Raw genomic sequence first — 69801 nt, 5'->3', positions numbered from 1 at the left:
CGCCCGCCGCCCTCGCCCTCCGGTCTCCGGAAGACTGCAGCTGGGGGCTTCCGTCGCGCCCTTTGGGCTGTCTCTGTCTTCGTCGGAGACCCTCGGCGGCGGCGGCGGCGGGCAGCCCACGGTGCCCTCTTCCCCCACCACTCAGCCTGACGCCCTGGACTCCTGTCCAGAGAAAAGCTGTCGTCTGGCGTGGGCTCCGTCGGAATCCTCAGCCTCCCTGACCAGTTCTAATCTTCAGCTGAACACCGTCTAAAGTGTTAACATTGGTCGGCTCCTGCCCATCATCCCAGCACTTTGGAAGGCCGAGGCGGGAGGACAGATTGAGCCCAGGGGCCCAGACCAGCCCTGGGCAACCCTCTGTCTACAGACCTCCTCTCTACAAAACAAAAAAACAGACCTAGGAGGAAGAAAGCTACTAACACATACATACACATGAACATATGCTTTTGCCTCTACCTAAATACACAGTTTAACTATGGGGGGGGGGGAGAGTTGCCTTTCTCCTCTCGTGGCATGCAGCCTCTGGGCAAGTTCCTTGGATTTTATTGACGAAAAGATGTCCAAATTCTGTGAGATATTTTAAATGGCTTATTTTTTTTAGCCAAACCTGAAGACTTAAGCCCGGGTACACCCATCCTCAACAGATTTTGAGAATGAGTGCCCGATTTGGTCAAATGTCGACTTAGTTATACACAGTTTTCGGGAGTCATAGGCAGATTTAAAGATTTCTTGACTGGTAATATGTAGTTCTTATAAGGAGATAAGCTGTTTTGCTGAGACAAGGGCTCAAGGTTTGTTGATACTTAGATGAAGGTAAGATGTTATGCCAGAGTCAGATTGGAAAACAGCAGGGTAATAAAACCCTATACCGGTGAGTTTTTATTAGGCGTGACTACGTAAGCCTTTTAGTTAGGAATTAGGTTAAAAGGAAAAGGTCAGATTTAGTCCTCAGTTTCTCCTCTCAGCCAAACATCATTCCTCGGAATGCATGTATAGGTCAATAAACAGCAGGAAGATCTCGCCGCTAGGAAGGTTTATTCCTAGGGTTGTCTATTCCTTTTATCTGGCGAGGTTTTACAGTGCTAGGAAGGTTGTTTTAGGATGGTTTATTTGGTAATAACAGCTTTAACATTAATACTGTTAGGTTATGGGTGAGGACATAGTTTGACCTGATTTGATACCCAATTATTTAACGATGGAAAATAAGTCAGGCCTCAATTTCTATATATATTGACCATCAGTTCCAGCGCCGATACAATGTTTGGACTACATTTGAGTTTAAATCTGTCTGCTATGCCTAAACCCTGGAGTGATGATCACATGAGGCTGGATTATTCGCACTTCCCCTAAGGCGGGTCACTCTTCCTCACAGGTTCTTGAGCTGGGATAAAGAGAATACAAGGTGAGATGAGTGCCAAACACAACAGCCCAATTCCCCTGTCATTGCCCCCTAAGCTCACTTCTCCCGGCACTAACCACCACTCAAAGCTCCACCCTGTTCTCTTCAGCTTATCAGTGGAGCTTGAGTGGTTGATCATTAGTCCTGTCCTGGCAATACCTTTCCATGCCTTCCATCTGCAGGACCAGCTCCTGCGCAAAACAGAAAAGGAGAGGACTTGTTTACTCAGATTAGCTAGGATACATACAAATCCATCTCATAACAAATATTCTGCTCTACGGTTCCAGGTATTTTAGTCCTTTAATCACAGACCCTCAAAGTCAGCAGAGACATTAAAAGTTACCTACCTAATGCAACATCCCAGCTGAAATGTGAACACCCTACCCTCCCAAGGAATTCCCCACTCCCCAAAGCTGTTGTCAAGTATAACTTAACCCTGCCCACCCCCCCATAATGAAGAAAAAAAAAAAATTCTGAAAAGCAAAGCATTACTAATTTATTTTTAGTAGGAGTCTCACTCTGTTGCCCAGGGGAGGGCGATGGCACGCTCACAGTCACCACAGCCTCAACCTGCTGGGCTCAGGTGATCCTTCACCCTCAGCCTTCCAAGTAGATGGAACCATAGGCACACCACCATGCCCAGCTAATTTTTTAAATATATTGTACAGACAAGGTCTCGCCAAGTTGCCCAGACTGGGTTTGAACCCCTGGATTCAGGCAATCCTCTCGCCTCCACCTCCCAAAGTGCTGGGATTGCAGGCTTGAGCCACTAGACCCAGCTAGCATTACAATTTTAAGAAGAACTTCAGAAGAATGTCATTCTGATCTTAAGGTTGGAAAGGATTTTTTTTTTTTACACAAGACACAAAGAGTACTAACACTAAAAGGAAAATTAATATTTGACTACATTAAAATTAATATTCTGTTAATCACAAGACACCATAAAGAAAGTTAAAAGATGCAGCACTATTCACAACAGCAAAAACATGGAACCAACCACTCTGCCCATGGAAATTAAATTGGATTTTAAAAAATGTGGTACATATACACAGTGAAATATTACACAGCCTTAAAGAAGAACAAACATATGGACTTTGTAGCAACTTGAATGCATTTTGAGTCTATCATATTCAGTGATCTATCACAGAAACAAAGAACAGAGTGCCACATATTCTCACTTGTAAGTGACCCTGAACGTTTACCATAGCACTGTAAGAAAGGGATTGGCAGTAGTGGGATACTGCTGGTTGGGGAGGAGAGAGACACAACATCAGTGAAGGTACCTGATCTCAAACCAGGCAAAGTAGGAAACAAAGGGAGGCCCAAACTTTACCTGTATGATGTCCACTCGTATACCTAATCCTGAACTATACCCCACATCTTTAAAATAAAATATAAAAAAGTAAAAAATAAAAGAAAAGAAAGATAAAAGATAATTATAATCTAGGAGAAGATATTTTCAGCACATTTAGCCACAAATGGATTAGGATTAAGATCCAAGATATAATAACCTTCCATGGAATCAACAACAAAAAGATAAATATCACAACAGAAATCCAGGCAAAAGGCATGAAGAGTCATTCCATAGATAATGAAACATTAATAGTGAATGAACACATAATCATATTCATAACTTAATTGCAAGTAGGAAAGTATAAATTAAGATCACAATGAGATGTGAACTCACAGTCATCAGGTCAAACATTAAGAGGTCTGGCAAAGGGTGGGTGTAATCACGCCTGTAATCCCAGCACATTGGGAGACCGAGGCAGAAGGAGAATTGCTTGAGCACAGGAATTCAAGACCTCAGTTAAGACAACATAATGGACCTCATCTCTACAAAAATAAAATAAAATAAATAAACTGGGTGGTAATGTGTACCTGTGGTCCCAGCTACTCAAGAGGCTGAGGTGGAATGATTACCTGAGCCCAAGAAGTGGAGGCTGCAGTGAGCCATGATCATGCCACTCTTCTCCAGCCTGGGCAACAGAATGAGACCCCAACTCAAAAAAAAAAAAAGAAAGAAAGAAACCTGACAATAGCAAGTGTTGGTGAGCATATGAGGTGCATTAGAGTGTTCTCTGGAGAAAAAGAACCAATAGAATATATTAAATATATATGTTAAATATGCATATATGTAAATAATATGTATAATGCATATACATATATTTCATGTATGTATATATTATATTTTACATAAATAGATGCATAAAGAGATTTATTACAAGAAATTTTCTCATATGGTTATGAAGGCTGAGAAGTCTCACAATCTGCCATCTGCAAGCTGAAGACCCAAGAAAGCCAGTGATGTGGCACTAGCCTGAATTCCAAAGCCTGAAAATCAGAAAAGCCAATGATATATAAGTCCCCGTCTGAGAGGAGAAGACTGATGTCCTAGCTTAAGCAGTCAGGAAGAGAGAGCAAATTCTCCCTCTGCCTTTTTGTTCTATTCATGCCCTTGGATTGGATTATGTCCACCCAATGGATTGGGTGACGAGAAGGCCAGTCTGTTTCATTCAGTCTGTTAATTCCAGTGCTAATCTCATCCAGAAACATACTTACACACACACCCAGAAGTCACGTTTAACCAAATATATGGGCACCTCATGGCTCATTCATAACCACCTCATGATGGTTAGTTGATACGTATAACTAACCATCACATGATGCAGCAAGAACCTTAAACAGTGTTAGAAGGAGCATAAACTGGTACAATTAGCTTTGAACACAAATTGGCACTATCTTGTAAGTCTGAATAAGTATGTAATTTGCAGTAGGTCTTTTCTCTCCCAGGAATACATCTGGAGAAAATTCTTGCAAATAGGCCACAAGTGGCATATACTAACATGGAATATTCATAGTAGCCCTGCTCACAAAAGCAAAAATTTGGAAACAATCAAAATGATCATTAACAGTGGAACAGTAAATTAACTGTGGTATATTCAACATAACAAGGTGTTATTCAGAAGTGAAAATGAATATACTACAACATTATACATTTTAGAAAGCAAATTGCAGAAGACACCATTTTTATAAAGTTCAAAGACAAGCAAAACTAAAGCATATGTTCTTTACAAATATATATGATAAAACCATTTAAATACTAAGGAAATATTCAGGAGAGGGTTTGGGTGTTCAAGGAAATAAGATCTGGGAGAATGTAAGCCGGGCGTGTGGCCCATGCCTATAATCCCAACACTTTGGGAGGCAGAGGCAAGAGGATTGCCTGAGCCTAGGGATTTGAGACCAGCCTGGGCAACATGGCGAGACCTCATCTCTACAATAAATAAAAAAATTAGCTGGGCATAGTGGCGCATGCCTATAGTTCCAACTTCTTGAAAGAGTGAAACAGAAGGATCGCCTGAGCCCAGCAGGTCAAGGCTGTGGTGGCTGTACTTCAGCCTGGGTGATCGAGTGAGACTCCAACTCAAAAAATAAAAATAAAAATAAAAGAGCTGGGGAAAATGTACAGAGAGCTTCTATAGACAGTGATTTCTCTAGTCTTCTTTTTATGACTATGGTTTCTAACATATGTTAGGCATAGTGTTTTCTATTATCTAATAATGTATGATAAAAACATTTAGGATAATGCCAGGCTCGGTGGCTCAGCCTGTAATCCCGCGCCTTTGGGAGGCTGAGGTGAGTGGATTGCTTGAGCCCGTGGGTTCGAGATCCGCCTGGGCAGTGAGACCTCATCTCTACAATAAATCAAAAAATCAGCCGGGCGTGGTAGCGCATGCCTGTAATTCCGGCTACTCGGAAGGCTGAGGCAGAAGGATTGCCGGAGCCCAGCAGGTCGAGGCTGTGCTGGCCAGGAGCGGCCACTGCACTCCAGTCTGGGTGACAGAGTGAGACTCCAACTCAAAAAAAGAAAAAAAAAAACATTTAGGATAAATGACATATTTCAACGATAGACAAAACATGGTGACTGATGACATTGACATGAGATGGAGAGAAAGCAAAAAAGAACGGATGTTTTCAACACATCTGCTTACAGGGTGACATTAACAAATATAAAAGATTGAAAGGAAGATGATTAGTGGGAAGGATGGATTTGATTTAGGACGTGTTGCATTAGAGTTGATTCTGGATCTTCTAGAATGCCTATAATTTATCTGGAAATATAACTAGTTTGAGAGGTCTCTGTTTTGATAGAAAATTAGTGCTTCCATGACAGTATACATTGAAAAAAAGTAAAGATGAATATGGGGAACTATGCCCAAATTTAGGGACTCATAAACTGCAAATAAAATTAATGAAGGAATAAGGGAAAGAACAATCAGCTATTCAAGCCCCAAGTGGGTATAATATCACATAACCAAAGGGATAAAATTGAAGAATCAGAAGTCTGCTATAGTATCAAAAACCTTAGAAAGAGCTAGGAGAATTGGGTTTGAAATATATATTTTTTATTTGTCAAAAAAGGAGAAGTGGAAAAACTGCAAAGTTCACAATATTGAGAAATTAATGCTGTTTGTGGGGGAGAGCACACAAAATAATTTGAAAGAGTTATGTTGAATTTATGTAAATGTTTAGATTTCACAATTGGTTATTTATAAAGCCAAGTGTATGATCGAATTATTCTACCCAATTTATTATGAGATCCCAGACAAGAGATCTAAGTAAGCAAATATGTTTTCCAAGTCAAGCATTTTTTTATTAAATGATACATTCATCCTCATCCTGTCATGATCATCCTGTTCCTAGACTATTCCCATGGTCCCCAGACTTCACCTCTGATTTATACCATAGAGCATCTCTCCCTTCCTTTCTCTCTTTACCCCTGACCTGACTCTAAAGCTCTTTCCACATAATTCAGCTTTACCTCTGCAATTAGGTGTCTATTTTCACTGTATTAGGTGGCATCATTTTAAAATTATTACAATGTTATCATTCATGATAACTCTTTATACAAATAATATCTTTAACATTTTTCTAGTGACTGACACATAGTACAAAGGACACTCAATAATTACTTTTAACTGACTCTTTTATAGCCATGCTATTCCCTCCTCTTAGGAAGTTTTGTCAGCTTTCCATCAGCCACATTCCTCAAGTCTTTCAGAACTCCAGTGTTGACTATGAAGATATACTGGTTTAATCAGGCTAGCAGCCTATTCATTTGCCCCCATGCCTTCTACCTTCCAATCACTTAGTTGTAGTTTTGTCACATTTGTGTTTCTCCTTTACTCAGCATGCTTCTCCCAGAAATACTGCCATCATCACTCCCACAGAATCTAGAGGACACACCACACACAGCAGGAACATGTTGACTGACTAATACTGCTGAATACCTACAAAAAGAATAATGTTTCAATTCATTGACCTTCTGACTCATTATAATGAAAGACATTAATTTAAAACATCTACAGCTGCAAAAGCCTTAACAACAATGTATTTATCAAAGTATGATTCAATGACCTTGGGGAGAAAGAAAGTAGGAAATGAAGTTGAAACAAATGAGTACCCTCCAGAGAAAACAAGCAGTCATTGACTGCTGACTAATTGAAGGGAAAGAAGGAACACAGGAAACAAAGATGAACAACATACTATCTCAGAGACAAGAGGGAAAAAATCTCAGGAGAGAAGTTGAAAAAAAGATCACTCATCCTTACCCCTTCCCCCCCAAAAAATCATTAGTAGGAAACATTTTATTATTGTTTAAAAGGAACAAGAAATAAGTTTACCTCAGAATGTAAGAACTGAGACATAGAAAGCATAAAAACATTGTGTATTCTAGAATTATTTTTCCCTCTTTGCATTTTTTTTTTGTGGTTTCTGTAAGGATTACAACATATATTCTTAACTTTTCACAGACTGCTTATGGTTAACATTAAATCAATTCATGTAAAATGTAGAAATGTTGCAAGGTATGAGGCCATTTACTTGCCTTCCCCCTTTTTTTTTTTTGCTATAGTTATCAAATGTTGTACATCTATATACATTATAAACCCCATGATACAATGTCATAATTTTCAAGGCTCTTTATTTAATGCTCCTAAAGATCTGGATTCCCATCTGGTCCTATTTTTCCTTAGCTTAAAGAACATCTTTGGTATTTCTTGCAGTGACTGCCCACTAGCAACATATTATTTTAGTTTTCTTTTTCTGGAAATATATTTTACTTTTAGGATCATTTTCACTGGAAATAGAATTCTTCGTTAATGTGATTTTGTTTATTCTTCCAGAACTTTTAAAGTATCCATTATTTTTCTGATGAGAAGGCATCAATCATCCAAATCACAGTTATCTTACATGAACATGTCATTTTCTTTGAACAGCTTTCAAAATATCTTGAGTTTTCTGCAATTTGATGGTAATATGCCTAGGTGTATGCAATGCAATTCTGGTTCTATCTGGAATTAGGTCAAATTTCACAAGTTAAGGGTATAGTCCACCACAAGACTCTCTTACTTCAGAAACCAACTGCAAGCTCCAGGGTTCCTAAGTCATCTGTTTTTCTGACCAATCAGCTACAAAATCAGGGATTTCCACTGCCCCTCTAGGTTCTATAATTTATTAATATGACTTACAGAACTCAGGAAAGCATTAAAATTATAGTTTTACTATAAAGGAAATAGATCAGGACCAGCCATCAATGAAGAGACCCACAGGTTTTGGAGGGCCTGGGAAAGTCCCAAGCATAAAGCTTTTGTACCTCACACCTGTCTACAACATTGATACACAATTACCAGTCAGGGAAGCTCACCTGTGTGCCTCAATGCCCAGAGTTTTTACCAAAGTTTACATAGAAACGATTGATTGAATCATTGCCACATGGCTGAACTCAATCCCCAACCTTCCTCTCCCCTCAAGAGGTATAGCTGATCTCACATGTAATAACATATTTGGTCTTTCTGGTAATCCAAATACTTCCATTAACCAGGGATGAAAGCCAGCCAAATTTTTTACTGTATAACAATACAGTTTTCTTAGTATTTATCTCACTTCAAGTTTGTTGAGCCTCTTGAATATGTGAATTTCTTTTTCACCCTATTTGGAAATATTCAGCCATTTTTCCCCTAAAATATTGTTTCTGCTCATTTTTTGTCTCTTTCATTGCCTTCTGGGATTCTAATTAAAGTTTATTTTAGACACCTGAGCCCAGCAAATCGAGGTTGCAGTGGCCATGAGCATGCCATTGCACACCAGCTACAGATCTAATCTTTTAAAATATGCCTCTTGTAAATGCTTATGATCTTTTAAGAAGGTTTTTTTTTTAAAAATCAACATATTTTGTTCTATATAATTCTTGAATAACTCCTCAGTAAACTTCATTTCTACTTACACAATCATATCTTCCAATAAGTTATGTGTTCTATATTTTCTCAAAGTATACTCTCTGTCACGTTTTGTATGTAGGCTATACAATAGTAGCAATGTGCACAAGTGTTGTTCTACCCCAAAGCTGTAGCTTACCACATAAAGAGTGACAGTCTATCATTCGCCTTTAAAAGTAAGCATTGTAAGAATATATTAGTCATATTGACTAATATATTGACTAATATATTCTTACAATGCTTACTTTTAAAGGCGAATATTCTGATTAATTTATGACATGGGACTAATAAAGACTTAGAATGACACATGAATATGCTAATATAAACATGAACTTATTTTTGTTTCTTATTCAAATTATCTAAGAATTCTATTGTACTGACAGTGGTTATTGTTTATGAAATCCAGTGACAGGCAACAAAGAAAATAAATTCAGTAAATGAGAATCCTGAATACACTACCAACTTTTCTGCTGTATGAAGATTCTTGGAAAAGCAGGAAGCATCATTACAAAAGGTTCTTCTGATAATTCTACTGCCATTCTTATATCTGTCAATGATTTAAAAAGAGCAATCGATGACTAATCGGATAGCAGAAGCCCCTTAATATATTTCTTATTTCTCTAGTACAAGTGGTTGACAACTGAGGTCTTAAACACATGATTTTACTAATTCTCAGGATTTCTAGAAATACTTCTAAGAAGGTAATATGTATTATTTATTTATCTATTTACTTATGTTTGAGTTGGAGTCTCACTCTGTCACCCAGGCTGGAACACAGTGGAATGCTCATGGCCACTGCAGCCTTGACCTGCTGAGTTCAGGTGATCCTTCCACCTCAGCCTTCCAATTAGCTGGAACTACAGGTGTTCACCACTATACCCGGTTAATTTTTTTATTTATTGTAAAGATGAGGTCTCAGCAAGTTGCCCAGGCTGATCTCAAACCCCTGGGCTCAGGCAATCCTCTTGCCTCTGCCTCCCAAAAAGCTGAGATTACAGGAATGAGCCATCGTGTACAGCGTGAGCCACCGTGCCCGGCATGAAAGTAACCTTTAAATTATATCCTTAAAATTAAAAGCAAGGTGCATCAAGAGCAAAGCAAAATCAAATTCAATACGTTTTTGCCATTCATTAAGAATACAGGTATCAGAAAGATTAAAATTTGCTTTGTTCTGTCATGGACACAACTACTGTGCTTAGTTATTCTAACTTAGTCATTTCAAGACAAGACAGATACTCTTAAGCATAACATGGACACATATGTAATTAGCAAATCTAATATTTTATGATGTTGCATTGTTTAATTTTGTCAGCAGTCTAAAACGAAAATTGTCTAACTTGATTATCTACTTTGTAGATTTTCTCAATTGATCTTGTGTCATCTTCTCACCTGCTTTTAGTTAGATTCCTACCTTTTGTCTGTCATACTTTTGGCTCTGCTTGTTCAAGAAGACCTAACAGAGTTCATCTGGCTTAGGGATTGTACTCAGTAGATACACTCTGAATATCTGTTGATTAATTTATCCAAAAGAAAGACTTGAACTAGATTGCTAATTCCTGTAGCATACGGAACACCTGCACAGCACAGTGTCCCAGCACATAGCTGAGTGTGGGGGACAAATTAAGAACTCGGAAATTATTATATGAATGCATAAATGAAGTATAAACTCATTTTAATAAGAAAGACCATAAGATAAATCCACTTTTGCTTTTTCTTCACATAGTTCTTGTTTTGTGACAATAATTACATAGCCTGAGGGCCCCGTATTGACAATGCCTTATTTTAATTTAGAGAGAATAACTTAGCAGGTATATAGACCTCATTTGCTACATCCATTTACCTTTGTCATCTGGGGGAATATAATTGTTCTCTGGGTTACAATATTTTGAATAGGATGAAACTAGAAGAATTTTTGATTTGTTATTCTTGGGGAATTATAAGGCTAATGAGTAAGAATAACTCTGTGCCCCATTTCAGGTGATCTGTATGCTATACTCTGTCTCCCAGGTTGGCGTACAGTGACACGCTCAAGGACACTATAGCCTGAATCTGATGGGCTGAGGTGATCCTTCCACCTCAGCCTTCCAAGTTGCTGAAACTACAGGCGTGCACCACCACACCCATTAATTATATGGGTACTCTTTGAGCTATCTTTGTAACTTCTCTGTAAATTAAAAAGTATTTTGAAATAAAGTGTTTATTACAAATTATAATTAGAACTCTGTTAAAAACTTTTTGAAATCAAATTGTGCGTTATGCAAATGACTCATGTGGAACTATTTTCAAGACTTTCTAGTGCTACTGAGTCTAATGGTTTGTTCATACTTTAATCCGAGCAACCATGGGGAAGGGATTCTCTCCTCTCAGCAACAGAAGTAGTAGTATTTTCTTCCAATGATTACTTCTGTGTTGTGTCTGGATAATGCCCTGGCTCATTTTGCCTCATGTTAATTTTAGCTGCACACTTTTTTTTTTTTTTTTTTTTTGAGTCGGTGTCTCACTCCATCTCCCAGGCTGGAGTGTAGTGGCATACTCAGTCATACCAGCGTCGACCTGTTGGGCCCAGGCATCCTTCTACCTCAGCCTTCTAAGTAGCCAGAACTACAAGCTCATGCAACCGCCTGGTTAATTTTCTTTCTTTTTTTTTTTTTTAACTGTAGAGTCGAGGTCTGGCCAAGTTGCCCAGGCTAGTCTCGAACCCCTGGCCTCAGGCAATCCTCTTGTCTTGGCTACCCAAAGTGCTGGGATTACAGGCTTGAGCCACCGTGCCTTTCCTAGGTTCACATTTAAAGAGGGAAATTTCCAATTACACAATTTATCTTTTACTATTTGATATCTAAAATTGTAATAAATACTTCAGGCTTGGACCACATTTTTTTGGATAAATATCATGTTCTCTTTTGTTAACATCACACAATGATCCTCATCATTTCTGAGGAATTTCCATACCAATTTCTCTCTCTCTCTTTTTTTTTTTTAGTTATGTTCATTTTCCTGTGTATATGTTATGGGACAGAACACTATTTGTGCTTTTGTTCACTAACAATAAATAAACATTGGGAAATAAGTACATTGGGCTCACTACTATTCTGACAAAATAAGAAGACCTAGTAAAGATGCTGCAATCTAAATTGCAGAAATGTTATTAAGATTAAACTAAGCCAGGCGTAGTGGCTCACACCTGTAATCTCAGCATTTTGGGAAGCAGAGGCGAGAGAATTACCTGAGCCCACAGGGTTCAAAACCAGCCTGGGCAACTTGGTGAGACCGCGGCTCTACAGTAAATCCAAAAAATTAGCCTTGCGTGGTGGTGTATGCCTGTAGTTCCAGCTACTTGGAAGACTGAAGCGGAAGGAACACCTGAGCCCAGGAGGTCAAGGCTGCTGTGGCCGTGAGCGTGTCACTGCCCTCCAGTCTGGGCGACAGAGACTTTGACTCAAAAAAAGCGAAATAAAAAACTAAAATAAGATTAAACTAAAAACATCTACACAGCAGCAGTCTAATGTCCTGATTAATGAGAGGTAGGCACACTGATGTTTAAAGTAATCCACAGACGTAAAATATAAACAACCATTACAAGTTAAATGACAATTACAGCTTAACTGATGAATGGTGAAGTAGGAGGTCTCCAGGAGCAGCAAAATAATCAAGACAGAGAGGAACAGTTTTCATATTAGTCTTTCATAATAACCACTCTCCTAAAGTGAAAGTGGAAGAAACTGTCACATTGAAGTGTGAAAAGAACTCTAGAAACTAGTAGTTTTGGTGGTTAAGAAAGAATTCTACGCCTGGCAGTGTAGTGCAGAGCCATTTAGTATGGCTGTGAGCATTTTTTACTGCCTGGGAGCATGGGGAGAGCTGCTCTCTGCTGGTCCTGTTCACTTTGTAATTTTCACAAAGGCGCGCTTCAAATGACGCATAAAAACTCTTACAGTCTCAAGTCCAAGAAGCTACTGTCACATACAGTTGAAGACAAGTTTCTTTCCCCCACTGCACAGGAGAGTCTTCTTACAGATCTCAGATTTCAATAAAATTGTGTGGCACAAGTTTTAAATTCATGATCTCCTGGAGCTTTGGCAGGAGACTACTCAGCTCGTCAACGAACGAACAGCTTTTGTGTTTTTCTCCAGTTGCGTGTCCACGTCTTCCACGCGTTTGGTTTTATAGCCTGATGGAATTTTCACGCTGAGTGAAGACCCCGGCACCTTGTGGTCGCCTCACTTAGCAACAAAATTGCTCCGAGGCAGCTGAGCCTCCAGTTCCACTCCAAATGGCACCCACTCTGCGCCCCGCCGTCCCTTGTCGCACTGCTTCTCGGGGTTAATATAGCGTTTTATTCTGCTATACACCCACAGGCAAACTACTTTCCTCCGCCTCCGGGGGTGGGGGAGCATAGGAGGCTCGGAGCCGCAACTGCGCCTGCGCAGTCCCGGCGGGCGCGCACCGCAAGACGCATGCGCTCGTGCCCGGCGCCTGCGGGGGCGGGGCGGGTGGCGTCGCGGTCGGTGGTGACGTCTCAGGGCCGCGCCGCGCGCTCCTTTGCCGCTTTCGCGAAAGGGATCCTGGCGTGTGGCTGTCATGGTTCGCTGCGGTTGCGCGTCCTTCAGAAAGGTCCGTGCCTGGTGTCCTCCGCTCCAGTTGAGGCTCCCTCGCCCCGCCCTGCCCAGCGTTTCTCTCTGGAGGCCTCTCTCCTCGGTCTCACCTAGTCCTCTCCGCCCGCCGCGGAGTCCGGCCTTGCCCGTAGGGGTGGGAAGGGCGCGTCTACCCAGCGTGGTCGGGACGGTTTAGGGGATTTGTGTGCACGCAGGATGAGGAGCTGAGGTACCTGCCTGCCGTGGCTCAAATATTGTAGTGGTGTTTACTTCATTTAAGTAATATCCGTAGTCTGTTCTTACACATTTTTTTTTCTCGAGGATACTCTTAGCATCTTTAACGATTTTTTATAGGAAACAAAAATGTGTAATTGACCTGCCGCCTTGCAGAAATTGTGGTTTTTGTGCAGTGTCGGTGTGAGAAGCGTCTCCGTAAAAATTTACAGCTGTTTAAATTTTGTAAAAACGCTTATAGGGTCCTTACTAATGTTTTTTGCATCTTGCCAGCATCATGCTTTGGCCATATTTTTACTTAAGACCAGAGTGAAAAATTCCTTCTAAGTGAGGCTCCTAAACTTCTGAATTTGACGAATCTACAGTAATAAAAAAGTGTGACGTGTTGAACAGAACTTTAAAGACCCTCTTCAAGAGTATATCAGAATGGTCAGTGTTTCAACTTTAAAACATTCCCAAGTGTTTTTGATAACAGTTGCCATGTGTCAGAACTAGAGATGTGAGATCATGAATTTAAGAAATTGCCCTGTAAAGTATTTTTATTTTTTGTTTTTATTCCAGTAGCTTTAGGGGTTACAAATAATTTTTTCTTACATGGTTGTACTGTATAGTGGCGAAGAAGTCTGGGCTCTAAGTATACTCTCCACTTCCACCTGTACACATTGTACCCTATGGGTGACTTTTTCATCCTTCCACCTCTTCTCTCTCCCCGTTGTGAGTCTCCCATGCCCATTATACCATATCATCCTCTATACCTTTGCAGATCCTTAGCTCCCACATGCGGTGTTTGGTTTTCTGTACCTGAATTAGTTCACTTAGGGTAATGTTCTCAAATGCCATCCAAGTTGCTGCAAACGGTGTTCTTTCTTTTGATGGCTGAGTAGTATTCCATAGTGTATATATACCACATTTTCATTATCCACTGATAATGATGGGTATTTAGGTTGATTCCACATCTTTGCAATTATGAATTCTGCTGCGATGAACATGCCAGTGCATGTGTCTTTTTTGTATAATGACTTGTGTTCCTTTGGGCATATTGTAAGGTATTTTGATAGTCTCTGGGAGGTTAACACACAGGTTCTTTCCCAGAAATAAGTTCTTGATTAAGTGAAGAAAATATAGGTAAATACTAAATGCTGTATAAGATTTTAAAATATATAATAATAAAGATATAATTAGATTGCTGAGAGAGCTAGCAAAGTCAGTGTAAAAATTGATTGGAAATATCAAGACATTAGAAAATGTGACTCTCAGGTGAGTTTATTATAATAGAAAAATATGACATTCTATGTAAAGGACAAGTGCATAGTTGCATGTAGCCATGGCAGTGCATCATGTAGTATAGAGCAAAGAGGAAGTGGAGATAGGAAGGGGTGAACAAATGGAAATGATATTGAAAGGAGGTAGGCATGGCGGCTTGTGCCTGTAGTTCCAGCTACTCCGGAGGTTAAGGCCAGGAGTTTGAGACCAGCCTGTAACATAGTGTGGGAGAACCCTTCTCTAATAAAAATTAGAAGGGCATGGTGGTGCATAACTATACCCTCTACTCAGGAGGCCATGGTGGGAGGATCACTTGAGCCCAGGAATTCAAGGCTACAGTGAGCTATGATGGCACCAGTGCACTCCAGTCTTTTTGACTAAGGCCCTGTTTCAATTAAAAACAAAAAAAGATATTGGAAGGATAAGTTAAAGGCTTTGAATATACAGATAACCTTTGAATAGTGAGAGGGTTAGAGGTGCTGACCCAACTCCTCACCCAACCCGAAACATTGAAAATCTACATTTAACTTTTGACTCCTCAGAAACTTAAACAAACTGCTAGTTGTTTGCCTACTGTTAAACAGAAACCTTACCAATAAGATAAACAGTTGATTAAACACGTTTTCTTTTTTGAGACAGAGTCTCATTCTGTCACATGAACTAGAATGCAGTGGGGCTATCTTAGCTCACTGCAGCCTTGACCTCCTGGACTCAAGTGATCCTCCTACCTCAGCCTTCCAAGAAGCTAGGACTACAAGTGTGCACCACCACCATGACCAGCTAATTTTTTTATTTTTTGTAGAGACAAGGTCTCATGATGTTGCCCATGCTGACTTCCACCTCTTGGTCTCAAGCCATCCTCCTGCCTCAGCCTCCCAAAGTGCTGGGATTATAGGCATGAGTCTCAGTGCCCTACCCTAAACACGTCTTTTGTATGTTATATGTGTTATATACTGTATTCTTTCAATAAACTAGAAAAAAGAAAATGTTACTCAGCAAATCATAAGGAGGGGAAAATATGTTACTATTCATTAAATGGAAGTGGATTATCATAAAGGTCTTCATCTTCCTAGCCCTAACCTCGAGTAGGCTGAGGAAGAGAATGGCTTGGTCTTCCTGTCTCGGGGGTGGCAGAAGAGTTGGAAAAGGAGGCAGGCAAAGTCTGGGTAACTTTTTATGAAAGTACATCATAATTTCTGTCTAATGGTTTTGCTTTTTCATTTTGCTAAAAATGTTTCTATGAGAGGGAGATCCCCCAAAACTGGAATTTATTTATAAAAAGTTGTATCTTTATTCTTGTTTAAACTTAAGTCACCTTCAAAATACTCTGTTTGTTGCAGTACATCTATGGAGACACCTGTTCCACGGCTCAAAACAGTTTTTGAACTTGTCAATTTTGATGCCTTTTAGTGCTTCTGCTGCTTTTGTTTCCCCTTTGAGGACTTTTTTCATCTGGGGAAACAAAAAAATTGCTCAGGGTGAGATCAAGTGATTAGGGATGGTGGGTGCTGGAGACCAGCTCCAGCCGGGTTCAAGGTACCCAAAGGTGGAGACGGCGTTGGCGATTGGGGGGGAAGAGGAAAGAGAGAGAGCGAGAAAGAAAGAGCCTGGACTCCAGTCTAGTGCAGAAGATAATGTGTTATTGGGAATTACAACGGGTCTTTTATACACAAAGTCAGATGTGGGAGGCGTCCCCCACCCACCAGAAACCTTAAGCCATGAAAACTTAATCAATGATTGCCTGTAAACCCTTTTCACACATCTTCATCATCTGGCACTAGTTCAGAAGCACTCATCTTCAAATAATCTTCTGTTAATTCCTCTGATGTGGTGTCTGTTAGTTCTTGAATTTCTCCAAGATCGATGTCTTGAAAAATCTCACGCCTGCCCCACCCACCTTTTTTGTCATATCACCAAACTCTTTTGTGATTTCCTGGGTTGGCTCTGTTGTAAATCCTGTGAAGTTATGCACAACAACTGAACAGTTTTTTGCATCAGGTATTTGGTGTTTGGGGTTTGATGGTTTTCATGGGTTTTTCTATAACAGTGACATCTTTGATGGTGTAATCCTTCCAGACTTTCGTGATGTTCTGTCAGTTTTCTTCCATAGTGTTGGCAGTCCTTTCTGTAGAGTACTGTGTGTATTGCACCTCAGAGGTCTGTAAAATCCTCTGATCTAGAGGCTAATTTAGGGAGATTGTATTTGGGGACAAGTAGATCATTTATGCCTTTGGTGTTGAACTTATAGGGTTGTGGGTGACCAGGGGCATTGTCCAATAGCAGAAGAACTTTACAAGGCAGTCCCTTATTGTCCAGGTACTTCCTGACTTCAGGGACAAAGCATCAATGGAACCAATCCAGAAAAATGACTTTATTTCTTGTCTAGGCCTTCTTGTTTTACAACCAAAAGACTGGCAGTTGGTATTTATCTTTTCCTTTCAAGGCTCAGGCGGTTAGCAGCTCTATAGTTAAGGGAAGTCCTGATCATAAACTCAACTGCATTTTCACAGAACACTAGATTTAGCCTATCCCTTCAAGCCTTAAATCCTGGTACTCACTTCTCTTCCTTACTAATAAATGTCTTTTGTGGAATTTAATACATTTTTTGTCTGCATTAAAAACCTCTTCAGGAAAATATTTTTCTCCTCTATGATTTTCTTTTTTTTTTTGAGTTGGAATCTCACTCTGTTGCCCAGGCTGGAGTGCAGTGGCATGCTCATGGCCACCCCAGCGACGACCCACTGGACTCCAGCAATCCTGCTTCAGCCTTCCAAGTAGCTAGAACTAGAGGTGCACGCTACTACATCTGGCTAATTTTTGGTTTATTGTAGAGACGAGGTTCCACCAACTTGACAGGGCTGGTCACGAACTTGCAAACTCAAGCAATCCACTCTCCCAAAGTGCTGAGATTACAGGGTGAGCCACTGAGCCCATCTACAATTTTCTTAATAAATTTTGAGAACTCATCTTCTGTCTCTTGGCAGGTGGAAGCTGCTTCTCCTGTTATCTTTACTCTTTTTTTCTCTTTCTTCTTTTCCTTCTTTTTCTTCCTTGCTATTAATAGCTCACTGCAACTTCAAATTCCTGGCCTTAAGTGATCCTATCTTTGCTTCCCAAAGTGCTGGGATTACAGGTGTGAGCCATCATGTTTAGCTGATCTTGATGTTTTTTAAGCCAAACCTCTTTCTAAAATTATTAAACCATCCTTTGCTGGCATTAAATTCTCCAGTGCTAAATTCTCCTTTACCTTCCTTTTGCTTAAGTTGTCATATAATGACTGCTTTTTCAGAAGCCATACTAGCGTTTATAGATTTGCTTTTTTTAAAAAAAAAATAATAGCAATCCTGCACCCACATAAAAGCTGCATTTTCAATATAAGATAAAGACGTATTTCACAAAAAGTGCAAGATTTTCATGCCTGCTGGCATAACTACAGCAACGGCTTTGTGAATTTCTGTTCCTTTCTTTCTTTTGTTTAAATGTTCCTTGTGCTGGATTCATTTATCTTGAAATATCGGGCAACTGTAACTGCAGAAACTAATCTATGATGTATATCAAGCAATTCAACTTCTTGTAATATCATAGCTTTGCTCTTGGGAACACCTCCAGCATCACTAGTGGAATTTTGTGTGGGTTCCATGTTGTTGTTCAAGATTTGCTGTATAGCGCTAATCACGAAAAAATGTAAGAGCACTGCAAGAGATCACTTTTTATTGCAGTATGAAATTTGCTGGAGGAACTAACTGCTTATGTGGAGATCAACATAGCAGGCATTTTAAGTGGATGTTTACAACACTTGAGCTCACCACAGTAGCAACAGGAGGTGGCTGCAAAATTATTACAGTTAGACAGTATGTTCTGCAGTTAATTTTATGCAGTTATGATCCAATACTGCATCTTAACATCTGTTTACATTTCTTTTGACTATGAATGGCACCATATATGGTCTGTGTTTGTGTGCCTGCTTTGATAAATTTTAACTTTTTATAATAGATGTTTGTATAGTTTATGGAAGTACATGATATCAGATCTATTTCAGAAAAATATCTCAGACAAGTTGGAGGATGCATTCATGAAGACATGACTATTCACTGAAAGACCATTTAGAAGCTAAAGTTTTGGTCAGGATACTAGGACAGTGGCACTGGAAAGAAGAGATAGCAGTGCCTTCGGAAAAGAAGCAGATCTATTGTGCAGTCTCAATGTATAGATAAACCATGGTTCCATTGTTTGGGAGAACACTGGAAGAACAGATTTTGTCTAGGGAGAAGTTTGGTTTTGTTATGTCAGTATTTGTTTTATAGGTGACTTGTTTATTCAGCTGTTATCTAAGAACAAGTTACAAATTATAGGAGTTTCAAATATGAATTAAATACAGATTCTTCTCTCAGATGTTTTAAACTACTAAAATCTTAAATCCTGGTGGAGATGTCCAATAGATTCAACACAGAAAATTACTCACCTAGCTAAGCTATTGGTACAAGCAGAGATCACCCAGAGGAGATAATCTAAAATGAAAAGAAAACCAAGGTCAGAGCCCCTAAGGATAGATAAATGGGACAGTAATTGATAAAATTAAAACAGGGATCTAAGAGCTGGGTGTGGTGGTCATGCCTATAATCCCAGCACTTTGGGAGGCAGAGGTGAGAGAACTGTCTGAGCCCAGGGGTTTGAAGCTAACCTGGGCAACTTGGCGAGACTGTCTCTACAATAAATCAAAAAATTAACTGGGCATGGTTCCAGCTACTTGGAAGGCTGAGGTGGAAGTATCACCTGAGCCCAGCAGGTTGAGTGTGCCACTGCACCCCAAAATAGGCAACAGAATGAGACTACAACTCAAAAAAAAAAAAAAGAATTAAGAGAGATAATAAAATAGGAAAGGGAGGTCACTCTGAAGGTTAGCTAAGAAAATGTTATAGAATTGGCATACAGAAAGCCATTATTGATTTTTTTTTTTCCCCTAAAGAAATTTTAGCAGAACAAAACTAGAATGACTTCTGAGTTGATAACACCTTTGGTATACAAATGTTCTCTCTCTCTCTCTCAAGTATGGAAATTTCATCGACAATCTAAGACTCTTCACCAGAGGAGGAAGTGGTGGAATGGGTTATCCTCGATTAGGTGGAGAAGGTGGGAAAGGTGGCGACGTCTGGGTTGTAGCCCATAAAAAAATGACGTTAAAACAACTTAAAGACAAATATCCTCAGAAACGGTTTGTGGCTGGAGTAGGAGCAAACAGTCGGTAAGTACTTACTGAATAACTTAAATTCTACAAAATCAAACCCTCCTGGAAAAAAAAAAACAAAAGCCTAATTGGTAATTTAAAGTAAATTGTTTCCTGTATCTGTAACCGAGCAAAAATCTAAAATGTCAGAACTCATTAAAGATTGATTTTAAAGAACACTTTAGAGTTTTTAGACTTTTTCTTCTTCCAGTATCTATCTGTGTTCTTTTTGTACTTCTTCTGTAGAAACAGAAAATGATCTAAATTCCCACTGTTCCAGTGTTATCTTTGATAACCTTTAGGCAAACTTATTAATCTCAACCATGATACTCCACCCCACCACCATTAAGTCAGTCACCCATAATTCTTCTACCCAGAGATAACCACTATTAACTTTTTCTTTGTTTAAAAAACTTTGTTACTCAGTAGATTTTTTTTAAAAAAAATTTTCTATGTATTTACACAAATATAATTATATGGATAACGTTTTGGGATACAAAAATGAGAGCACAATATTTTATAACCACCTACTTTTACCTAATCTTTTTTCATGTCAAAATTATTCATTAGAGCTGCATAATATTGTAGTATTAGACATGATCATTCGCCAGGCTTGGTGGCACAGCCTGTAACCCCAGCACTTTGGGAGGCCAAGGCGAGTGGATTGCCTGAGCCCGTGGGTTTGAGACCAGTCTGGGCAACTTGGTGAGACCTCATCTCTACGATAAATCAAAACTTAGCTGGGTGTGGTAGCGTGCACCTGTAGTTCCAGTTACTGGGGCTGAGGTGGAAGGATTGCCAGAGCCCAGCAGGTTGAGGCTGCAGTGGCTGAGAGGTGTGCCACTGCCCTCCAGCCTCGGTGACAGAGTGAGACTCCACCTCAAATAAATAAGTGATCATTTATTTTGTCATTTGTCTATTTAGGTTATTATTGAATTTTTTTTTTTTTTTTTTTGCTATTATAGCCACAGTGCAACATTCTTGTGTAGATAATATTTAACATGGCTGTTCAGTTTTTTTTTTTTAGTAAATTCCCAGAGGTAGAATTACTGAGTTTGAAGTTTGCACTAACTTATTCTTTTTTTTTCCTTTCTCCATTTTTATAATACAGAACACATGTAGTATTTTGCACAGCTGTGGAGTTGGTTTTGTTTTTCCATTTGTACCATTTCATGGTCAAACCAACTTATTCTTTCATGAGCAGTTTGAGAGTAGCCAAACTTGCCTCTTATAATTTAAGTACTCATTTGAGATTAATTTTTTTTAAAGTTTGTTATTCAGTGGATTAAAAAAAATTTTTTTTCTATATTATTTGTATCGTAGCAGTCATCTCTTCATTTCAAGTGTGTAATCTTTTAGTTAATGGATAGTTAGCTTGGTAACTTAAATTTTAAAAAAAATACTGTGTTTTGGCCAGGCACAGTGACTCATGCCTGTAATCCCAGCACTTTGGAAGGCAGAGGTGAGAGGATTGTCTGAACCCAGGGGTTTGAGACCAGCCTGGGCAAGACCTTGTCTCTACAGTAAATCAAGAAAAATTAGCCGAATGTGGTGGTACATGCCTATAGTTCCAGCTATTTGGAAGACTGAGGCACAAGGATCACATGAACCCAGCACGTCGAGGCTGCGGTACCTGGACGACAGAGTGAGACTCTGATTCAAAATAATAATAATAATAATCATGTGTTTGGCCATTTAACATTAGCCAATAGAATTGATTGCTACTTCTCTTTATAAATCATATTTTCTTGAAGTATAAACTTTAATTTAGGAGTTTTCCTTATTTTAATTTAGCTTTTTTTTTGTAGGGTTAGTGCACTGAAAGGCTCCAAAGGAAAAGACTGTGAAATTCCTGTACCTGTAGGAATTTCAATAACTGATGAAAATGGCAAAATTATAGGTGAGTATACTGTAGCTTCTAAAGTAATTAAAATGTGCACATTGACCAGTTTTGGTGGCTCAGCCAGTAATCCCAGCACTTTGGGAGGCCAAGGCAGGTGGATTGCCTGAGCCCATGGGTTCAAGACCAGCCTGGGTAACTTGGCGAGACCTCGCCTCTACAGTGAAAATAAAAAATTAGTCAGACGTAGTAGCATGCACCTGTAGTTCTGGCTACTTGGAAGTCTTAGGTGAAGGATCGCCAGAGCCCAGCAGGTTGATGCTGGGGTAGCCGTGAGCTTGCCACTGCACTCCAGCCTGGGTGACAGAGTGAGACTCCAACTAAAAAAAAAAGTACACATTTTCTAATATTGTTTGGAGGTTTGGGGGAATAACTTCTCTTGAATTTCAGAATAATTTTTTTTTCTTTTTAGTCAGAGTCCCACTCTGTCATCCAGGCTAGAGTACAGTGGCATGCTCACGGCCATGCAGCCTCAACCAGCTGGGCAGGTGATCCTTCCGCCTCAGCCTTCCAAGTAGCTGGAACCATAGGCATGCACCATGATGCCTGGCTAATTTTTTTATTTGTTGTAGAGATAAGGTCTCACTAAGTTGCCTAGGCTGCTCTCGAACTCCTGAGTTCAGGTAGTCATCTCATCTCCACCTCCCAAAGTGCTGGGATTACAGGCATGAGCCACCACTCCCAGCCGAATAATTTTTTTAACTTTAATAATGTCAGCTGCTAACTTACAGAAGAGCATTTTAAACTTATATAAAAGTTGTTCAAAATTGACTGTTAGATTTAAGATTATTTTGAAGATATAAGAGTGATTTCTTGGTTTTAAAACATGTAACTTAATATCTTTTCAACTGCTTACAAAATTGTTTTTCTAGGGTCAGACTTTAAATAGAAATTTAATCCTATTGTTTCGCTCTATAGATTTGTAAAATGGAACTTTCTGGCGTGTACTTCTGAAAGAATAATAACATATTAGTGATTTCACTTTTTTTTTTTTTTTTTTGAGTCGGAGTCTCACTTTGTCGCCCAGATTGGAGTGCAGTGGCCGCTCCCGGCCACCACAGCCTCGACCTGCTGGGCTCCGGCAATCCTTCCGCCTCAGCCTTCCGAGTAGCCGGAATTACAGGCGCTACCATGCCCGGCTAATTTTTTGATTTATTGTAGAGATGAGGTCTCGCCTGCCCTGGCGGGTCTCGAACCCGCAGGCTCAGGCAGTCCACTCACCTCAGCCTCCCAAAGGCGCGGGATTACAGGCTGAGCCACCGAGTCCGGCTGATTTCACTTATTAATCTTTGCTATATTTCTTTTCCTCTTTTTAAGGAGAGCTCAATAAAGAGGAAGATAAAATTTTGGTAGCTGAAGGAGGTCTTGGTGGTAAATTACTTACAAATTTCTTACCATTGAAAGGCCAGAAACGAATAATTCACCTTGATCTCAAACTTATAGCTGATGTCAGCCTAGTAGGGTAAGTATTATTCATATTTTTATTATTTTACTCTCAGAAAGATAGTTTAAGAATAAGAAATAAGTGAAAATAGTACTTTGGGGCCAGAATTATTTCTAGCTTATGGAATTTGTGGATTGTGTATGCACTTTGGCGAGACCTCATCTCTACAATAAATCAAAAAATGAGCCGGGCATGGTAGCGCACGCCTGTAGTTCCAGCTACTTGGAAGGCTGAGGCGGAAGGATCATCAGAGCCCAGCAGATCGAGGCTGTGGTGGCCGGGAGCGGCCACTGCACTCCAATCTGGGCGACAGAGTGAGACTCCAACTCAAAAAAAAAAAAGAAAAAAAGAGAATATACTGCTAAATACTATTATTTTCAAATTGTCAACATAGAGTTTCATAGTTACTATTCCTTTGTACAGGAAGACTAGAGCAATTGAATAGGTCAGTGGGAATGTTAGAGAATGAATAAAGAAAAACCAAATGTAATATGAGAAGAAGCTTAAATAATGTTACCAGATAGTAAGGAATAAAATTAGAAATCCAAACAATGTTATTTACAGAAATGGTTAAATACTCTTACAGATCTTAATGGAGGCATTAAGGTATTATTAATCCAAAGGCTAAAGACTTGTACAGACTATCACAGTATTTAAAGTTATGCGCTGTTGGATAGCAAACTGAATCTTATGCTATATTTTTGAATTGCGTTTTACTATTGAATTGTACTGTTTCTGTATCCTTCAAGCCTCTGCTAGGATCTGTCTATTCTCAGTACTGGAGACCTCATAGGACTGTCTTCTCCCACCAGCCTTCATTCTTTCATTAAACAGTGCTGCTTATCTGTGAGATTTGCAGTGCTGCTGCCCACTGGAGGGGGATAGATAGCAAGATTCAAAGCAGATAAGGGAAGGGAAAGCTTCAATTTGCATTTTCCTCTCCTGTCCCTCCCTTCCCTGGCCCTTCCACAGTGTTAGCAGTTGTGCAGGTGGAAGGCTTAAGGAAAGACCAAGACAACTGCCTTACATTACACAGTTGTGCAAAAGGAAAGCTTAAGGGAAGGACAGGGACAACTACTTTATTACACAGTGTGTACGTAGAAGGCTTATGGAAGGACAGGGACAACTTTACACAGTTGAGCAGATGGAAGGCTTATGGAAAGGCAAGGACACCTGCCTTATATTACACAGTTGTGCAGATGGAAGATAAAAGGAAGGACAGACAACTGCCTTATTACACTGTTGTGCAGATGGAAGGCTTATGGAAAGGCAGGGACTACTGCCTTATTGCTACTGTGTTGTAAATCTCTAACTCTGTTCCTTGCTCTCTCAGAGCTTCTAAGTCCTTTTCATTTTCCTCTCCAGCCTTGTTACCTCTTTACTAGACTCTTAAGTCTGAATTCCTCACTTCTTACCCTGCCTGACAGCCACTGGGTCTCACCAACATTGATTTATGTTCTGCTATAAGTGCAGAGCACAGTCCTTGCATTTATGAATGCTCAGAGAATGACAGAGTGAGACCCTGACTCCAAAAAAAAAAAAAAAATAAAGAGGAAAAGAGCTTCATAGAGCTTGTACATTTCTGTAGAATTACAAATTAGTTATTTGCAAAATATTACACCAGTATTCCAAATGAAAGTTTGGCAGATTTTTTTGAAAGAAGAGCATTCTCAAAAAAAATTTTTTTGAGTTAGGGCCTCACGCTGTTGCCCAAGTTGGAGTGCAGTGACCTGATCCCCATTTACTGCAGCCTCGACCTCCTGGGCTTAGGTAATCTTTCCACCTCAGACTCCCAAATAGCCAGGACTACGGGCGTGCACTGCCACACCTGGCTACAAAGCTGTACACAAATTTTTTGCAGTGTTATTTATAATAACAAAAAAGTTGGAAACAACCTTAATTCTATCAATAGGAAGTTAGTTAAGTAAATTACACTTCACCATTGAAAGGTTTTCACATTTGAAAGTGTTCATCTGTTCCAACTGGAAAGTAGTCTTGCCAAAAAAAATCAAACCTGAACGTGAATGACATTTTATTACTACTGCCAATTTTTTATAGAAAATCCAGAGCAAAAGAGCATGCTAAATGATACCCTGTAGATGCCAGGGGAAAAAAATCAAGACTGTGGAAAAGAAACACTATAGGCCTGATGACCCAGTTTCTTTACAAATGAAATTGCTAATGCGGAACAAGAAACTGAAAAGAGATTTAAGAGACAAATCAGCCATTGTAATGCCTAGACCATTATTTGGGTCCTTATTAAAATAATTCACATTTTTAAAAAGTGTATTGCCAGTATAATAGTGTTTGTTGGAGCTAGGTGATAGCTAAATGAAATTTAGCTAGGTGATAGCTAAATGAAATGAAATTTATTACTCCTCTCTATTTTTTGTATATGTTTGAAAATGGTCATAATATTTTTTTTAAAAAAACAATTCACAAAACAGTATAAGTAATATCTTATCAGTGTTTGGCTAGAGATAATAGGTTGTAGTTATTTTTGGTTTGTTTTATTAGTTTTTTTTTTTTTTTTTTATGATTTCCGTGTGTGTGTGTGTGTGTGTGTGTGTGTATTTTACCATAATTAGAATAACAATTATTTTACCTCCTTAATCTTGAAGCATCTTCATTGTCCTGCTTGAATTTATCTTTGCCTTTTTCATAAATATATTTCACTCACAAGTTTTTCAAGATTACTTGAATTTATTTATATTCTACTTTTTAACCCCAGAAATATTCAAGAAGTCTACTTAAATCCTTAGGAATTCAGAGATAAGCAAGTATTAATAATAATATTGTTGAAATGTGTAATTTTATTTTCTCATTTCAGGTTCCCAAATGCTGGAAAATCCTCTTTACTAAGTCGTATTTCTCATGCAAAACCTGCAGTTGCAGATTATGCATGTAAGTATAATTTGATTGTGTATTTTAGTGGGTGGAGGTAAACTTTAAAGAGGACTATTTCTCTGAGTATGAATATACAACTCTGAGGATAGCCTTAATTTTAAAACTTTTGGCAGATAAAATACATGCATTTTCCGTCCATCTTTGAAACTTCTATTCCCTTCAGTAGTTTCCTTTTTTTTTTTTTTTGAGTATGAATCTTACTCTGCCATCCATGCTCACAGCCACTGCAGCCTCAACCTGCTAGGCTCAGGTGACCCTTTCCCCTTAACCTTCTATGTAGCTGGAACCACAGGCACCATGCTCAGCTAATTTTTTTGATTTATTGTAGAGACGAGGTCTCACCAAGTTGCCTGGGCTGGTCTCAAACCCCTGGATTCAGGCAGTCCTCTCACCTCTGCCTCCCAAAGTGCTGGGATTACAGGCATGAGCCACCGTTCCTGGCTCAGTATAGGTTCTTATATGTGTTAGACACTTTATTACATTTATTTCTCTGTTGCATAATCATTTACTTGGTTTAGTTAGGATTTTATGAGCTATCTACCCTGTATCAAACACTGTGATAAATACTAGGAAGGCTGAGATGAATTCAGCAAATATTTATTTCTAGAAACTCCATAGAGTTCTGGGGTTACAAAGACTGGTAAGCAGAAATAGCTCCTGTTTTGACTTCTTTTGAACTTACAGACTAATGGGGGAAGGCATATATCTATCACTAATAAACATAAGAGAATATGTATAAAGGGGTTCTATGACTTGGACTGAGATATGAAGAATAAGTATGGATTAATTAGTGAAAGGGAGTGGAGGTTAAGGATCTTTAAATCAGAGGAAATAGCATATACACCAAGGCCTAGTGGTGGCAGAGAGTAGATTTGTGTGTCCAGAGAGCATAAAAGAGGAATTGAGATGAGACTGAAGATTTAGGTCGGAACTATATCACGTAGACCATGTGGGCTGTATTTGATCTTTATATCTTAAGAGCAATTTGAAACCTTTAATCAGTGTATAAAATGACTAGATTTGTTCTTCAAAGAGATCGCTCTGACATAATATAGAAAATGGATTGGTGTGGGACATAAAATGATCAGTGGAACTTTTAAGACTCAGTAATTAGATTAGGCCTATGCAGATTTTAAAAATCTGTATTTGTCCTTTTGCAAGTACATTTTAAATAACAAAGATAATTATAGTTTCCATTTTAGCAAATTAGAACAAAATCTGAATTAAACTGTCCTCAGAAAAGAAATGTTGCTTATTCTATGTATAATGCCAAGACAGTTTTAAGAGTACCAGCCTTTATTCTAACCTTAATTTATTATTGTTTTTTCTTTTTTCTTTTTTTTTTTTTTTGAGTTGGAGTCTCACTCTGTCACCCAGACTGGAGTGCAATGGCTGCTCCCGCAGCCTCGACCTGCTGGGCTCCGGCGATCCTTCCGCCTCAGCCTTCCAAGTAGCCTGAATTACAGGCATGCGCTACCACGCCCAGCTGATTTTTTGATTTATTGTAAAGATGAGGTCTCGCTGCCCAGGCAGGTCTCAAACCCACGGGCTCAGGCAATCCATTCACCTCAGCCTCCCAAAGGCGTGGGATTACAGGCTGAGCCACCAAGCCTGGCTTATTATTGTTTTTTCTTTTAGTTACAACACTAAAGCCTGAACTTGGAAAGATCATGTACAAAGATTTCAAACAGGTGGGTATTTTTAAAGCAAAACATGATTAGAAGTGAAAGTATTTGGTTTTGGTACTTGAACTTCATAATATTTGTCTGTTTCTGTGGTGTTAGGAGGAAAAGAGTAACAAAGTTTTTTTTTTATGATAAGTTAAATTGTGGTCAGATTAATTCTGCTGTGCACTATAATAGCAAAATATTGTATAAAAATTAGGTCCAGTTTGTTGCTACAACACTGTGATGTCTTTATATCCTTAATCTCTATTCCTTCTCATTGCAAGTTTTTCTTTTGCCAGCATTTTGGATTATTGATCTTCAGTTTCTAAAAACACTTTCTAAAGTTCATGGAAATGATTTTATTCTAACTTTCTTTTTAAAAAGGTTTTAATGAGAATTTGGTCTTATCTAACTATTAAATTTTTTTTCCTTGATAAGGAAGAACTGTAGATCTTCTGTAAAACTGAAATGAAGGAAAGTAACAACACATTAAAATATGTCATATACAGTCTGGCAGTTGTGATTCTTAGCATTTACCTAAATGAGTTGAAAACTATGTTCACACAAAAACCTGTACATGGATGCTTTTAGCAGCTTTATTCATAATTACCAAAACTTGGAAACAACAAAACTCTCCTTCAGTAGACAAATGGATAAATAAACTGTGGTCCATTAGGCAGCAGACCCTTGTTTGGCTCTAAAAAGAACTGGCCTATCAAGCCAGGAAAAGACATGGAGGAACCCTCAATGAAAGAAGCCATTCTGAAAAGGCTACATACTGTAAGATTCCAATTACATGACATTCTGGAAAAGGCAAACCTTTGGAGATGGCAAAAAGGTTAGTGATTGTCAGGGTTAGGGCAGAAGAAGGGAAGAATAAGCAGAACAAAGAGAATGTTGAGGGCATGCTGTAAAGTACTGTATAGTATACTATTCTGAATGATGCTGTAATGGTAGATGCATTATACATTTGTTGAAACCTATGGAAGCACAATACCAAGAATGAACCTTAATGTAAAGTATGGACTTTGGTTGATAACGATGTGTCATGGTAGGTTCATATAATTCTGTGACATAATTCAAAAAACAAAAACTTCATATTTACTTACAATGATATAGTAAAACATTTAAAACTTCAATTATAATATAGAACATGAAATAGTAAAATTATAAATACAGTATAAAATGAATATACAGAACAATATTTAGAGGGAAAGACAATGTTGTTTATACCTAACTTCTAAGGGAAATCGGTAGAGAACCCCCATGGGAGATTTCAGGTCATGAGACTTCTGTTGTGCATACTACTTGTCATAGCCATAACTTCCTTTAAGACTCTGAATTCTTTATTCACACTGGGCAGTAGGTGTAGAGCAGTTTCTCATCCTTTATTACATTTCAGAATTATCTGGATGGCTTAAGAACAGCAATGATGCTTGGGCCCCAGAGATTTAAAACCAAATCCCTTGGAGGTAGGCCCTGAGTTCTCTGGGTGATTGTGATGCACAGTGGACTTTGAAAAGCACAAGTGTTGAATGATAGTTAATAATTCTTACCCCCTCCAAAAGGAGTATAGGAACACTTTGTCCTTTTACTTTATAAGGATGGTCGATAATCCTGCTGGTATAATACAAACAGAAAAGCAACAGTGGTGCCAAAGAAACAATTACAAATTGAACCTAAAACTACAGAGCTATATTTAGTAAATGCTGCTGAATTAATATCTTTGTAAACTTTTATGAATTCAGATTGTAAATGTTGAAATTCTAGCCAGGTGCAGTGGCTCACACCTATAATCCCAGCATGTGGGGAGGCCGAGGCAAGAGGATTACTTGAGCCCAGGAATTCGAGACCAGCCTGGGCAATGTGGCGAGATCTCATCTCTACAAGAAATTTTTAAAAAACTAGCTGGGTGTGGTAGCGCATGCCTGTAGACCCAGCTACTCAGGAGGCTGAGGCGGAAGTGTCACCTGAGGCCAGCAGGTTGAGACTGCAATAGCTGTGAGTGTGACTGCACTCTAGCCTAGGTTCCAGTGGCACTTCGAGTCAAAAAAAAAAAATTTGAAATTCTTTGAAAAGTTAATACTAAACAATACCATTTAAGGAATTATAAATTTATGTGATTAATAAATGTTAAATTCTTCCCTAAGATTCCTACATTGTTTAGATTAATAAGTAAAAATGGGACTTTTATATCAGGTAACAAAAATATTTTAATTCTTGAAAATACCATATTTTAATTTTGCTGTAAAGATATCTTGGCTTTTCAAAAATGTGATAACCATAAAGGAACTGTTTTTATTTGAAATATGAAAATTTTGGATGTAATTGAACTTGTGGTTTTCATATATTTTCTTTTTCACCAAACCATTTAATTTTGATATTAGATATCAGTAGCTGATCTTCCAGGTTTAATAGAAGGAGCACATATGAACAAAGGAATGGGCCACAAATTCCTCAAGCATATAGAAAGAACTAGACAACTACTTTTTGTTGTAAGTCATATGCATACCAATGTGATATTCAAATGAATGTAAAAACTAGTGAATTTTACTTTTTAAATAAATTTTTTATAAATAAGATTTAAAGTAGTAGTGTATGTTACTCCATTAGGTCTGTATAGGGATAGACATGGCATTGTTTACTGTATCAGATGTAAGTCTTGCCATATTTGTCAAAATTTAATTTAAGATTTCTAACATATTACTTTATTGTATAGTATCTCTTTCATACTTCATTGATGGTGCTAGAGTTATATATGAGAATGTTTAAATTGGTATAAATTGTCTTATCTGTACTAGTTTTTCATTTTATTAATGACTCATTTTATGAGAATATTTTGTTATTTTGATACTGCAATTTCTACTTCTTATTTTGAATTACTAAGTTACAAGTGGAGTACAGATTGAGAAGTTATTTTAGCTTGTAAGAGTAAAATGTTTTAAAACATAGACGTGTATGGCTATTCTTAATGTTAAAGGCTGACTCCTTCCCTCTCTTCTTTTTAGGTTGATATTTCTGGATTTCAGCTTTCTTCTCAAACTCGATACAGAACTGCTTTTGAAACAATAATACTGCTTACAAAAGTAGGTGTCCTGTTTTATTGCATTCTGCATCTGGTCTAATATATGGGCATGTAGTTCTCTATGAAATACCATAATTAAAATAAATGTATACTCCACCTTTTTAAAGCTTTATATCAATTAAATAATTAAACTTGCTGTCTCCAGTTTCTCAGTATTCATCTACTTCTTAAACTATTGCAGTGTAAAAACCACTCTGAGGCTTCAAATCCCCATTATGTACTCATCAGACTTCATCTTGCTTCAGCTTTGACACATCTGATTCTTCTGGAAACATTCTTATTCTTCATGACCCATAATCCGATTTTCTTTCTTAGTCTATTTCTCAGTCTGCTTTTTAGGCTCTTTTCTTTAAGTAACATTATCCAGAGTTCTGTCCTAACCCATTGTGAAATCTTGTCCACTTCTGTTACTTTAGTTACAGTTACTGTACTGAAGACTGTATCTGATATCCAGGTCTTTTGGTTGTGCTTTAGACCAGATGTCTGCTGGACATTCCATTAGGCACTCAAACATAATATGTATAAAGCTGAACTTTCTCTTTTTTAAAAAAACTCCTCAGCCACCCTTAGAACTTTACTAAATATGTAAACCAGGACCTGCATGGTGTTCTTGATTCTTTCATTTCACCATCTACATCAAGCCCTGCCAGTTTTATTTCCTAGTTCTCTCTAAAACCCATCCACTTGTCTTCTTCCACACAGTTATAATCATCAACCCCTCTCACTTGAGTATTAAATTAGGCCCTTTCTGATCTCCCTGCTTCTAGTCTTGCTTCTCTTCGGTCCAATTTTTTAATATGGCAACTAGAGTGATCTTTGTAAAAAAAACCAAGCTGATATTTGTTCCCTACTTAAAATACTTTGGTCTCCCACTGCTGTTAGGTTAAAGTCTAACCTGAATATGGTTTATGAAGTCTGGAAGTCGGGGCTCCTGCCTAGCAGACCCTCTCCCTAACCTTCCTTCACTGCTACATTTCAACCAAATGATTTCTCTCTAGTACAACATGATGTTGCTTACTTCTAGGACTTTACAGATCCTATTTCATTTGCCACTTTTTGTCTATAATGACCAATGACACTGTGAACATATATGTACAGGTTTTTGTGTAGGTATCTATTTTCATTTCTCTTGGAGATATAAATATATACACACACACTTAGATGTGGAATTGCTGGATCATATGGCAACTCTTTGTTTAACATTTAGAGGAATTGTCAAACTTACAAATTGGCAGCACCATTGCGCCATTTTGCAATTCTACCAGCAATGTATGAGGGTTCCAGTTTTTCCACATGAATGCCAACACTTGTTATGGTCTGTCATTTTTATTTTAGTCATCCTAGTAGGAATGCAGTGGTTCTTATTTGCATTTTTTTCACAATTAATGATGCTAAGTAACTTTTCACGTACTTATTAGCTATTTGTATATCTGGAGAAATGTCTATTCAAATTCTTTGTCCCCTTTTTTTTGAGTGGTCTCACTGTTACTGAATGGTGTGCTGTGGCATGATCACGACTCACCGCAATCTTGACCTGGGCTCAGGCATTCCTCCTGCCTCAGTCTTCCAAGTAGTTGATACTCACAGGCACATACCACCATGCCCAACTTTTTGTAGAGACAAGGTTTTGGCTACGTTGCCTAGACTGTTCTGAACTCCTGGGCTTAAGCAGTTTTCCTGCCTCTGCCTCCCAAATTGCTTGGATTACAGGCGTGAGCCACTGCACCCAGCCTCTGTGTCCATTTTTTAACTTAGGTAACTTTTTCTTTAATTATAAGTTTAATATGAAATACATGATTTGGAATATTTTCTTTGCTTCTGTGAGTTGTCTTTTACTTTCTGTATATATTTTGTGTATCCTTTGAAGCACAAAACTTGTTTGTTTGTTTATTGTCCCAGTTTTATTATTAAAGTATAACTGATAAAAATTGTATAATTTAAATTGTACAAGTGATGTATTCATATATATACACACACACATATTGTAAAATGATTACATTAAACTAATTAATATATCACTGTCTCATGTATTGTTTTTTGAGATCAGAACATTTGAGACCTACTCTCATTGCAATTTTCATGTATATAATACATTATTATTAACTATAGCCACCGTGTTATACAGTAGCTCTCCAGAACTTATTCATTCTAACCAAAACTTTGCTCCCTGTGGCCAACACCCCCATCCTCCCTACCAGTCCGTTGGCAACCACCACTCTGCTCTCTACTTCTGTGAGTTCAACTATTTTATTTTATTATTTCTTATTTATTTATTTTTTGAATCAGAGTATCAAATTGTCACCCAGGCTGGAGTGCAGTGGCACACTGCTTATGACCACCGCAACCTTGACCTACTGGGCTCAGGTGATCTTTTCACCTCAGTCTTCCAGGTAGCTGGAATTATAGGCATGCATTACCATGCCCAGCTAATTTTTTGATTTATTGTAGAGATGAGGTCTCACTGTGTTGCTCAGTCTGGTCTCAAACCCATGGGCTCAGGCAGTCCTCTTGGCTCCACCTCCCAAGGTGCTGGGATTACAGGTGTGAACCACTGTGCCCAGCCAAGTTCAGCTATTTTAGATTCTACATATAAGTGAGATAACGGAATATTTGTCTTTCTTTGCGGGGCTTATTTCACTTAGCATAATGTTCTCCAGGCTCATCTGCGTTGTCATAAATGACAGGATTTTCTGTTTTAAAAGCTTTAATAGAATTCCATTGCGTGCGTATATGTGTATATTACTTTTTTTTAATCCATTCATCCATCAAATAAACACTTGACTAGTCTATATCTTGGTTATTGTGAATAATGCTTCAGTGAAAATGAAAGTGCAATTATCTTTTTGACATACTGATATCATTTCCTTTGGATATAAACCCCAGAAGTAGGATTGCTGGATCTTATGATAATTCTATTTTTAATTGTTCTAGGAATCTTCATACTGTTTTCTTTAATGGCTGTACTAATTTTTATTCCCACCAACAGTATTCGAATTTCTTTTTCTTCATATTCTCAACAACACTTGTTATCTTTTGTATTTTGATAATAACTATCCTACCAGATATGAGGTGCTATATTAGTGATACTGAGCATTTTTTTCATTTATCTGTTGGTCATTTGTATATATTTTTTTTTATTTGTGTGTGTGTGTGTGTGTGAGAGAGAGAGAGAGAGAGAGAAGGTTCTACTCTGTTGCCTAGGCTGGAGTGTACTGCAGCCTGGACCTCCTGGACTAAAGCCCTCCTCCTGCCTCATTCTCCTGAGTAGTTGGGACTATAGGCATGTGCCACCATGCCCGGCTAATTTTTTATTTTTTATTTTGTAGAGGCAGGATCTTGTTATGTTGCCCAGTCTGGTCTTGAACTCCTTGGACAAACAATCTTTCTACCTCGGACTTCCAAAGTGTTAGGATTACAGGTGTGAGCCACCATGCCCAGCCTGTGTGTCTTCTTTTGAAAAATGTCTATTCTGATCCTTTGGCCAATTTTTAAAATCAGTTCCATACTACCCAAAGTGATCTGCAGATTTAGCACAATTCCTATCAGAATTTCAGTGGCATTTTTCACTGAACTGAAAGGTCAGGCTTCGTGAAATAGAAAAAACAATTAAATTTTATGGAAACAAAAAGCTTCTGAATAGCCAAACAATCTTGAGCAAAAAGAACAAAGCTGGAAACTTCATACTACCTGATTTCAAGATCTACTCCAAAGCTATAGGAATCAAGGCAGCATGGTACTGATTTAAAAGCAGGCATATAGACCAATGCGACAGAATAGAGAGCCCCAAAATAATTCTATGTATTTATGGTCAACTGATCTTTGACAAAAGTTGCCAAGAACACAGACTAGGGAATGGTAAATCATGTTGGGAAAACTAGATATCCACATGGAAAAGAATGAAATTTGATCCTTATTCCATCTCATATATAGAAGTCAACTCAAAACAGATTAAAGCCTTAAAAATAAGACTTAAAACTGTAAAATTACTAGTAAGAAACATAACGTAAACTATTCTTGACAGTGGTCCAGGTGATAAGTTTTTGGATATGATGTGTAAAGCATAGGCAACAAAAACAAAAGCAAAAACAGAAAAATGAGATTGCAGTAAACTAACAAGCTTCTGCACAGTGAAGGGAACACTCAACAGGATGAAGAGACAGCCTATGACATAGGAGGAAAAAATATTTATAAATCTGATAAGGAATTAATATTCAAAATATATAAGAAATCCAAACAGCAAGAAAACAACCCAAAAGTTTTAATTTTGATGAAGTTCCATTTATCTTTTATTTTTGTTCTAATAGAATTGATGTCTCACTCTTTTACCCAGGCTGGGGTGCAATGGTACCATCGTAGCTCACTGTACCTCCGACTTCTGGGAGCCTCCAGCAAATCTTCTGCCACTTGTCTGTTCTTTTGTTTGTGCTTTGATGTCATATTTATGAAACTATTATCTAGTCCAAGGTCACAAAGATTTACTCCTAAATACATTACTTTTTCTGAGAATACTACAGGTATAACATTAAATTATCATTACTGACATCTGAATTTTATCTTTGTGAAATCCAATACCTGTATTTGGCTCTAGACACAAAATTACAGTTGTCTTTGGGATGTCATGTGAGTTAAAATATACTAATACTTGACTTGAGAAGCATTTTTTCTGACTTTCCTCTGTTAGTTTTGTGATCGTTGGGATTTCTTGCATTTCACTTACATGAATGGGCTTTAGGTTACCCAGACCATTAAATAAATTACCAAATAGATGATTTATGTAGGTACTTCTATAAAATTATTTGGTTTTTCTCTTTTGATTCAAAGGAGTTGGAGTTGTACAAAGAGGAACTTCAGACAAAACCTGCACTCCTGGCAGTCAATAAAATGGACTTGCCAAATGCCCAAGATAAATTTCATGAATTGATGAACCAACTCAAGAATCCTAAAGGTAAACCCATTTAATGCTAATTTAATGAATACTTTCTATGTGCAGAGAATGCCAACTGCTATAATCAGTGGAAAAGAAGACTGACAGTTTCTACTCTTCAAAATCATGGTTGGTCATGTTTGAAGAAAGAACATAGAGCACATAAAACATTTAAATAACACTGTGACATAATAATTAAATTACAGAATATGAGATACGGAGAGTAAGTTAAGGGAGACAAAAGAAAGATGAATTTGAATTGAAAAGGTCAGACTTCACGAAGAAATAAATCTTAAGTTGGGTCCATTAAGACTGTATGAGGCTTGGATGAATGAAGGAAAAAGTATCTACCTGTGAAGTCTTTTTGCTTTCATTAATACACTTCACAACCTCTTCATTCCCCTAGTATTATATTCCATAAAATTAATACAGAACTAACAGTTCTAAAGTGGTATGTTTCTTTACAACACCAACTCTATAGGTCTCTGAAGAGCATTAGTCTTCTAAAAATAACTGTTTTTCCTATGTATGTGTGACACAAAAAAATAGATGCTATTACTCCAAAGGATTTATTTATCTGAAATTTCCTTTATGGATCACTTTGTGTAAAGGAATTCGCTACAGTTTTGAATATGGCACAGCCTATCCTATGGAGTAATGCTTTCATTTTTCAGTCTGGCGGAGAGCCTCATGCACAGACGAGGAAATGTAGGGTGTGTGGTAAGTGGCCACCAGGCTTTTCAATAGTACTGATTTCTTCATGTTTTTATCCTTGATAACAATTGGGAAAGATAGATCATAATGCATTAGGACTAGCAGACAAAATCAGAAGGTCCTTTCTTTCCTCCCAGGAATCTTTTCCCTGTGTAGTTTACATGTTGCATTATCCTCTATCTAATATTTTACTCTTGGAATATATTTTCTGATATTATTAAGTAGTCTTCCTTCTTTAATGTCATTTGCTTTATAAGGTCGTTAGTTTTGTTTGCTAGTTGGTCTTGCAGAGAAGGAAATGTTCAAAAGAAGTACTAGAAGGGAGGGTAACTCAAGAATTGATAACTGTTCTGGACCATCATGTAACATAATATAGGCCCATTAGTGAGAATTCCTGAGTTAGCCTCTCTGGACTTTCTTGGGGCCTCACAAAAGCAAGCTTCATGTTGTTTTGTTGCTTCTCTTTCAGTCCAGCCTTTCTAGTTCATATCATTTAATCCATCCAGTCAGTATCCTCTCCCCTTTCCCATTGCCATGATGTCAGGGAAGAGTAAAAGTAGTATAATAGCTGTTAGCTGCTGTGGGGCGATAGATTAGACTCCTCTGAAATGATCTTCCCTTGAACTCTCCCTCCTGCTTCTTTGATTTCAGTATGGATCCTGATGATAAACCTATACTTTTGGGAAGTCAAGGTCTTCTGTATACTAAGGCCAACTGGAATATCCTAAATTATAAATGATGTTATTTTTACATAAAGTTTATCTCAAAGAATCTATGTTGACTTACCTTATTGAACCCTACTCCAAAGCAAATGTATTACTTCTTTAAATAAATCATTTCTGTGATGTGTCTTCTACTTATACTTAGTTTGGTTTAAAATATATTCATCTGACAAATATTTACTTACCATGTACTTGTCATCTGCCAAAAATCTTACCACTGTCAGCAGTAAAATCCAAAGGTTCTAAGAGCTTGTTAGAGAAGGGATAAAAGGAATTACAAATGCTCCATTTTTGGTTCCCTGATTCACAAATCAAAACTCTACCACAGTTGTGACTTACTTTCAAAGACAGTAGAAATCAGTTTACCTTTGTGTTCTTTGTTTCAGATTTTCTGCATTTATTTGAAAAAAACATGATTCCAGAGAGGACTGTGGAGTTCCAGCATATTATCCCCATATCTGCACTTTCTGGAGAAGGAATTGAAGAATTAAAGAACTGCATCAGAAAATCACTGGATGAACATGCCAACCAGGAAAATGATGCATATCATAAGAAACAGTTGCATAATTTACAGATTTCCAATACACTGTCTTATAGTGAACCATCATCAGAGTGCACTGTTACTAGTTCCAGAATGAATATAATTTAAGTCTATTAAAAGTAATATTGATGGAATACTATTTAGCCTTAAAAAGAAGAAAATTCTGAAATTTGGGACTACATATGGGAAACTGGAGGACATCGTTAAATGAAATAAACCTGGCACAGAAAGACAAATATTGTATGATTTTACTCATATATGGAATCAAAAAAAGTTGAATTCAGAATCAAAGTAGAATAGTAGTTACCAGGGACTGGGGGCAGGGGTCGGGGTTTAGGGAGATGTTGGTCAAAGGATACAAAATTTCAGTTAGATAGCGGGAATAAATTCAAGAAATTTATTGTAAAGCATGCTGACTATAATTAATAACAATATATTGGATTCTGAAACTCTCTAAGAGTAGATTTCATGTTTTGCCAAAAAAGAATGTATACGGTTGCATATGTTAATTAGCTCAATTGAGCCATTCCACAATGTATATGTATTTCAAAACATACATGATAAATATATTCAGCTTTTGTGTATCAGTTTTAAAGAATTATTATTGACCTTCTGGTATATGCACCATCATTCAAGAACCATACCTTTTTAAATTAGTGTCATTAAGTATATCAACGGTAAAAAAGTAACTGGGTACCAGGCATGATGACTTTCATCTGTAATCTCAACACTTTGGGAGGCTGAGACATGAGGATCATTTGAGGCCAGGAGTTGAAGATCAGTCTGGGCAGCATAGCAAGACCCTGTCTCTCCAAAAAAATTTAAAAATTAGCTGAGTGTGTTGGCGTCTGTAATCCTAGCTGTTTGGGAGGCAAAACAGAAAGATTAATTGCGCCAAGCTGGAGGCTGCAGTAAGCCAAAATTGTGCCACTGCACTCCTGCCTGGGTGGCACAGTAAGACCCTGTCTCCAAAAAAACAAACAACAAAAAAAAACAGTAACTGAGGGCTAAAAATTACATTTTATAAGTTTATGGCCAATCCACCTATAATAACATTCTCTGATATTCCTTATTATCTCCCTATTGAGATTATGTTTTAACTCGAAGGATTCTCTAGATTGTTATTAGAATGAGCATCTAGATTTTGTTTTTGTATCTGTCATGTATCTGGTTACAAAAAATATATAGTAGTTCTCACTTGTGAAAAATCTCAAAATCCTAAATTTGATTATATGTTCAGTGATAATAAAGATCACTGATAATATTTAACAGATACCAGCAAACAGATAGATGTTTGTGATTTGAGCTTTTGGAAAATTTTTCTCTTCTAAATATAATAGTATTTTTTCAATGTTGGTGGAGACAGATCTAAGTTTCATTTTCCTATACCCTAGTCTATTTCATTTTCCATTTTCATATTTTAGTAAAAAAATAAATGGGAAGTGCAAACTTTAAATAATATCAACCATTAATATATTTGAGATTGCAATTTAAATTTCTGCCCGAGTGTTTCAAAAATACAAATTGGACATTTTTCTTTTAGATGAGTTTTATTATAAATTGTATGTGTTCATTGTAAAAAAAAAAAAAGATTCAAACAGTTCGAAAGCATATAAAGTAAAAAAAGCTCCCTTCTTTTTACATTAGGCCCCACAGTCTTCCAGAGAAAGCCACTGTTAATAGTTTATGTTCTTAAAAATATATATAGTTTATGTTCTTGCAGAAATTTTTCATGCATATATTTTTTACCCAAATGAGTTCATTGTATAAATTTTTTCCAACTTTTTTTTTTTTACAAAATAGCAGGTTATTAAGCTTTTAAAAATTATTCCTCAATACTTTAAAATTATTAGAAATTATTTTGGAATTTGTTTTTTAAAGTATATATGGCTATTTTTTGTAAATAGTAAAGGAAAATGCATTGTTCTTGACTTAAATTTCTTTTATTTAACAATGTGAGTGACTTTTTCCAAGTATTATTCACTTTTTTTTGGTTCTGTTTTCTGTTTCTTACTCCTGTCTCCCACGACTTTTCTTGTTTCTTTTTTCTTCATTGCACAGGTATTTATTATCTCGTGTGCCAGGCACCATGCAAGATGCTGCATGTACCATGTTGAAGGGAGCAGACAGGACCTGCTTCCCTATGGATCTCACACTTGATCACAGGGGATTGGAAGCAAAGGAATAAGAGTAGGGAAAAGCATTTGGAAGTTGAATTGATCATAGTGACTGTGTTTCTTACTGTGTATGTTTTATATTTGTAACTTCAGTGTCACTTTTTAAAAAAAACTCTATTTTTACCTAAACATAAGCAGGAATGTGAGTACATTTTTGTCAGGTAGATTTCAAAAATCCATACACCATAATCCTACTCTGTTCTGTGGCAAAGGATAGTAGATATGTGCTAAGGCTATTTGCTCTGTCAGTTGCCTAGGATACTACTCCATGACTAACTGAAGTGTATTATGTGTTGCACTAAAATGCTCTACTTGTTCATGTTTTCTGAAAGTGTACTCTCTGTACCTTTTTGTGACCTTTGAATTTTATTTTAAACAAAAGGAGAAAATTCAGATGCCATTTTTATTTTATAAAAAATAAGTTTTAGTCCACTCACGGCTGTAATTTCAGCACTTTAGACTGAGGTGGGAGGATTGCTTGAGACCAGCCTGTGCAACGTAGCAAGACCACATCTTTACATAAAAATAAAAAAATTAGTCGAATGCGGTGGCACAGCTATACTCCCAGTCACTTGGAGGGATGAAGTGGGAAGATCACTGGAACCTGAAAAGTCTAGGCAGCAGTGAGCTATGATTGTGCCACTGCTGGGGGAGAGACCCTAGCAAAAGTTTACAGTCCCAGTAATTCTTGCAGAGCTTGCTATATCAGATTTATTTACCATCATGAAATACAAGTTCATACTGACAGATACTGTCAGTATTAAGTATGATGTACTGTGAAGTTGGATCTATGCCCTGAAGATTTTGCCTATGAATAAAAAAAAAAAAAATGGAATACCCACTGTATTGTGTTTTTTGTGATATACATATTATGTGTTACTGCAAGACAGTTTTTTAAATGATAGACATTAGTTTCATAATCGGTAAAGGGAAAAATTAGGTCAGGGTCAAGGGTATTTTATTTCAGGTTTTATCTTATTAGTTTTCTTGAAAAGTTATATGTTTCAGCTCAGTGCTTATTTGCTTTGTTAGGATAGATGTTAGAGATTCCTTTGAATAGTTAATGAAAGTTAGATTTTTTTTCTTGCCAAAAAAGGTACATAAACACATGAAATATTTTCCAATCAATTTCACAGGGTTTGGAAAACTCAAATTCCCTCCAGAAAGTTGCAATTATTAAAGTACATTACAAATAATGTTTCAACGCAACAGCATAAAACTCAAATTATACCTTAAAAGGTGAAAATTGGCTGTGCTCGGTGGCTCAGCCTGTAATCCCAGCACTTTGGGAGGCTGAGGCGCGTGGATTGCCTGAGCCCGCGGGTTTGAGACCTGCCCGGGTGACTTGGCGAGACCTCGTCTCTACAATAAATCAAAAACTAGCCGGGCTTGGTAGCACGCGCCTGTAGTTCTAGCTACTTGGAAGGCTGAGGCAGAAGGATCACTGCAGCCCAGCAGGTCGAGGCTGTGGTGGCCGGGAGTGTGCCACTGCACTCCAGTCTGGGCGACAGAGTGAGACTCCAACTCAAGAAAAAAAATGAAAATTAGCAATAATGTAAAATGTAAACCTACACAAAAGTCACCCTATTGCAAAACAAAGGACAACATTTTGTTTAAAGACCAAATAGTGAATTGGATTTAATGTGTATTTTTTAAACCCTTAAGAGTATCTCAAGCTTGGTTTAAATCTGTCTCTTAATTACAGAATAGATAAGTGAAACACATCTAGAAATCTTGTTTGAGTACATGCAATCATAGTATCTAACATGATAAAGTTACCACATGCTGGGTACTGTGCTGAGAGCAGCACATATTAACTCATTTAAACACTCCACTATATTGCCTCCTGGTCATTATTTTAATGTTGGGCAGTGCATATACGAGTTATTTTAAAACTTTTTTGAGAGTCTAAAATATTTGATAATATTTAAAAAGATATTTTTTTAAAAAAACAGTCTGCCTGATAAAAGTTTGTAACTTAGGAATTAAGCCAGTGAGATAAACATAGTTGACAAAAAATGTTGGCAGACAACATGTTGTAATTTATGTTACTTGCTTTTCTAATTAGAGCTTGAAAAGCAGAGAGAAAGTTTCTATTAAGTTTGGAGTGTCACCAACTGATGGAAAAGCAAAATTAAACGTAATTGAAAGAAGGAGAGAAGACAGAAAAATATGGATGCTGGAAAGGCATGGCATGTGGTGGGGTTATTGCCTCAGCTGGCTCTCGTAAGCATGAAAATGCCAGGGCGATTTCAGCTACCATTTCTGATCATAATCAACCACTAATTTTAGGCAATTTTAATATTTAAAACTTACTTTTGTTTCTCACCATATCATAGTTGCTTTATAGTTATTGGACACTTGGAAGACTTCAGAGAAAGTAATCACCTTTGTATGATAGTTGTTTCTATTTATTTTGTAAACTCTTGAGTGCACTGAAAGTTGAAAGCAAAGGAAAAAAGTTTCCCTTGCTCATGGCCCATATTCCACTATGTTTTTCTGAAATTGCCAGTATCTTCTGATCACTTCCTTCATTTTAAAATTAGTTATCAAACATTATTATTGGTATTCTTTCTATATAAAAGGCTTTAAGAAGACTGGTGTAATTTTCTTTAAAAGGACATGGTTATAAATCTAAGCTGGGCTCGGTGGCCCAGCCTGTAATCCTGCGCCTTTGGGAGTCTGAGGTGAGTGGATTGCCTAAGCCCGCAGGTTCGAGACCCGCCTGGGCAGTGAGACCTCATCTCTACAATACATCAAAAAATCAGCCGGGTGTGGTAGCGCGCGCCTGTAGTTCCGGCTACTCGGAAGACTGAGGCGGAAGGATTGCCGGAGCCCAGCGGCTCGAGGCTGCGGTGGCCGGAGGCGGCCACTGCACTCCCGTCTGGGTGACAGAGTGAGACTCCAACTCAAAAAATAAAAAAAATAAAAATTAAAAAATAAAAGGACACGGTTATAAATCTAAAGTATACCTTCAGTTTTATTTGTGCATGGTTTGCCACAAATTGGGGAAGATTGAGAATATTTTAAAGCAAGGGCCAGCATTGAGTAAAAGTCTATGATTTTGGATGGATTTGAAACATGATTAAATGTCAAAATAAATAAAAACCCCTAGTCAACTGAATTCTAATGAGAGAAATAAGAGTACTATATAAAAATTGAGGCTGTAATTCAAAAACAAATTTTTCCAAGAACTGGGACCACTTTGGAATCAAGAGAAATTGGAAGAACAATAAAATAGGTACACATGACCTTCCTTTCCTATAAAACTATGAGCCAGAAAAACATATCTGCCTCAAAGAACAATTAATGTTATACAGTAGTCCCCCATGTCTATATGGAATATGAACCCCAGTGAATGCCTGAAACCTCAGCACCAAACCCTGTATGTACTATGTTTTTTCCTATATACACTCAACTATGATAAAGTTTAATTTATAAATTAGGTACAATAGATCAACAATAAAATAGAATAGATGATATACTGTAATAAAAGTTGTTAATGTGGTCTCTCAAAATATCTTACTATACTATACTCCTTTTTGTAATTATGTAAGCTGATAAAATGCCTATGTGACAAGATCAAGTGAGGTGAATGACATAGGCATTGCAATGTAATGTTAGGCTGCTAACAACCTCCTGATGATACATCAGAAGGAGTATCATTTGCTTCAGGTGATGCAGGATCATCAAGCTATGAAGACATCAGGAGCAGAGGATATCAATCACTAATGGGAGAGAAGCATATACAGTGTAGATCCACTGAACAAAGAATGACTCACTTCCCAGCAGGACAGTGAGATTTCATCACTCTACCTGGTACAGCATGCATGTCTGGAGTTTTCCAGTTAATATGTTTGGACCATGGTTGACCATGGTTAACTGAAAGCAAGAATGGGGGCAGGGGGAATAGTATAATGCCAAATTTGTAACACATCATCAAAAGTTTAATGTATAGATTTATCTTTTTTAAAAAACTGAGAAAAACAGTGGTGGTGGTGGTAGGAGGAGGTGATGGACATGATAAAAGAAAAAGATTTAAAACACCTGAATGCAATTGCAGGCAAAAGCCCTCAATTATTCCATTTATATGTCAGTTCTTTTGTACAATCCTCTTTCCTTCCTCTCTCCTTCCACCCCTTAAATAATATTAAAGATTAAACAAATCTGCTGACAAATTTGGTGGTGCACTACAAATTCCTAACAGTTTTTAAAATGACACCTCACTGTTCAATTTACTCAGAACCCTTTTCCCTTACTTCCTTTACTACTTTGCTAGGGCTGCCATAATAAAATGCTGCAAACTGAGTGGCTTAAATAACAGAAATTTGTCTCACAGTTCTTGAAGCTGGAAGTCTAAGATCAAGGTGTCAGCAGGGCTGATTGCTTCTGAGGGGCATGAGAGGTAATCTGTTCCATACCTTTACCTAGCTTCTGATTTGATGGCAAATGTTGGCATTCCTTGGCTTGTAGAACCATCATCTCAATTTCTGTTTTCTACACATGGTATTTTCTCCATGTGTTTGGTTGTCTCCAACTTTCCTCTTTTTATAAGGACACCAGTCATATTAGTTTAGGTCCCACACTAATGGTCTCATTTTAACTTAATTGCCTCTGTAAAGACCTTACCTCCAAATAAGGTTGCATTCTGAGATAATGCAACATATCATTCACAAGGGATGGAGAAAACCTAACACTTTCCTATTTTTCTCTATGCTCAATTAGTAGTAACAATACACTTTGCAGTTATACTTTCCAGTTTCCCAATTAATAATGTTATTTTTATTTGACAGTCTTCTTTAAAAATATTACATGGGGAGTAATTTTTATTAATCTGTATTTGTTGAATTACATTCACAGACTTGGAAATCCTCTGGTGAGACATGAACAGCACATAAAAAATGTACAATATTTGCAAGTTAACTGACAGTTTGAAGTTTATATAGCTTAGAGAAGGTACAAATATTTAGAGGAAGGGAAATGTAGGTAGGATTTGGGTGAGTGAAAAGACAGCATGAAGTCATTCCAAGTTCAGGAATAGCTGATATGAGCATTTAGAGTAAGAAAAGTCTGAGAGGCAGAAATCTTAAAAAATGAGAATGGCCTAAGTCTGTAGAGTTATGAGCAATGACAGCAACATTTTAGGAGGGTTTACTAGTTAATACTTCTTGACTTTGGGCAAATTAACTGCTCTATATCTCAGTTTCTTTGCTAGCAATATGGAGTTATTATACTTAAATTAGATAATCTGCAAAAAAGGAGTCTAGTGCTTGGAATGTACTTAAGTTATCTATTATTTTTAATTGACCTTAACATATATATAGAAATTGGTCAGGCTCAATGGCTCATGCTTGTGATCCCAGAACTTTGGGAGGCAAAGGTGGAGAATTGCTGGTGTCCAGGAGTTCAAAACCAGCCTAGGCAACATAGTGAGAACCTTTAAAAAAAAAAAAATCAAAAGAAAAAAAACCAAAAACTAGTTGGGAAGTGTGGTGTGTATTTCCAGCTACTTAAGAGGCTGAGATAGAAGAATCACCCGAGCCCAGGAATTCAAGTCTACAGTGAGCCCAGATCACACCACTGCACTCTAGCCTGGGCACCAGTATGAGACCTCAATGCAAAAAAATAAAGAAAAAAAAGAAATAGTTGCACCTATCTTGCTGTGAAGAGGTGAGTGCCTGAATAAAATAGTGATAATTATAGTGAATGAGGAGCAAGTAGATATTTCAAAGGAAGAGTCAGAAGGATGTAGTTCTTCAGTAACTGATGCTAATGAGACAGTGATATGTGAGATCTCTGAATAAGATCTCTGAACAAGACTACAAAATAGTAGTCTTAAGGAAACTCAGTGATCTCCAAGATAACACAGAAAAGAAATTCAGAAGTTATTCAGAGAAACTTAACAAAGAAATTGAAATAATTTTAAAAATCAGACAGAAATCTTAGAACTGGAAAATACATTCACTAAACTGAAAAATTCATTGAGAGACTCTCAACAGTAGAATGGATCAAATAGAGGAAATAATAAATGAGCTTGAAGACTAGCTATTTGAAAATACACAGAGAAGGAAAAAGGAAAAAGAATAAAAAGCAATGAGGATCACCTTCAGAATATATAGGAAATTATCTCAAAAGACCAAATATAAGGATTATTGGGCCTGGCGCAGTGGCTCAAACCTGTAATCCCAGCACTTTGGAAGGCCAAGAAGAGAAGATTGCCTGAGCTCAGGGGTTTGAGAACAGCCTGGACCTCATCTCTACAACAGATTAAAACAACAACAAAAAAGCCAGTTGTGGTAGCACTCGCCTGTAATTCCAGCTATTTGGAAGGCTGAGGCAGAAGGATCACCTGAGTCAAGTTGAGGTTGCTGTGGCTGTGAGCATGCCGCTGCACTCCAACCTGGATGACGGAGTAAGACTCTGACTCAAAAAAAAAAAAAAAAAAAAAGAATTATTGGTGTTCTAGAGGGAGTTCAGCATGTGCAAGGAGTAAAAACTTTTTTTTTTTTAAAAAGCAGAAAACTTCCCAGAGCTTGAGAAAGTTATACATATCCGGACACAGATTCGTCAAAGAACACCAAATAGATCTGACCCAAATAAGACTACCACAAGGCATATAACAATAAAACTCTCAAAGGTCGAGGACAAAGAGAGATTCCTAATAGCCATAAGCAAAAAGAAGCAAATAACATATAAATGAGCTCCAATTTATCTGGCAACAGACTTTTCAATGAAAAGGAAGAAATGCAGCAGCATTTTCAAAATATTGAGAAAAAAAGAAAACCCTGCCATTTAAGAATACTGTGTACAACAAACTTATTCTTCAAATATGAAGAAAAGGTACTTTCCCAGACAAACAAAAGCTAAGAGAATTCACCACTACCAGACCCATCTTACAACAAATGTCAAAGTGAATTTTTTTATTTGAGAGAAAAACAAGTGAAAAAAACATTTTTTAAAAGTATAAAACCTTCTGGTAGCTGGGCATGTTGGCTCATGCTTGTAATCCTAGCACCCTGGGAGGCTGATGCAGAGGGATTGCTTGAGCCCAGGAGTTCAAGATCAACCTAGGCAACATAGTAAGATGCTGTATCTAAAAAAAAAAAAAAAAATTAGCCAGGTGTGGTGGTATGCACCTATAGTCCAGCTACCCAAGAGGCTGAGGTGAAAGGATAACCTGAGCCCAGGAGTTCAAGGTTGTGGTGAGCCGTGATTGTGTCACTGCACTCCAGTCTGGTTGACAGATTGAGATCCCAACTCCAAAACATAAAAACAAGCAGCAAGAGATTATTAGAAACTAAATAGGCAGAATGATGGTCCCCTTAAGATCCTCATCTCCAGAATCTATGAATATGTTATGTTACATGACAAGGGAAATTAAGGTTACAGATGAAATTTAAGTTGCTAATCAAGTAATCATAAAATAGGGAAATTATCCTGTGTTATCCAAGTGGGTCCGAGTAATCACAAGGGTTCTTAAAACATGGAAGAGAGAGGCAGAAGAGTGTCAGAGAGATGTGATGTGAGAAAGACTTCACCAGCCATTGCTGGTTTTCATGATGGAAGGGGAATTATGAGCCAGGGGATGCGGATATCCTCAGAAAGGTGGAAAAGGCATGAAAATAAATTCTTCCTTAGTGCCAAAACCAAAACCAAAACAAACAAACAAACAAACAAACAAAAACAACAAAAATCCAACAACAATAACAAAAAGCCTCCTTATATTTTACATATTGATTTTAGCCCAGAGACCTATGTCAGACTTCTGATCTTCCAGAGCTGTAAGATAATACATTTATGGTATTTTAAGTCTCTGAGTTTCTAATAATTTGTTATAGCAGCAATAGAACACTGATTTACTGTTTAAAAGGAAATCTTTGTAAAATTTTGGTGGTATCTTATGGTGACTTTAAGATTTGACTTACTCCTTCAAGAATCTGTGACAGAAAAATGGGGAAACTGGGATTGCTAATTGCTGCTCTAAAATCTTGAGCAGCATGCCCAGCTACTTGGGAAACTGAGGTGAGAAGATCACTTGAGGCCAGGAGTTGGCACCACTGTACTCCAGCCTAGGCAATTAGAATGAGACCCACTAACATATACGGGGATGCCAAAAAAGGTATATATATATATATATATATATATATATATATATATATATATATATATATATATTTTTTTTTTTTTTTTTTTAGTCAGTCTCACTCTGTCACCCAGGCTGGAGTGCAGTAGCACACTCACGGACATCACAGCCTCAACTTGCTGGGCTCAGGCGATCCTTTTGCCTCAGCCTTCCAAGGAGCTGGAACCACAGGTGCATACCACCATGACTGGCTAGTTTTTTGAATTACTATAGAGATGCAGTCTCATCAAGTTGCCCAGGCTGCTCAAGCAATCCTCTTGCCTCCTTCTCCCATAGTTCTTGGATTACAGGCATGAGTCACTGTGCACAGCAAATTAATGTATATACATTTTAAGTATGACATTTGCTCAAAAGATGGCATTAATCACATGAATGCTATCATCACCATGCAATGGGCAGGACAGTCAAAGAAAACGGTGGAAGCGTGGTTGAGCAAATTTCATAGTTCACATTGTTATAATTTAATTCATTTTCTAAAAGTACTGAAGAGAGGTCTTTGGATTCAAGCAGCAAGAGATTATTAGGGACTAAGTGGGCAGGCAGAATGATGGTTCTCTAAAGATGCCTGCATCCTCATCTCCAGAATCTATGAATATGTTATGTTACATGGATGTCTCTCTCTCTTTTTTTTTTTTTGAGTTGGAGTCTCACTCTGTTGCCCAGACTGGAGTGCAGTGGCCGCTCCCGGCCACTGCAGCCTTGACCTGCTGAGCTCCGGCGATCCTTCCACCTCAGCCTTCCGAGTAGCCAGAACTACAGGCACGCGCTACCACGCCCGGCTAATTTTTGATTTATTGCAGAGATGAGGTCTCACCAAGTTGCCCAAGTGGGTCTCGAACCCGCGGGTTCAGGCAATCCACTCACCTCAGCCTCCCAACATGGATGTCTCTTAAAATGTGTATGCATTTTTTGGCACCCCCACATGTATTATATATAATGTATATATTACATATATAATGTATATATTACAAATATTATATATTATATATATGGAGGACCCCCAAAACCTTGGATTTATTTATAAAAAATTGTGTATTTATTCTTACATGTTTAAACTTCAGTTGCTTCAAAGTACTTTCCGTTTGACGCAATGTACCTGTCAAGGTGCCTTTTCCATTGCTCAGAACAGTTTTTGGATTCATCAGTTTAGATGCCTTTTAGCGCTTTTGCTGTGTTTTTGTTTCACCTCTTCCACATGGACAAAAAGTTTCCCTTTGAGGATTTTTTTTTTTTTAATCAGAGGAAACAAACAAAAAAAACTGCTCAGGGCAAGAGCAGGTGAATAAGGAGGGTGGAGACTGGGGATCATGCCGTTTTAGGTCAGAAACTGTTGAACACTTATTGCGATGCAGGAAGGTGTGCCCATAAATCATCCATCATAAAATGTGCAAACATGTTGAAAGACTCTCCAAAAAATTCACTGAAGCTGAACATAGCCTCTTACGACAATACCAGCTGGGTCACTGATGCCAAGGGTTTCTGGAACACTTACTTACTGGAGAAGCCTGTGCTACAAAGGTCACACCCACCAGAAAATAATTCAGTTTTTTTGAGTCCCCTCCTCATATATTTCATATATAATAATAAAGTGTTATTTAAAGGGCTTTTGAGAATGATAGTCCCGTAATCTAATTGTTGAATCCCACTATGGCATTTAAATATTCCATTGCATTTCTGCTATTCTAAAGGCAGGCTAACCATAGACCCCAACTTGCACAACAAATCTGGGAATATGATTGCCTTCCCTTCCCCTTTGTTCTGTGGTTTTAAAAATTTATTATTGTCAGTAACCTATACCTTCTAGCTAATGTCTAGTAACCAGGTAGTATTCATCAATGATTGGGAAAAAGTTATAAAATTATTTTTGTGCAGTTATTTGACTCAGTGTGGGTTTACAGACAAGAGGACTGAATTTCAGAGCAAATTAATGATTATCTTGTGTCACTGTTTCTTCATCCATCTGCCATTGCCAGAGCTGGCCTATCTTTCTACTCTACTATTACATTTCCCTGTCTGGCTTTAGGATCGGATTGCTTCTGGCTAAAGCCAGACAGGGAAATGTAACAGTATGGCAAATAAGAAGGGAGTAGCAGTGAAAGAGTAGTCTGTTATCTTCCCCCACTGTTTTTTAATCACTGACAAATAGTTTCATTTTTACTAGAGCAACACAAAATGGAAAATGCTAATAGCAAACATAATCCTTATTATGTATCACACATTGCTGTAAACTGCATTATGTAGCAAAACTCATTTATTTCTCGTATTTTTTTTGAGGGAGATATACTGTTACTATGGACGAGAGACCCTGAGGCACAAAGGGGTTACTTAACTTGCTCACAGTCAGACAGGAGCAGAGTGGGATGTGGATGGGAGACGATAATTTTTGTGTAACTTTAACACTTCTTTTTATTTTGAATAATTTCAAAGCTATGGAGAATTTGAAGGAACAGTACAGCACACATCCATATACGTGATCTTTTTAAAATCCAACAAGTATACACATTTGTCACACTCTTTAGCTCCACTGGTGTTTGCATGATCATTTCAAAGCGACACACATCGTAACACTTTGGCATTCTTTATTTTTAGAAAATCAGATCAGTGCTATATAGGATTTTGAATACTTTGGTTAAATTCACATAGTCACTGATACAGGACTTCACATTTGAGATGCTGACAAAGGGACAGGACAGTTGAGACAGTGTGAGAGAGTAGCTGGTTCAAATACCTAACAGCTAGCTATAAGTTCTGTACTTCAGCTAAATTAGGCCCATCTATTATCAAAACAACAGAATGACGCAGTAATCTTATTGTCCCAATTTTTGCAGATTACCTCAGATATAGAAAGGTAGCTTGCTCGGGGCCACCCAACCAATATGTAGCAGAGCCCCATAAAATCCAGGTTGTTTGGTTCCAGCCTTTGAGCTCTTTTCTACCTTACGTCTAGGTAAACACTTCCAGGGGGAAAAGTCCAGATTCAAGAATTTTTGCTAACGAACCTTCTTACGGGCAAGGCACATTTGATGAGGAGTATTTACCTGGGTACCCAACTCAAAACTATTTTTAGTTTTCTTTCATTTGCCTTTTCTTCTTTTTTAAAAAGCAACAACCCAAATCTAGACGGAACATCAAAGGCAAGAGGAATCTGGAAGACGGAGGCAGGGGAGACAGAAAGGGAGGCGGTGGTTACAGGACGTTGCCTGCGGCCGTGGCCCGGTGCATCGTGGGAGTTGTAGTCCAGGCATCCAGAGCATTCCCGTGTACGGCAGCAGAGAACCTGCCTGCGCTCCCAGAAGCCTCCGGGCCGGCAGGCCGGGAACACACTTCCGGGGACGCCGAGCGGGAGAATCTCCAGGAGGCTCCTCGGTGTGGGCGAGTGAGATGCCCTGTGTGTGAGAAGCAGGTAGGTGTGGTCAAGACGTTCCGTTTTCTGGGTCTTTTGCATAAGTCGTTGAGGACTTGATGTAAGATAGTTAAATCGCCGGGCGTCAGGGGCGTTGAAAAACGCTGCGGGCAGTAGCGGGAAACTGCCGGGAAGGCAGTGGGGAGGCGGGATTGGCAGTGGTGGGAATCCGCCTGGGACGGGGGGGGGGGCACACCTCATCAACAAGGGTACCTGCATAATGAACGTTTGTATACCTAACCCTGAATTGTACCCCACATCTTTAAAAGAAAAAAAAAAAATTAAAAGAAAAACGCCACGGCCATACTTATGGATGTGAACATTGAGTGAGGAGGTATTTGCTAAAGCCCCAGAAAATTACCGGAGTAGGGGAAGGTGGACGAGCGTCGCGGAGCCGCCCGGGCCGGGAGCCCGGCGGGCCGCGCGGAGAAGGCCCGGGACTGTTTCTTAGAAGCCCGCTGGTGCTGTTGTGTAATGGTCACCGGCCTGCATGAACTCCCACGCGTGTTCAGAGCCGCCTGCGTGCGGGCGCTCTCCGCGGCTCTCCCAGCAGGACTTTTTCTGCCTGGCAGTTCTGGTGCTCTGAGGGACTCGGTGTGAGAAGAGGGGGGGCTGCGGGTGCCCCTGGAAGCTTGGCTGTCTTTCCTGGAAGCCCGAGTTCTGTGTCCAGGCCTTGAAGTCGCGTAGTGAAAGGCCGGACTTGGTGACCCCACTTGAAACGACAACTCGGGGATCCTGTTGTGTGTGTTCACTGTAATGATTACCTGTGACTCTGGAGGAAGTGATTGTGCTCGATACCCCCTCATAAACATTGGCTTGGGTGGTGTGAGAGGACTTGGTTGAAATCCCCAGCAGACAGTTGCAGACAACATTCTGCATGATGGTCATCATAGGGCTGGGGATGGACGCCTTCGTCCAGGAAGGCTCAGGCGTTTATGGGTTTTCATTCTCATCCTTCCTGTTTGAGGTCAGTGGCATTTGAAGAGAAGTGATTGATGTTTAGAGTAGATTTACGGAAGCATCTTAAAATGGCAGTTTGAGTCATCCATGGAACCATAAACTAAAAAAAAAAAAAAAAAAAGCGTTTCAAATGCTTTTTTCAGTGTAGATCGACTATGTCTGGATTTGTTGTCAATATCCTTTTTAAAAAGTGTAAAAGAAACAGTTCTTTTACTTCCAAGAGAACTGTACAGTATTTCTTCATCCTTATCGTTTTGTAGTCATGAAAAGGATCTCAAAATATCATTAAATATCGGTCCTATATTTCCAAGACAGTAAAGTGATTTTTTTTTTTTGAATCACCCAGGCTGGAGTGCAGTGACATGCTCAATACCACCATAGCTTTGACGTGCTGGGCTCAGGCAGTCCTTCCCCCTCAGCCTTCCAAGTAGCTGGAACCACAGGCCCGTACCACCACGTCCAGCTAATTTTTTGATTTATTGTAGAGGTGAGGTCTAGCCAAGTTGCTTAGGCTGGTCTTGAATCCCTGAACTCAGACAGTACTCTTGCCTCCACCTCCCAAAGTGCTGGGATTACAGGTGTGAGTCGCCAGGCCCGGATAGTAAAGTGATTTTTGTCCTTACTTCTCCTATCTTCTTAGGACACAAAATGAGAGTTAATTCTTTTCTTCTGTATTTTGTATACAAATAAAGCATGCGTTAAGGAATAATCTGCCTTTTAAAAAATGTACTGTCTGCCTTTTTTAGTATGTCATTGCTTTGGTTTTAGGTGATGGCTAATTCTTTTTTCTTTATTTGATTCAGAGTCTCACTCTGTTGCCCTTGCTGGAGTGCAGTGGCATGCTCACAGCCACTGTAGTGTTGACCTGCTGGGGTCAGGCGATCCTTCTGCCTCAGCCCTCCAAGTAGCTGGAACTACAGGCATTCGCCACCAAGCCTGGCTCTATTTTAAAAAATTATTTTATTTATTGCAAAGACGATGTCTTGCCAAGTTGCCTAGGCTGGTTTTGAATCCCTGGGCTCAGGCAATCCTCTTGCCTCCACCTCCCACGTGAGCTACCATACCCAGCCTACTTATTTTTTCTAATTTCATGAGAATTCACATTATTTTGCAGTTTTTGGAGAAGTACTATATTAATTTGGGGACATTTTTCCTGTTTCTTTAGGCCCAAATCATCACTACTGTGAGTTCAGATTTGCATGTGTTTCTTCTAAGCTGATTAAAACAATTTCAGAACTCTCAGGTACCTTAAAGGGTAAGTACATCTTTTAATTATATCTTACTTCCCTTCTTTTTGGCACCATTTATTTGTCCATCAATAATGACACTTTTTTCCTTTTCTTCAACAAAATAATGCAATAGGACAGACCTTCTTGTGAGTATAATGACTGATGACTTATAGTTTCTAAGAAAACCTAAATTATAGGTAGAAGAGACTCCCAGTGCTCCCATCAAGAGTTCATTTAGCTGCTATTAGACATATGTTCTCTTATAGCTATTCCCTGGAATTGTCACTGAAAAAATTAGTAATGAGTCTGTAGATCCCTAAAGCTTTTAGCTACTATTTCCGCTTCTGCCTTCTTTGAACTCTATTCAAAAACATAGAAAATACATCGTTTTGAAAATATTTTTATTCAAAATTATGTGTTTGATAGCATTGTGTACCAAATTTTATCCATATACTTCTCTGAAAGTCACAGTGGAACAGATTGTCAAATGACAAATGTGAAGTGGTTTTGAAACAGAGTCTATATCTTACTTGGATCAGTAACTCCAAAGAGAATGGTCTGTCATTCTTGTTATAAGACTATAATTTTCTGTGGTTGTATGCTGAGAGTCCAGAAGAAAAGTATGATTCTAGTTGAAGAAGGTTAATAAGCCTACTAACAATCATTACTAACTTAAATTTCTGGCCATATTCTGGTTTCACAACTACTTTGTGGGCCATTTTACAGATGAAAAATTTTAAGTTCATAGGACATATGTGACTGCTCAGTTTATAACTGATAGATTATGACTGGTATTTGAGCTTTGGTCTCCTGGACAGCAATACCAAGCTGCCTCCCAGATGGAGACAAACCCACTCATCTGTATATATGACCCAGTCTAAAGCTGTTACCTAGCTAGTGATCATGACTGCTTGTCAGATTTGTTAAAGTGTTCTCAGAATCACACATTTTCCACAGTCCCTAATTAGGGGTTTTCACATGGCAAAAATATCTTTTTTTCCCCCCAATGTAATATAGATATAATGTGTAATTGTATATACAATGTAACATACATATATATTTGAGAGGCACATCCAATTTGTAACATACCTATTAAGTTGAAATCAGAAGAAACAACACAGAAATAATTTATTTTCTAACCACTGTTGAAGTTAACCAGTGTTGCCATATTTAGATAGGTATTTTTAGAAGCATAGTCTGTATATAAGTACCTGGGAATGGCCTCATTTTTCCTGATCCCAGGTTTCTGGGGGGAAGAAATGAACTTTGTTTTAAGAAATGGGAGAGACTTTGGCCACTAAGCAGTAGAAAGCAGGGCCACAGTCTATAAACAGACTGGATGCTTCAGAACACAGAAGGGAATGAATTCCCCCAAATGAAATGCATGGAGCTCCTGGGAATGGCCTCATTTTATACTGGCCAATAAGGAATGCAAAGCAGGGCCACAGTCTATAAGCAGCTTGGATGCTTCAGAACACAGCATGGAATGAATTCCCCCAAGTGAAATGTTCTAGCTGACACTAGAGTTATAATGTTCTCTGTGTATCCTGACCACTGATATGGACTCTCCTTTTGTTTGTTCATTCATTCATCAAATAATTAAGTGCCTTTTATATGCCAGTGTTGGACGTAGTGAACAAAACAGAGGGATCTCTGTCCTAGGATTCACAGTCTGATGGGAAAGAAAAACACTGAACAAGGAATTGTAAGAATAATCACTGCTTCCAAAGAAAGAGTACAAAGGTGCTACCAGGGCATGTAACCAGGCGTAGGGGAAGAGTTAATGATGAGGGAGATCAGGCAAGGCTTAGGGCGAGCTTCCCTGGAAACTAGAAAGATGAATGGCTGTTAGCTAAGCAAAAAATAGATTGGGATTAAGAAAGTTCTAGGAGAAAAAAGAACGTGAGGGAAAGCTCTTAACCAAATTAGAAAGTGGAAAATTTGGGAAGTTGAAAGAAAAGCAGTGTGGCTGCATAGACTGTAGTGTGTCCATTGGGAGAGGAATGCATGAGGTTGAGAACGAGACAGAAATCAGATGGTGTGAGCTATGGGGAGGATTGGAAGGAAACTATAGAAATTTCATTCTGCACGAAATGGGGAGTTATTGAGTGGCAAGAAATGGAATGACATAATCAGATTTGCAATTGGAAAAAATAATTCTGGATTCAAAATAATTGACGTAGCACAAGAGTAGAGGTCTTGTTTACCTTTTCAAGTATGAACAAATCCTAATCTGGAAGTCACCATTATCTTTCAATTAATGTTTTAATTAAATATATTACTCTCCTACAAAATGTTACTTTACCCTTCTAGTGGGATTTGTAGCTTATTATCAGATCATAGGTATATGGAATTAAGATCAGGGCACAAAAGGTGAAGCAGCCAAAAGAAGTTATAAGGAGCTAGACATTAATTCTAACATCAAGGTATAGCTTTAAAATTGAGGTTAAAAGCATTTCGGTTCTGAAAAAATGCCATGGTACCTTTGTTGATTGTATAAATAGGATTTATATCATTCTCTGAGATTTGAGCTAAGAATGCTTCATCAAAAAGCATATAACCCAAAGTCCTAACACAATCACAAGTTCAGAGGAGTGATAGAACACGTGTATTGATTTGATTCAAGATATAGGTTGATTCATTTAATATTGTAATGGCCCACTGCTCATTAATGTCATTTAGTAGTCTATAGACTGAGAATTATAGGAATGTATTTATTTATTTATCTATTTAGAGTGGAAGTGTTACTCTGTCACCCAGGCTGGAGTGTGGTGGCACAGTCATGGCTCACTGCAGCCTAGACCTCCTGAGCTCAGGTGATCCTTCCACCTCAGCCTCTAGAGTAGCTGGGACTGTGGGCATGCCACCACACCTGGCTAATTTTTATGGTTTTTTTTCTTCTTCTTCTTTTTTTTAGAGACTAGGTCTTACTATGTTGCTCAGGGCAATGTTGAACTCCTGGGCTCAAGCGAGCTCTCACCAAAGTGCTGGAATTACAGGGGTAAGCCACAGCGCTTGGCCAGAATTTATTAATTCATAACAAAGTTATACATCCTGGAGTTTGTCATTTCTTTTGCACTACAAGGATTATTGGTAGTGAAACTTGGCTGGAGAAATTTCAGTTACATTGAAATTCCATGTATTTGTTTCTGCCTTTGAAAGCGAGAAGGAATTGTGATTGTGTTAGGACTTTGGGTTATTATCTGAAGAGTTCTGAAGCTTTGAAGGAAACACAAGGAACCTTTTTCTTACATCTTCACAACTTTAATTAATAAAATCCCCGTTCTCCTTTATTGCTCAGTCTTTAACTCTGGATGATAAATTTGTATGAACAAGTCCATTATTAGTTTACTTTGCTAACACCTGGCAGTAATCAGTTACTATGTCATAATCTTACAGTTGATTCACCATCAGCGTTTAGAGTTTGCATAGAATAGCCTATTATTTTCATAAATCTGTAGGCAGTTGGGAGCAAGATCCAGGTCTCAGTGTCCTTCCACGGCCTAACAGAGTGTTTTGCATATGCTAGATGCTCATAAATACTTGCTGAATGAATGATTGCTTAGTAACAGCTATTTCCTTGTCCAGTTCTACATTACCTGTGGCCTGCCTTTGTGAATTACTTTCATCTTTGTACAGATCCTACTACTCATTTATTCAAGTAATCTGAGAATGACTTGTGAGCCAGGCATTGTGCATGATGCTTACAGTGTATGAGGAAGACCGGTGAATAAGCATACACCCACAGGGAGCTAAATTCTGGAGCTTGGCATTGTTAGTAGCCTTTTCCAACGTAAATGTAGTTAAATCGGCACTAGTGTTTTCATTGCTGGACTGAGGTGTTCGCTTGCTAAGATTAAGCAAGACAGTTTCCAATTTGCATGAAAAAAATAAATTAAGACTATAAATTTAAGTCTTTTTATCCATAAAATTGACTTAAACAATTGCAACTTCTGATAATACTGAAGGCAACAGAATAAACAACTAGTGAACTAATATTAATGGAACACTTAGAACTAATCATGTTTAACTTGAGGACTTAAAAAAGGGTCATTTTTTCTTAAACTCTGATATTATAGTGTATATTTATATAGTTTGCATATGTATACATATATATCTGTACACATGGGTATTTTGTTGCTAGTAAAATTATTTCTAGATCATATGACTGGATTTAACATGCAAATAACATTGTTTTTTAAAGAACATTGTACCTTCCTACTGGAATACACATGAGAATCACAACCTAAGCCAGTTTCCTAGTATTTTGGTCATAGTTGTCTTTCTGATTCGGTCCTCCTGGCAATGCTACTTCACCATCTCAGCAGAAAATATTTGATTCTGTAAGGGATGTTGGATTCTCTGAACACCACCATACTGTATCCAGAAATAGAAGTCATTCTCAACTTTGCCTCTTCATTATTGTCTGACCAAAAAAAGTAAATGTACTACTTTATTAAAATAGTCTGTTCTGTTGCCTCATGGGGGCATTACAGAAGGCAGAGAATATACATTTGAGTAGTGCTTTGAAAGTGAGTTTCAGACCCTTGAAGAGATAAAACTGAGTAAGTTACTGGCTTTTATAGGTTATCATATACAGAAAAAGAACACAGACGTTTAATTTTAGATGAGAGAAAGTCCTGGCTACTCTTTTTCTTATAATAACATTAATAGAGATAGGATGTTTTAAAGACATCTTTGCATTCATCTTATATGAGCAGTAGTAGTATTATAACCAATAAGTGCTGTAGATTTTCCTGAAAGGCATTTGAGTCATCTTGAATCAGCCAGTAAGTGGTTGAACAGAGTAATTTCAGAGATCTTTGTTCTTGTCTTTTCATTTGACTGATTCATTGGAGCTGAGTCTTTACTTTTTATAACTTCCCAGTGTGCCTAGTACGTAAGAGAGATCAGTTTGCTTTTTTCTTATTTAACATTCATTCAACAAATGTTCTTTGAACTGCTCTGATGTTTTAAGCACTTGAGGTTATATTGCCTCATTGAATCCATAGAACAAGTCTGTGAGGCAGGCACTGTTATTTTTTCCATTTTATAGATGATGAAAGTGAGGCACAGGGAAACTCTGCAACTGGCCCACCAAGGTCACTCGGCTAATACGTGAGGAGGTGGGGACTGAAATCCAGGTAGTGTGACTGAGTTTGCTCTCGACCACTTTGCTCACCAGCAGTGCTTCTTTCCCTCACGCCTTTGCCTGTTATGAGCCTCCTTCACTCTGCTGCATAAGCAGTTGAGGCTGAATTTGTGGTGTTTACAGCTAACTGATGATTGATAAGTACTCTGGCCCTTGCTGTATATGAGTGCCTGACACATAAGAAATGTTAATAAACGTGTGCTGAAAGAATCATTGTTGACAGCCAAGAGAATTTAAGGTACAAATTGTCAGAGAATTTGACATTATTTTGATTATTCCTCCAACTGGGAAGAAAAATACTGATGGCTAAAGATTGTAATTGCTGTGTGATGCAGTGATAACCAAACATATGTGTACCTGTGCTCTGAGGTCGCACACATGCATTGATATGCATTTCTGTTGTACATATAGGAAACAAGGGAGAGTTTCCTGCTTTGCATTGTCATTTCATCATTAGATGTGCTGTCAGTTGACACCACCTTTCCTGCTCTGCTCTCCTGTTTCCTTACAGTTTGTCCTCCTGTGTTTCACTTGACTGACAGTACTGCACAAGCCTGCCTGCCATGGGCTGCCGGGATGTCCACGCAGCCACCGTCCTTTCCTTCCTGTGTGGAATCGCCTCGGTAGCAGGTCTCTTTGCAGGGACTATGCTTCCCAACTGGAGAAAATTACGACTGATCACATTCAACAGAAATGAGAAGAACCTGACTGTTTACACAGGCCTGTGGGTGAAATGTGCCCGGTATGATGGGAGCAGTGACTGCCTGGTGTATGACACTACTTGGTACTCATCAGTTGACCAGCTGGACCTGCGTGTTCTCCAGTTTGCCCTTCCCCTCAGCATTCTGATTGCAATGGGTGCCCTGCTGCTCTGCCTGATTGGAATGTGCAACACTGCCTTCAGGTCCTCAGTGCCCAACATCAAACTGGCCAAGTGCCTGGTCAATAGTGCAGGTTGCCACCTAGTGGCTGGGCTGCTGTTTTTCCTGGCAGGTATTGTTTGTCTCTCTCCATCTATCTGGGTCATCTTTTACAATATCCATCTGAACAAGAAGTTTGAGCCAGTATTTTCATTTGACTATGCAGTGTATGTTACTATTGCTAGTGCAGGAGGCCTGTTTATGACTTCCCTTCTGCTGTTTATTTGGTATTGTGCATGCAAATCTTTGCCTTCTCCCTTCTGGCAACCTCTGTACTCCCATCCCCCCAGTATGCATACTTACTCACAGCCCTATTCAGCACGTTCTCGCCTCTCTGCCATTGAAATTGACATTCCAGTAGTTTCACATGCTACCTAATGAGGAAATAATTGTTAAAGAAAACTTCGTGTAGCCTCACATTCCCTTTGTGCAAAGAGCTCTTTTGGACCAGTATACGTTTTCCTTTGTTTCCGATCAGTGAAGCCAAATTTGTATGTCCTGGTAGAATGAAGTGCTGCTAGTTTTTATAAAGAAGTACATTATATTAAATGTGAATTATTTTATCTTGCTTCTTATGCTGGAAGGATTTTTAGCCTCCATATTGATATGTGATCAGTTCTTTAATTGGAAAGGATATGTGCCACAATTGAGGTGATTTAGAGTGACATGTTTAAAGAATGATGGTATATACAATCTTTGTGGCTATTTCAGAGTATTTTCCTTTTTCTATAATACCTTAAACTTGGAAAAAAGGCAATTTCAAATGTAATAAATTTATTTCAGATAAGGTTAATATTTTAACAGTAATCAATAATTTATCTAAAGGCTATATAACTTTTTGTACTTCTCTCTTGGAGTTAATTGTATGAATAGGCATCAGTATGATAAAGATTATTTTCTTTTGTGAGTTTCTTCTACCTCATGCCAGTGTTTAAAAATAAAATGCATTTTAAATGATATCAGAATCAGACTAACATTCTAAATACTTGCTTATGGATAACATTTAATGTAATTTTTAAAGTTAATGACTCTATGAATTGTACTGTTGGTACTAAAATGTGTTATATGATAGTTAGTGTTTTCCCTGAGACAGAAAAACCTTTTTTGAGATATCTTCATCAAGCAGTACTCATGTCTATATGTAACCTCTTAGTGGCTAAGAGAAATAAACAAAAAGGCCATAATGGTTTGGTTTTTCTCAGACATAAATTGGTCGGGGATGAGAGCCTTTTCTTTGGTTACAGCATTAGAGATTTACTTGGTGATGGTCTTTGGAGACATGGGTGAAATAAGGTATAGATTTACCATGACCACGCCCACTCCTGACTGTGTTCCTACCTTAATCACTGATTACTTCCTGATGTATCCCTGCTCAGCACTTTAGTAGGTGCCGTAGAAGATACATGAAAATGTGAGATTTGATCTCATGGTGAGAAGATCACCCTGTTAGGGAATAGTCCTCTGCCTTCATTGGCAGCTGGCCTTGAGAAGCTATCTCTATCATTGATCTATTTATTTCAACCAGAGACATGACTTTCTGGCAGACAGACAAACTGCACGACACCAACAATATCCTGGACCTTGAAATTCAGTTTATGGCAATCCATTGGATCCTAAGGGCGCCTATGTTTGCTGAGATGTTGTAATGGTATTATATCAGATTCATGAGACTGGGCAAAAACGGTAGAGAAATTATGTGGTTTCCTTTCCACCTCTGAAAGTATGATGATGGAGGGAGTTTTTAAAATCTCTCTTATGAGGTCACAATTAGATGAAACCATGTTAAAACTGAGATGAATGCTTAGAAATTCAGGGATGTTAGATCTTAAGCCTTATGAATTTGAGTTGCTTATTGAATTGGTGTAATTTGCTACATGTTAGTACTATGCTCATAAAGATTTAATTAACCATTACATACTTTACAAACAGCTAGTTATATGGTAAACAGATTATTATGCCTTTCTGTGAACCTGAGTATGATTCTGGTATTTGTGTAGATGTATTTGGTACTTTTGTTTTCTACTTCCAACACTAATATATGTATATAACAAATCCAGTTGTATAATTTTTAAATGCCATTGGTAGGAAGCACACAGGGTTATGGTTTTTCAATTAATATTAAGCTTCTAATTTATTTCAGTTCTGATCTTTTTCATTTTTCTCAGATGTAGCTGAGTCTTGATCATTCCAAGACAATGGCAGGTGGAATTTTGAGATGAGTATTAATTTATCCCCTTTGCTAATTAATTTGAACCCCTGTCTCGCTAAACTTTTGTCCAGAAAGATCAAGAATTCCACCATCCCCTTGGTCTTTTGCATAAACAGTGTTAAAGAAAGTAGACTCAGCTGTTAAGATACTAGGTTGTTTTTAGTTTACATAAATATTAAGCTTTCCTCCAAGAATCTTTTGGCTTTGTAATTTATAACCTCACATTGGTATTTATTATAGATTCACTAAGCAAAAGAAACAGCTGCTTCCTTATTGTCTTTTTTTTTTTTTTTTAGTGTTTCTCATTTGTTATCAGTATCTATTTTTTAAAGCCATCAAAGGAAAGCAAGTAATTACAGTTCTTTTTAGTCCTGTGGAGCACGCATCAGGCTGTCATTGTGATGAGAGGGGATAGCTTTTTTGTTGTTAAAAGTCTATTGATGTGAAAGGCCTTTCATGGAAACCAACTTGGAAAACAATCTCAGATGTGGTATGGTGTACCAGATATGGTTTATCCAGCCACCAGAGTAAAAACAAGCAAACTGGTGTTTACTTGTATATATATGCTATAATGGATAGTATGTTTGCTGTACACGGCAGTGTAAAAAAACCTCAATGAAAGTGTACTGTACTTCTTGATGCTTATTAAAAGATGTATTTTTATAAGTTTTGCTTCTGTTTTTTTCCAGTGCTTTAAGGTGAAATATTTTGAGAAATGTTTCTCAAGTATATGTAAAATTGAAAAAGACACAGTCCTATTTAAAGCCCTAGAGAATAGGAATGAGAAAGGAATAAAAAAACATGGAATTATTATTCTAGAAGTGTCAAGACCCTTCATCCATTTTTAAGAGTGGTCCTAGGAGTTTACTGGGCTGCTTTAACAGTCTGCAAAGAAACACTGAATGAACTTATAGACTAGATTTGCCTTATCATTGAAGTTTTCTCATGGTCTGTGATCCTTGGAGATTGGGAGTTCTCAAGTAGTTGAGTAGGGAACCTTTCCTTCCTCTTCAAAGCTCAAGGTTAGAGAATTGGTTCTGACTGGCAAGTCCCCAGTTGGCTACACTAAAGCACAACAATCCAGAACCTGCTTCAGTTCTGTAGTTTCACTAAGGGATGGTAGAAAAACCTTTCATGCTAACCAGATGCACCAGAGACTGACTTACCAACCAGAAGTGAGAAATACACATTGCTTGCAACTATTATCCAAGACCAGCTTTTAAAAACACCCCTGCACAGAGTTCCCTGGAGAAAAGACTGATTGCAGTGCTGGAGGAGGGAAAGTACAACATGAGCCTAGCACGTTTCATTCTGCCAACTCTGGGACAATTTGAACATAAAAACAAATAATTGTAAAGAGTTATAACCCACTGAATAAAATAAAAGTTAATGTGTCCCTACTGGTATAAATAAATGAAGAAAGAAAAAGCTCTGACAATGAAGTGCCAAAGAGTAAGTGTAGAAAAGATGATAGGGAAACATCAATCAAATTCAAACTAATTGAGTATTGGTGAGAAACAGGATATTTACTTAATCTCAAAGAACAAAATGACTTGTTAATTTCAGAAGGGAAAATCACTTTTATAGTGGATAAACTTGGCAGATACAACCTTAACTGAGCGAACAGATTTGTCAACAATAATGAGACAAGGCAACATCTGGTACCTCCTGATGTGATGCAGTGAGAAGGCCACAGCATTGTTTTTGTGGTATTGCTTGAGTCTAATTTTGAGGAGACATGCAGCGCACTGGTCCCATCTCTGCTTTTTGTGCCCTTCTGTCTCTCCTGACCTCATACCTCTTCATTTTTATAAAAATGCATAAAAACTTAGTCTAAGTTATCTTCAAAATATTTTATAAAATAACTCTTTTTAAAGAATTTGTGTCAGGTCTTCTGTCCTAAAAACTAAAAAGGGAAAGGCCCTGCAGAAGAGTTTAAATCAAAGTCAGAACCATAGGACTGGATTTGATCAGGTTATCCCACACACACTGGAGAAGTCTTTCTCTTCTCTGTACCTGCTCTCTGTACTAACCAAGGAAGGTTCTGTGTCTCATAGCATGCATGAGTCCTTTAAATCTCACTACAGGCCGGGCTCGGTGGCTCAGCCTGTAATCCTGCGCCTTGGGAGGCTGAGGTGAGTGGATTACCTGAGCCTGCGGGTTCGAGACCTGCCTGGGCAACTTGGTGAGACCTCATCTCTACAATAAATCAAAAAACTAGCCGGGCGTGGTAGCGCGCACCTGTAATTCCAGCTACTTGGAAGGCTGAGGCGGAAGGATCGCTGAAGCCCCAGCAGGTTGAGGCCACTGCACTCCAGTCTGGGTGACAGAGTGAGACTCCAACTCAAAAAATAAATAAGTCTCACTACAGGACTGTGGAACTTGGGGAGAAAAAGCACATTTATATCCTTCCTCATATTCATATCCAAATCTACTATTAATGGGAGATTTGGGTTTGCTGTATTTTGTTTGGAAATATGACAGTGTTTCAGACTGTTCTGTAAAAAATTATTCAACTTTTTGGGGAAGAAAATGGGAGGGTAGATGAGAAGGAAAGGAGAGAACATTTTTCTTATTTTGTATGAAAAACCCAGGGTGACTGGGCCTGTTAGCAAGAGTCTAGCAGTCATGATTTTGGGGTGGTACTTGTTCACTGAAATCCTCTTAGAAGGATGGAATATATATTCATGTCTCTAGGATTTTTGCTTTATGGAAAAAGGTGACCGCTTCTCATCAAGAGAAGTTACCCCTATTTCCAAGATTTTTACTCTCAACAATGTGAGAGGAAACCTCTACTAAATAAATCTAAATAACCCACTTAAATTTTTAAATAATTTTTGCCTTTTCCCTCTTTTTTAACCTCACTCTCAGAAGATAATCTTGTGGTGTGGAAGGTCCAGATGGGTTTTTAACACTAGGAGGTTGTGGCAGGCAGCATGGACTCCCAGATCCCAGCATCGTCTTCTGGGAAGAGCAGGTGCCTTGGGAAACCCATCTTTACGTTTACTGGCCATGTGGATGAAGTCTTAGACTCACCTGGACCCTTATGTTCCTGAACTGCCAACCTCCTCTGGTTGCTTCTGCTTTAAGAACTTGAAGGTAGCAGTGGGGTGCTGGAGCCAGGTGGTACTAGCCCACAAGAATCAACTGTGCACATCTCACAACTCCTTGTTTGGTGACATCATGTTGGTAGCTGGGTGGAAGTACTCATGCCCCAGAAACTGGTAAATACTACAAGTTAGGGCTTTTCTTTTCCCTGAGAGCTGGCTGTTAAACATTTACCAGTGCACCACTGCTCAGGTGAGATTAGTTTATTGAGTTTCAGGTGAGTTGATGAGGAAATGAGTAATAGCAAATGCTGAGAGTTGTAAAACTATCTGTGATAAAGGGACTATCTGAAGTAACCTTGTAGCTCTCTCGCATCCCACCACAAATTCAGCATGTACATGAGGAGCAGAATGATCCTAATAAAATGCAGCTGTGACCTAGTCGCTCCCATCCTTAGAATAATTCAACCCTCAGAGAGTAGGTCTTAGGCAGTAGTATACACAGGAGTACATCAAAGAATACAGGGAAAAGCAAACTGCCTGGCATAGCACAGACAGACAAGAGTTGTCTAAAAGAATTTTTTCACCATGCCCAGAGCTGATCGGTCTCTTAGTGATTACTGACACTGAATGTCTCACAAGACGATGTGTGAAAAAGAATGCAAGTTTAATAAGTGTTGGGGAATATCCCTTTTCTGCAACTAAATGGTCACATTCCTTATTCAAGGAATATATGTTTCATGAATGGTGGAAACTGTCACATGACAAATGTGATAGCTAGCCTCTAACATGGTCCCCAATAATCCCGCATTCTGGTATTCCTATTTTTGTCTGGTCCTTTCCCTCACTGTGCAGGGCTGACCTGAGTTACCAGTAGGATTTTACAAAAATGATGGCTTGTGACTTCTGAGGTTATAGATCATAAATGACATTATAGCTTCTGCCTTTGTTCCCTTTTGGATCACTTACTGTGGGGGAAGCCAGCCACAATGTTGTGAGGACGTGCATAACTGCATGATTAACATCGGAGGAACTGAGGCTTTCTGGTAACAACCAGTACCAATTTGCCAGCCATGTAAGAGAGCCGTCTTGGAAGCAGATTTCCCCAACCCCAGTCAAATGTTTAGATGATTGCAACCCTGGTCAGCTCTTGAGTGCAACCAGACTCTGGGCCAGAATCACTCAGCTAAGCTCTCCCCAACAGACCCACACAAATTACATGAAGTAATGCTTATTGTTGTTTTAAGCTGTTAAGTCGTGGGGTGCTTTGCTATGCAGCAAAAGATAACTAATACAAAGCATAGAGAAAATGCAAGTTGTCTTACCCTTATTTTTTACTTAAAAATTCTGCCTTTGCCAGTCACATATCAAGAGACTGGCAGCCTGTATTTCTATGTTTATGTATTTGCTTTTGTTTCCACAGATGCCTCTGAAATCTTTATTAGAAGCAAAGGCACTCAGACTGCCAAGAGAAATGAGCAATGCTTCCATCATGGTGTAGATATGAATCACACCAAGGACAAATAGAAGCAACCCCTGCATACCGCCTCTACTCCTGCTGGATCTGTACATCTGGCAGGCACTGTGACATGGAGGTAGGACTAGTTTCATGGGTCCAAGACTTGTGTAGTCACAGAACAATACACTCAGAAGAGCCCTGCCCTTGTTTTAATATTCTGTAGTTGCTGCCTTGAAATTCTTCATTTCTGAACAAAGAACCCTGCATTTTCACTTTGCACTGGACCTCACCAATTACGTAGTCCAGAGGGTTCTCTGGGGAAGGCAATATGCCAGCTTGGGAGGTAGGCAGGCTTGGAACTCCATCCAAACTGCCTCTGAACTCGGAAAACAATGAGAAAATTACTCTCTGAGCTTCAGGTTTTCGTCTGCAACAAAGACAATGCCATTTACCTATTAGGGTTATTATTGTGAGGATGAGACATTGTTGTAAAGGAGTGCAGGTAAAGCACCTCGTACAGAATATGTGGCTTCACTGTAATTATGATTCATAAAAGCCAAGTCTGTGTATTGGATCCTAAGTGATGTTAGTGCTGATCAGAAAGATAAGCATCTTGGGAAAAACATCTCTATTTTACATTTTCAGGAAGCTATGGCCTCACATTGCTGCTGCTGTCACTTTGGCAGGATCCTCTTGGCTTCTTATGATTGCAGTTGTAGTCATAATAGAAACTAGGAAAATTAGCAGTCCTTTTAAATATGAGCTACTTCTTGTAAAGTAGTTATGCTTTTCATGATTCCACACCAAAAATGAAGTCTGAGAATTTCCCTGATTCTTTAAGAAGATATTACAGTGACTAGAACACAAAATTTTAAAAATACATGTGCCCTTTCGATAGCCTGGAACAAAGAATTTTTGCACTGTCTGCATTGTTCCCACTGTTAGGGCAGCAGGTCTGCTCTCTGTTAAACCAACCCCCAAATAGCTGCAGACAGAGAAACTTCCTTGTTTATTACTTTCAAAGAGTGATATTGGAGCACTGATTTAACAAACCCAAACCAAATCTTTAGTACTGCCACGATGGGCTCAAGTAGTTTCTACCTTGGGGAGAGGACAGGGAGCCAAGACAGACTCTGACATTTCACAGGATTGAGATGATGTACCTCAAAACAACACACAAATATTTTTTCTAAATACTGTCTATTCTCTTTATTCACTAGTTATTTTCTATAAAGTAGCTGTGAATACTGAACCATTGTTCTTAGAGGAAATACAGAGTTAGGTCACAATTTCTGGTCACAATTTTTTCTTTCTTTGAGTTGGAGTCTCATTCTTGTCGCCCAGGCTGGAGTGCAGTGGCACACTCACAGCCACCCCAGCATCGACCTGCAGAGCTCAGGCGATCCTTCCGCTTCAGCCTTCCAAGTAGCTGGAACTACCGGTGCGCGCCACCAAGCCTGGCTAATTTTTTAAAATTTACTGTACAGATGAGGTCTCGCCAAGTTGCCTGGGCGGTCTCAAACGTGCAGGCTCAGGCAATCTACTTGCCTCGGCCTCCCAAAGTGTTGGGATTACAGGCTGAGCCACCAAGCCTGGCCCACAACATTTTCATCAGTTGATCAGTACATAGTCTTATGAGTGTTTCTGTTTAATGACAACTACTTAATGCACATTGTTGATTCATTAACATTGAACTCATAACTAGCAGTACTGTAAATCATGCCTAAAGGAAGCTTACCTAATACATGTATTTTCCTCAAGGCACGTCACAGCCTTTTGATTGGGAACACTAGACAGTCTTTCCAAACTACACATGGAGGCTGGCTACTGTGGCTCATGCCTGTAATCCCAGCACTTGGGGATTCTTCAAAGAAGAAGAGAAAATTGATCCATCGTGTTGGTTAAGAGATGCACACAGATGTGATACTGGGTGCTGGGTGCTATCACATCATTTTCTTTTTCTTCTTTTTTTTTTTTTTTTTGGAGCTGGAGTCTCTGTTGCCCAGCCTGGAGAGCAGTGGCACGCTCATAGCCACCACAGCCTCAACCTGCTGGGCTCAGGCTATCCTTCTGCCTCAGCCTTCCAAGTAGCTGGAACTACAGGCATGTGCCACCACGCCTGGCTAATTTTTTGATTTATTGTAGAGATGAGGTCTCGCCAAGTTGCCCAGGCTGGTCTTGAACCCATGAGCTCAGGCAATCCTCTCACCTCCGGCCTCCCAAAGTGCTGGGATTATAGGCGTGAGCCACCTCACCTGGCCATATCTCATCATTTTCAAGTAGAATGCAGCAGAGAGCACACAGTTGGGAGAATTGAGATTTCTGTAGTTTCAGGGTTTTGTCTTACAAACTGAGCAACTTTGGGCGGCATCTGAAATTCCCTTTTCTTTTTCTCAGTTTCCACACCTATTAGTTAAGACCAACAATACTCATCTTTTAAAGTGTGGTTGTGAGCATGTAGTGGATTTTTCTTTAAGGTCTGGCTTACTGTTACTAAGTCTTGGGACTGGGATTGAAGAAGGTGAATCGGGTGTCATATTGTGTATTAGATTCTTCCTTTGTAGTTGGTTTACCTCCCAGGGAGAGAAAATGATGCTAAGTTCATGCTAATATTTGGATTTAAATAATTAGCATGTTTTCATTTAAAATCCATTATGAAGCCAGATGTGGTGGCTCACATCTGTAATCCTAGCACTTTGGGAGGCTGAGGCAGGGCAATTGCTGCTGGAGGCCAGAATTTCAAGATCAGCCTAAACAACATAACAAGACCCTGTCTCAAAAAAAAAAAAAAAAAAAGAACATTAGCTGAGTATGGTGACGTGTACCAGTAGTCCCAGCTACTTGGAAGGCTAAGGCAGAAGGATGGCCTGAACCTAGGAGGTTGAGGCTATGGTGAGCTAGGATTGTTTCATTGCACACCAACCTGGGCAACAGCATGAGACCCTGACTCCAAAAAAGAAAGAAAGAAAGAAAGAATCCTAGGAAATAGAATATAACCATAAGCATTTTCTGGTTAAACTGCCCGTTCTAAGTAAAAGTAATTGAATCAGTAGTTTAAAGCCCTGCCCCCACTTCTGATTCTGAGGGGAAATGGGAATGAGAATAACACTTAACTTCTGATGCAACAGCCTTGGGGGACTGGCCCAGTGAAAAGTTGGTTCCACTGTGTTGTACAGGAGTTGGGTATGTGGAGGAGACACTATAAA

General features: G+C 38.5%; 2 protein-coding genes across 4 annotated transcripts; both read left to right on the top strand.

The window, feature by feature from the left end:
* The first annotated feature begins 13257 nt into the window (after positions 1 to 13257).
* Positions 13258 to 38130, top strand: GTPBP10 (GTP binding protein 10). The gene is made up of 10 exons (XM_008063381.2): positions 13258 to 13290; positions 19817 to 20010; positions 21801 to 21892; positions 23210 to 23354; positions 26167 to 26240; positions 27882 to 27934; positions 30298 to 30405; positions 30919 to 30996; positions 35817 to 35940; positions 37742 to 38130. Exons 1-10 carry the CDS (start codon positions 13258 to 13260, stop codon positions 38002 to 38004), a joined length of 1164 nt encoding a protein of 387 aa, XP_008061572.1. The 3' UTR covers positions 38005 to 38130.
* A 13378-nt stretch (positions 38131 to 51508) lies between these two features.
* Positions 51509 to 61335, top strand: CLDN12 (claudin 12). Of its 3 annotated transcripts, none has more exons than XM_021715182.1 (4): positions 51509 to 51619; positions 53745 to 53834; positions 58865 to 58922; positions 59492 to 61335. In XM_021715182.1, exon 4 carries the CDS (start codon positions 59524 to 59526, stop codon positions 60256 to 60258), a length of 735 nt encoding a protein of 244 aa, XP_021570857.1. In that variant the 5' UTR covers positions 51509 to 51619; positions 53745 to 53834; positions 58865 to 58922; positions 59492 to 59523; the 3' UTR covers positions 60259 to 61335. The 3 variants fall into 3 exon arrangements, with proteins under 3 accessions (XP_021570857.1, XP_021570856.1, XP_008061570.1); XM_021715181.1 differs by having other exon boundaries at positions 51535 to 51619; positions 58865 to 58952; positions 59472 to 61335; XM_008063379.2 differs by lacking the exon at positions 58865 to 58922 and having other exon boundaries at positions 51535 to 51619; positions 59472 to 61335.
* Positions 61336 to 69801: the final 8466 nt, after the last annotated feature.

The sequence above is a fragment of the Carlito syrichta genome, unplaced genomic scaffold (assembly GCF_000164805.1).
Source record: "Carlito syrichta isolate Samal-C Ts95f unplaced genomic scaffold, Tarsius_syrichta-2.0.1 Scaffold306787, whole genome shotgun sequence".
NCBI lineage: Eukaryota > Metazoa > Chordata > Mammalia > Primates > Tarsiidae > Carlito > Carlito syrichta.
This window is presented reverse-complemented; position numbering and strand designations above follow the sequence as displayed.

Coding starts and splice junctions, on each gene's coding strand:
- CLDN12 (XM_021715182.1), top strand. CDS start 59,524: ATGGGCTGCCGGGATGTCCACGCAGCCACCGTCCTTTCCTTCCTGTGT.
- GTPBP10 (XM_008063381.2), top strand. CDS start 13,258: ATGGTTCGCTGCGGTTGCGCGTCCTTCAGAAAG. Junction 27,935..30,297: donor TGTACAAAGATTTCAAACAG/GTGGGTATTTTT, acceptor TTTTGATATTAG/ATATCAGTAGCTGATCTTCC. Junction 30,406..30,918: donor CTAGACAACTACTTTTTGTT/GTAAGTCATATG, acceptor TCTTCTTTTTAG/GTTGATATTTCTGGATTTCA.